The sequence below is a fragment of the Bidens hawaiensis genome, unplaced genomic scaffold, assembly GCF_021521415.1.
Source record: "Bidens hawaiensis isolate Kalapana, Puna unplaced genomic scaffold, B.hawaiensis_p1.1 tig00010056_1, whole genome shotgun sequence".
Classification (NCBI taxonomy): Eukaryota; Viridiplantae; Streptophyta; class Magnoliopsida; order Asterales; family Asteraceae; genus Bidens; species Bidens hawaiensis.
Window position 1 is genome coordinate 358,989 of NW_027491759.1, and position 72,089 is coordinate 431,077.

Sequence of the window (72,089 nt, forward strand, 5' to 3'; positions counted from 1 at the left end):
TTTAAGCCTTTTCATTGGCATATACATATGATATATACCATTAGTTGAAAAGTATGTTTCAGAATTAATAAGTGAATTACCTTATCTGCAAAGATCCCGAGATTGACGGATTGGGGAAGGGTTGAATTCATAAGTTTCACCAATTCATCTGCTTTTGACCTGGCCAACATAAATTAAAGATGTGGTAAATTGTAAAAAAACAAATTAGCCCATAAGTGAAAAATAAGCTAACCCAAACACTCTATATGAACTTAAAATGTTTCTTGAATTATGATGATAAAAGAAATCGGCACACACCTTACACTCTCTTTTGTACCGGTTATGGTTTTAATACGTCTAGCCATTTGCATACCTTGCTTGTGATATTCCTGCAGAAAAGGTAACTTATCAATAAAAGAATTCTTTTATGGAAACGAGTTTAATAAATCAACTCATAACATATTAGCTGATATTAATGTATGGATCTAAGAGCATATTTTTAAAATGTGCTTACAACAAATATATATAAATTCAAATGTATGCACCAAATTATTATATCAGGACTTTTTACACTAAATAGAACACATTTACACATAAATTGTTTCAATTAAATTAACTAAGCTATAAAATTATTATAGTCTTTGTTTCCTAAACTATTGTTCAAATAAACTAACTTATCAATAAAATTATTATAACCTTATGTTCACTTAATTATCGTTCCAATTAAATTAACGTATCTTTTTTTTTTGCGCGTTGGTGCATACATAGGAGATCATATAAGATGCAAGTTATAGAACGTAGAACAGAATAAACAGAAATATGAGCAAACAAATAACTTTGGAATTTAGCATGTGATTCATGACTTACTTGGTTAGAATCCATATCCGATGCAAAACCTTTTCCAACCACTTCGTTGTATTTTTGCAGCCTACTTTCTTCCATTTTTAAAGCACTCTCAGCAACCTTGAGCACATTTCCTGCAATAAACGCAACCACTTGTAAAGTAAGAAAAATTAACATATTGTAAAAGAATAAAACACATTTTGTCCAAGATACGTTAAACTTTTAACAATACTGGGTAATAATTATAGCTTTACCATCGGGTGCTTTATTGAGTCTGCTAGAACCAGATCCCTTAGAAACCGCTCCTTTTGAAGCAGTCAAAGTCTCGGCAGCCTTTCTTTGACTTTCTGCAAGTGCCACGTCAGCTGCTTCTTTTGCAGCTCTTTCAGCTTCCAATGCTTTGGCTTTTGCTTCTTCCTCTTTCTTCTTTTCAGCTTGAAGTTTGGCCTGCACACAGAATATAAAAAATAAATATAACAGAATCCGATTTGATACAATTATTGAACTGCGTATCTTCTACAAACCTCTTCTGCTTTTAATTTTTCTTGACGGATTTTTTCTTCCTGTAAAGCCTTTTGCTTTCTTTTGGCCTCTTCAATTGCAGCATCGTCTCTTATCTTTTTTTCTTCTATCTGAGATTTGTATTCATGATGCCTTTGAACATCGGTCAAATGATTATCAAGTTCTTCTGCACTACAGAAAGAATAAACAAAAAGATTAACAGGCTAACAACTAATAAGCTCAAGTATAGAGAAAAAACCATAGCAGACTTTTTTTTAATATAATACAGTTTTAACCAACAGACTTACATTTGGCGTTGATATTGCAAATCACGTTTCCTGTCTAACTCACGTCGCGCCTCCTTGTTTTTTTCAGCTCGGGAAAGTGCATTGGTAAATTTGGCTTTTTCATTTGAAAGATCGGCTCCAAATGCAGATATTCGAGCTCTTATTTCTTCCTGTTTATCAAAAGTATTCAAAGAATAAGTTTAATATTGACTACATATCTAACAGTAAAGGTGAGTAAGCAGTAAATAGATCAAAAACACACCGCAACACTAAGCTGGTGTTCATGACTTAGCTCAAGTAATGCACCTTCAATAACTCCACCTTTTTCCATCAAAGACCATCGGGCCCTACTCGTTGACTCGTTATCAGAATCTTCACTGTCACTGAAGAATATTTACATGTGGGAATCATCAATGAAGTCATTATACATTACAAGAAACTGAAATGATGAATAACAACCTTAAACAGAAATCCTCACAACCAAAACGATTACCCATCGTCACACTTTTGCTATTATTCTCCTCATAAACATCATCATCATCAAGTTCGTCATCTGATACATGCATCACAAAGGCCTTTCTGTTTTTATTAGTAACCGGAACATCACTGCAAGAAAAAACTCCTTAGTGGACGATTACTTAAAAAACATGTTAAAGAACACAAGGGCTGTTGAAGATTTTTTAATGATATAATGGTACCTTGAGTGTGTTTTGGTGTAATGTAAAGAGGGCAATGAGGATGCTTGAAGTTTTTGATCTATGGTATTAAGCTCTGATATGAGGTCATCAAAACTCCAATCAGTTTGTGGATCGACTATAATCCCGTTAACACATTGGGGACATTGGAGATCAAATTGTACAATACCCCTGATTATAAAAACATCAATAAAGTTAATAAACCTTTGTTACAGTAAATTTATAATTCAATACCAATGCTACGTTTGAATCTCTCAAATCTTGCATATAAGACTGGATAAAAATAACACATGGCATACATCTTTCTAATAACCCAGGAACCAATGTATCAAAGTGGTTGCTTCAGCTTTGTTGTATAAAAAGTTACGCGTCTGCACAAAAAGAATAGAAGTGAGTACTCGAGTCACATCACACAACCAACACATCATTAGACCAATTGTTATATGCATTTGAATATAAGCATCAAGGTTGAGATCATGCACATAAAATAAAGCCGATTTTATTTGTGTTCGTGAACACATTCGTTTCCTTAATGAACGAACAAGAATATAAAATCTCATTCGGTAAGTGCTCGTGAACCGTTCATGAACATATTATTTTCTTAACAAACGAACATGAACAAGGCCTTGGTCGTGCTCGTTCGGTTCGTTTAAAGCCCTAACTGTATGACAGAGCAGCTGACAAATTACAGTTAAAATGAGGCGAAGAAAATTCGCAGCTCGTGTGTGTTAAACTACAATACTCACATAACAATAATACTTTCCTAGGGTTTCCTAATCTTGTGAAGAATGAGGTTTACATTACTAGTTTGCGAGTACTTGGCGTCAAGTACTCGGCGCTAGGGGTGCAAACGAGCCGAGCCCGAGATCGACTAGGCTTGTTTAACTTACACAAAGCTTGAGCTCGGCTCGTTTCGATCTCTGGTTTCAAAGCTCGAGCTCAGTTCGTGAGTAGATTTTCAAGCTCGAGCTCGGTTCGGGCTCGGCTCGTTCACTATTTATAATTATAATAATTTATATATATATATATATATATATATTATTTAGTTATGTTTATTTATTTTTTCATAGCATTATATGAATTAATTAATTAATTAATTGTCAAATATATATTTTAAAAAATTATATAAATGGCAGGCTCGTCTAGGCTCGCGATCCGGCTCGAGCTTGATAAGTGAAGCTCGGGCTCAGGCTCGTTTATTAAACGAGCTTCCTTTTAGGCTTGAGCTTGGGCTCGGGCTCGGGCTCGATTATGCTCGGCTCCATCGAGCTTTTTAACGAGCCAGTCTCGAGTAGCTCGGCTCGTTTGCACCCCTGCTCGGCGCCTAAGAGCGATTATTGCAACCATGCCTCAATGCAATTACAATACAGCATCAAACCTATACTGCATTCCTAACTATTATTAACTACATACACACACAAAATTAACCCTAATATCAACCGCATAAAATGAAATTAAGCCCTAGGTGGTTTCAGAAGCACAAATAGGATTAAATTACATAATAATAATAATAATAATAATAATAATAATAATAAATTACCAGAACACTATGATCTTCTCTTCGTACAATCAGATGAATTGGTTGTTAATTAGAGATTTAATAAGAGATTAACGTGCTTCAGGTTCACTCACGGTTTGATTGTGAAGATGTAAGAAAATGTACAAATTATTATTATTATTGGGCTCTTTTATAAAGCCCATAACCGTCTCAACAACCCGGCCCGGTAGTAACCAGTCCACCACTTACCGATATACCCGTTTTTAACCGCCGGTTTATATTATTGATCTTCTAAATCAGTTACAAACCGATTATTTGGGTTTTATAAACTAGCGTTTTCTGGTTATTTATAGGTTAACTGGTTCGGTTATTGGTTTTTTAAACTGGTGTTTTTCGGTTATTTATCGGTTAACCGGTTCAGTTATACCAAAAACTGGTTATATAGGGTAATGGTTTCTTGTCTCAAAACCAAGTAGTATGGCTTGACTAAGGAGTTTAACCGGTTTTTTGACCGTTGACCACTAACCGGTTTTGAAAATAGCCGGATTTCAACTACCACTAGTTCGGGCTGTCGGACTGTAGACCTGGCCATAAAATTCGGTTCGGGACACGTGTTCCGGTTCCGGTCAAAAATTGTGTTTTTTTCAATGTTTTTTTTAGAACCAGAAAGACGGTGGAAGCATTTTTGTATTTTTACATTTTTCGTTTTCGTATTAAATTCTGAGTTATGATTTTTTTTTATTAATTTTTCATTATTTTTCTTAAGGTTTCCTTTTTTATACTATAAATCCTTATTATCCTTCTCATTTTTGTCGCTTTTTAACTTTATCCTTGATCCAATATAAGTTACTACATATGAGAACTATGTAAATTGAAGAAAAAGTCAATCAATATATCATCTTTCATTATCCAATCACTATATTGTTAACACACGTGACAAAACAATCATCAACCAATAATTAAACAATACACAAACTTTGAATAATTACACATTCATTTATAAACCTTAGACAACAATTGTAGGGGTATGGTACTAAACCCGGTTTTACGACCCTAAATTTATTATGTTTGGCTTATTTTATTATATGGACTAATACAATGTTATTGGACTGAGGGGGTTTTGTGGAGGTAACCCTAACTGGGCTAGGCCCATTAGGGTACCATGATGGTGGCCATGAGGCTCCCTATATAAGGAGGTCTCCACCTCCTTATTAGGGGTTGGTCATTCTCAATAAGAGCCACCACCATATTTTTGTGTCTGTGAACAAGAGATCCTGGAGATTTCTTAGCGGTCACCTCCACACCCCCAAAAAGTCATTGCAGATCCCAACAAGCCGGAGAAGAAGATCAAGACGTGGTTCGTTCATCTCGAAATCCGTGGAAACATCGTCATGGATCAGGTCAGATTCATCTCGTGTTTCGACATTGGCGCCATCCGTGGGACGGCAATGAACCACGCTTCGCTTCTCGTCTCGGCCCTCCGATCTGTTCATCAATATCTCGGGTCTACGGTTTCTTCTTTCAGATATGTTCTATGGAAATCCAAAAATCCGTAGATCTAAAAAATACTTCCAGATCTGGAAATACACAGGAAGAAATACCACCGAACTTTTGGGGAAAACCCTTAGATCTGTGTTTTTTCTAAGTGAAATATACCAAATCTAGTTATGATTTTTTCAGATCTGGGTTCGTTTGAGCAACAGTCACACTTCATATTCATAGATCTATAAATCCTATTAGATCTGTTGGTTTTACATAAAACCTACCTGATGTGGATATTCAAAATCTCTAGATCATGCGTGCCACCGCGGATCAAAATCGCTCCCTGTGGATCAACTTCGGATTCCGCATGCGCGCTCCCGGCGATCACTCTACGCCACAGCGGGTCGCATGCGCGCTCCCGGCGATCACTGCACGCCACAGCGGGCCGCATGCGCGCTCCCGGCGATCACTCTACGCCACAGCGGGTCGCATGCGCGCTCCCGGCGATCACTCTACGCCACAGCGGATCGCATGCGCGCTCCCGGCGATTACTCTGCGCCACAGCTCACGCATATCACATGCTCATGAAGACAGCCAAAATCTATGCTCGTGGCGCATATCACATGCTCACGCATCACGCATGCTCACGCGTACCACATATGCTCACGCATCACGTATGCTCACGCATCACGTATGCTCACGCATCTCATATGCTCACGCATCACATATGTTATTGGGCTTCACGTACGCTCATGCATATTAGATGCTCACGCATCATGCACGCTCACGCACCACATCTGCGCGTGAGAATAAAGGAGACATTGCGCAGGCCGCGCGTAAGCGACATAACAAATGAACAGTCTAATCCAAATCAGGATAAAAACAACCATGATTGTACTCATATGGCTACGCGCCATACTTAAAGGTTGGGAATCCTCATAATATCCCATATGGCTACGCGCCATACTTAAAGGTTGGGAATCCTCATAATATCCCATATGGCTACGCGCCATACTTAAAGGTTGGGAATCCTCATATTATCCCATATGGCTACGCGCCAAACTTAAAGGTTGGGAATCCTCATAAACCCATAGGCCACGCGCCAAGCTTAAAGGTTGGGCACACCACATAATTTGCCCGAGGATGGGAACCATGCAATACATCCACTTTTAGTTGACATGTTTTTGCAGGTTCGGCTACGAGCCGCACAAACACCTATGACATCATTATTATTATCTGGCCATTTGTGCCTCCATTATTATTTTGAAAACAGGCCGGGATATTCATCCTGCGCGGAGGAGGCCCTTGTGGGCCAGTCATTATTCTCATAGATCCGTAAGTCGCCTCGCGCGCAGGCTTCATTATTTTTACAGCTCGTAAGTCGCCTCACGCGCGCAAGCTTTATTATTCATATAGCTCGTAAGACGCCTCGCGCGCAAGCTTTTATTATTCTTATAGCTCGTAAGTCGCCTCGTGCGCAAGCTTTATTATTCATATAGCTCGTAAGACGCCTCGCGCGCAAGCTTTATTATTCATATAGCTCGTAAGACGCCTCGTACGCAAGCTTTTATTATTTTTACAGCTCGTAAGTCGCCTCACGCGCGCAAGCTTTATTATTCATATAGCTCGTAAGACGTCTCGCGCGCAAGCTTTTATTATTCATATAGCTCGTAAGACGCCTCGCGCGCAAGCTTTTATTATTCTTATAGCTCGTAAGACGCCACGCGCGCAGGCTTCATTATTCTCATAGATCCATAAGTCGCCTCGCGCGCAGGCTTCATTATTTTTACAGCTCGTAAGTCGCCTCACGCGCGCAAGCTTTATTATTCTTATAGCTCGTAAGTCGCCTCGCGCGCAAGCTTTATTATTCATATAGCTCGTAAGACGCCTCGCGCGCAAGCTTTTATTATTTTTACAGCTCGTAAGTCGCCTCACGCGCGCAAGCTTTATTATTCATATAGCTCGTAAGACGCCTCGCGCGCAAGCTTTTATTATTCATATAGCTCGTAAGACGCCTCGCGCGCAAGCTTTTATTATTCTTATAGCTCGTAAGACGTCACGCGCGCAGACTTCATTATTCTCATAGATCCATAAGTCGCCTCGCGCGCAGGCTTCATTATTTTTACAGCTCGTAAGTCGCCTCATGCGCGCAAGCTTTATTATTCTTATAGCTCGTAAGTCTCCTCGCGCGCAAACTTTTATTATTCTCATAGCTCCTAAGTCGCCTCGCGCGCAAGCTTTTATTATTCTTATAGCTCGTTAGACGCCACGCGCGCAGGCTTTATTATTCTCATAGATCCATAAGTCGCCTCGCGCGCAGGCTTCATTATTTTTACAGCTCGTAAGTCGCCTCACGCGCGCAAGCTTTATTATTCTGATAGCTCGTAAGTCGCCTCGCGCGCAAACTTTTATTATTCTCATAGCTCATAAGTCGCCTCGCGCGCAAGCTTTATTATTCTCATAGCTCGTGTGACATCTGCCCCGATCCGACCCGACCCAGGTACCCGTTTCTCTGACCCGATCTCTCTTTTATTATTTAATATTTATACTTATATTTTACTTTTAATAATAATATATATTTTCCTTCCCGCCTCTTTCTCTCTCTTTTCCACCTTTTCCCTCTTGTCGCCGTCCCACCCTTACGCCTTGTTTCCCTCTTTGCTTGTCCTTTGGTTCTTCCCGCCTAAGGATATCTGCAGCTCCACGCGCCAGACTCCTTACATGGAAGCCTGCGTGAAGACATCTTGTTCCTGCGATGCGTGAAGAGAACTCTTCTCGCAGCGCGCTAAGAATGCATGTTCTTCCCGCAATGCGCTAAGAATGTATGTTCTTCCCGCGATGCGCTTAGAATTCTTGTTCTTCACGCAGCACGCTAAGGATTTGTGATTCTTCCCGCAGTGCGCTAAGGATTGTTGTGCCAGCCTTCGCGCTCGCGCACTCAGCCTTCCCGCGCTTAACCCTTGTATCTTCTGTTTAAATCTAGCCGTTTTGCTTTTGTGTTGTCTTATCTTCTGTGCTGTTGACCTAACCTATTTAATGTCTGAATAGTTACTTTCGGCGCAGCATGCGTACCAACCCCCATTGGTTGGAAGAAAAAGTGACTGACATTATCTTTTGAGATCTGCTTTTGCCATGCTTGACCAGTACCTTTATCTGAACCGCCCATGCCTGTTACTGTTCCCTGTCAGCTTTATCTTGCCCCCTGCAGCTGCCATATCTTTTGATATCTTTTGCTTTTGGATTCTTATGCTTTTTGATATCTTTTGCTTTTTGAGATCTTTTCCCCTTTTCTAGGATTGTGTTCCCTAGGGTTTCTCTATAAATAATAGTATTATTATTTCGTAACACATCACACACAAAACACTTAATCTCTCCTGTTCTCTTGCTCCTTGCTCTCTCTGCCGTCTTCCTCTCTGCCTCCGTCTTCCTCCTTGTTCTTCCTGCTTTTCCGGTAATATATATTATAATTTACTTATTAATTATGCTAACTTAAAATCAAGACTTAAAACAAATCATTAAAACAATAATCTTATTTATAGGTTAACTTGTGCTTGTTTAAAGTTGGTTCTTGCTTTATCTACCACCGCATCGTTTATCATGTGAGTTATCTCGTATCTAATCCCTTTTTATTTTAAATGCTTTGGGATGTTCATGTGTTCATACAAAACTTGAGTCTTAAACTTGTTTATGAACTTTAGTCGCGCAGTATCCCATGTGTTGAGGACGTTTACTTGGCTGTTTATTTGTATGTGTGTATCATTAACCGCTTTGTTCGGCCTATTCCGCAGTTCCGTTGGTACCATTAGTTGAACACGGGAGACCTATCGTTTACGGTTTTCTTTGTTTACACTTGCACAGATGTTTTCTCGTTTTTATGCTCAATTGGGAGCATGGATTGAACTATGATCTATGAACTATCTTAGGCTTGATCACAATCTGATTACACCCTTGTTAAACTCTAGACATACACGTGTTGCGCGCAGATTTACTGTGATTATCTATGATTATCTATTAAACTTGATTTCTCACCAACACGCAAGTGTTTGACGTTTATTTTAACACATGTTCAGGTTTGCAGTAGCTGTTTTGGAGCTTGTGGACACGTAGGACGTTTTTACTTTTGGACCTAGAATTAAAATGTATCAAGACAAGTTGATGTTTGAATGTTATAATTTATAATATATTGATTTATGTTTGATTTATGTTCTTTATTTTCCACGCTGCGCGTGCGCGATAAAATGTGTATTAATAAATATTGACACCAATAGTGTCGCGAGTAATGAAGCAATATGTGGCGCCCCGATGTATAATCCGCCTTTGGTCGGGGTGTTACAGATTGGTATCAGAGCTCGTTGACTTTAGGATAGGTGGTTAGACGTAACGGCCTAGAATACCTAAGAGTCCCTTCTCGCGCATGAGAGAAATCTCATGTTTGCGCACTTATTGTTAATTACTCGTTATTTATGAATATGCTCGCGCTTGCGCAGTATATGATTTTATGTTTTATTTCGCGATGTTTCGATTTTTGTTGAATTTCGATTTTATTGATTTTCTTACATATTCGTTTGTTGGGTTTGAAAATCCGAAAAGTCATGGTGATACATGAATAGTTGATTTTCAATTTCCATTTACGATTATGTTCTGAGGTTGGAGACTTGAAAAGTCATGGTGATACATGAATTGTCAACCTCCAATACTCATTTTCTTGTATGTTTTATATTGAAGATTGAAAAGTCATGGTGATACATGAATCGTCAATCTCCAATACTCGTTTACTAGTCATTTTAAATTGGGAATTCGGAAAGTCATGGTGATACATGAATTGCCGATTCTTGATTCGAATTTGTTACCTTTATTAAAGTCTGCATTTAGGATCATTTATTTTACTTTAACTTTTGATAGTATCTAACTCTGCGAAATCAAGCTTTATAAAGTTAAACTTTGCGATAAAAACCAAGACATTAACTAAAATTAAAACTTTTATAGAATGCCTCCGCTATCTCGCCGATTTCAGAGAAGAGAAGCCTCGCGCATGCGTAGACAGCAACGTTCCCAGGAAATGGCCGCCGTGATAGCCCAAGCTTTGAGCCAAAACAATGCTAATACCTCCAGTTATAACATTAAGTCCTTTAATGCGGGTAACCCTCCGAAGTTCACAGGTCTTGAAGGAGCCACCGTGATGCTCCAATGGCTTGAGAAGATTGAAAACGCTTTCCTCCATACCCAATGCCCCTCAGAAAGACGAACCCTATATGCTTCCAGTGTCCTGGAATCCAGAGCGCTTACATGGTGGAATGGAGTAGCTCATGCGCGTGGCGCAGAGGCTGCTTCTAGCATGACATGGGAGGAATTCAAGGAAATTCTTACGCGAGAATTCTGCCCTCCCAACGAAGTTAAGCGCCTGGAGGAAGAATTCTGGAACTTGAAGCAATACAGCGGTGAAGCGCGCGAGTACGCGACGCGCTTCCACGAGCTAAGCTTACTGGTCCCTCACCTTGTTACCCCTTCCCGCCGAGCCATCGAGAAATTCCTTGGGGGTCTCCCCATGGAAATTCAAGATTCTGTATGGGCCAGAAACCCAGTAACCCTCTCTGACGCCATCGAATTGGCCGCTGTGCTCAGCGACAACCATGTCAGAGCAGGAACCCTGTTCCTGCGGGGAACTGAGAAGACCAAACCCAAGACTGTCCCTGAACCAACAGAAACCAAACCAGAACCCTCAAACCATAACCAGAAACGTAGGCGCAGACAAGCCTATGCGCTTACCAACCCGCCCATTACCCAACAACCCATTTATCAACCTCCAGTTTACGCGCCTAACCCACTGTCAACCTACCCAGCACCTCCTGTAGTCCACAACTATGCCTTAACCAACCCCGCACTCCCTGCCCCGCCAACTAAGAAGCCTTACACAGGAAACCAACCCTTTTGCCCAACCTGTAGACTTCATCACCCACCTCAAGTCCCGTGTCGACAATGTAACCGATGTGGCCGCGTAGGTCACTCCGTTGAGTACTGTAGAACCTCTCCCTCCAATCCGATTGCGCCAACACCACCAGCCTACCCGCAGAACCCACAGCCAACTTACCAAAACCCACGACCCAGATCGTGCTTTAACTGCGGTGATCCAAGTCATTTCCGGAACGCGTGCCCAAGGCTACAAGTTCAGATTACTCAAGCGAATCCGGTGAACCAAATTTCAAACCAAGTGACGCGTGGCCGAGCTTTTAACATAACCGCGCACCAAGCGCAAGCGAATAACGACGTAGTTAATGGTACATTTTTGCTTAACGGATTTTATGCATCTATGCTTTTTGATACTGGCGCCGATAGAAGTTTTATCTCTCGCGCCTTTGAGCGGAAGCTTGCGCGACCGCGCGATAACTTAAAAAAAGATTTTTCAGTTGAATTGGCTAATGGCGAAACTGTTTTAATAAACTCGGTAATTAAAGATTGCACGCTTAACCTTAACGAAAACGATTTTCTGATCGACCTCATCCCCATGCCTCTTGGGAGCTTTGATGTTATTATTGGTATGGACTGGCTCTCGAAGAATCGCGCCGAAGTTATTTGCGCCAAGAAATTGATTCGCATACCTCGAGAAAATGGTGATCTTCATATCTACGGCGGAAAACCCTCCAGTGGTCTTAAACTTATGTCTTGCGCCGAAGCCCAAAGACTCATGCGGAAGAAGTGTATTGCATTTCTAGCCCATGTGGTTAAACCCGATGAAGGAAAGAAGCTTCGCGATATCCCTGTTGTGCGTGATTTTCCTGAAGTTTTTCCTGATGATCTTCCTGGTATCCCTCCCGCTCGTGAAGTCGAGTTTCGTGTTGATCTTGTCCCTGGTGCTTCCCCCGTTGCTAAATCTCCTTATCGTCTTGCACCCGCTGAGATGCAAGAATTGGCCAGCCAACTTCAAGAGTTGACTGCTAAAGGATTCATTCGCCCTAGCTCTTCGCCCTGGGGTGCTCCGGTGTTGTTCGTTAAAAAGAAAGATGGATCGTTCCGCATGTGTATTGATTACCGCGAGTTAAACAAACTCACCATTAAAAACCGGTATCCCTTACCGCGTATTGACGACCTCTTTGATCAACTCCAAGGTGCCTCTTGTTTCTCGAAGATTGATCTCCGCTCTGGCTATCATCAGTTGCGTATCCGCGATGAAGATGTTCCGAAGACTGCTTTTCGAACTCGTTATGGCCATTTTGAATTCTTGGTCATGTCCTTCGGTCTAACCAACGCACCCGCCGTTTTCATGGATCTTATGAATCGGGTGTGTAGGCCTTTCTTGGATAAATTCGTGATCGTGTTTATCGATGATGTTCTGGTGTATTCTAAGACCAAGGCCGAGCATGAGCAACATCTCCGATTGGTATTGCAAAAGCTTAGAGCCGAGCAACTCTATGCTAAGCTTTCCAAGTGTGAATTTTGGTCTGATGAAGTACAGTTTCTTGGTCATGTTGTAAACAAGATGGGTATTCATGTCGACCCATCCAAGATTGAAGCAATCAAGAACTGGATTACGCCATCCTCTCCTTCTGAGATCCGTTCCTTTCTGGGCTTAGCTGGTTATTACCGGCGCTTCATTTCGAACTTCTCGAAGATCGCTTTGCCTTTAACAGCTCTGACGCACAAAGGTAAACCGTATATTTGGGGCTCGAAGCAAGATGAAGCCTTTCTGACGCTCAAGCGTTTGTTGTGTGAAGCTCCTGTTCTTGCGCTACCTGAGGGTAATGATGATTTTGTCGTGTATTGCGATGCATCCAACCAAGGTCTCGGTTGTGTTCTTATGCAACGAGGCAAGGTTATCGCTTACGCATCAAGGCAACTCAAGGTTCATGAAAAGAATTATACAACTCACGACCTCGAGCTTGGTGCAGTTGTTTTTGCCTTGAAGATCTGGAGACACTACCTTTATGGTACTAAGTGTATCCTCTACACTGACCATAAAAGCCTTCAGCATATCTTTGATCAAAAGGAACTTAACATGAGGCAACGCCGATGGAACGAACTCATCAGCGATTACGATTGTGAGATCCGGTATCATCCTGGTAAGGCTAATGTGGTAGCCGATGCGCTCAGCCGAAAACCCTGCCAACTTAACTGTATCTTGCCGCGCACCCAGCTTCACTTCGCGCCGATTCAAAGCAACCTTGAATCGCGTATTCGTGACGCGCAGCGCGCATCCATCAGTAATGGTAACCTTCGCGCCGAGTTAGCGTGTGGCGCGGAAGCACTCTTTGTCCCTAATCTGAGTAGAATTCTCTGCTATCTCAATCGCATCTGGATCCCTTGTGATGAGAATCTTCGCGCTGATATCCTGAGTGAAGCGCACAAATCTCGATATTCTATTCATCCTGGCGCTGATAAGATGTACAAGGATTTGCGCATAACTTATTGGTGGCCTGGCATGAAAAAGGATATTGCTGTGTTCGTAGCTAAGTGCCTGACTTGTTCTAAAGTTAAAGCTGAACACCAACGCCCATCTGGTTTGCTCGAACAACCAGAAATTCCTACGTGGAAATGGGAAGGTATAGCGATGGACTTTATTACCAAGTTACCTTTGACAGCAAGCAAACATGATAGCATTTGGGTAATAGTGGATCGATTGACTAAATCTGCTCACTTTCTGCCCATTCGTGAAAACTACCGTGTTGAGCATCTCGCGCAGCTTTATGTCAAGGAAATCGTCTGCCGCCATGGTACTCCTTTGAGCATCATATCCGATCGCGATGGCCGTTTTATATCTCGCTTTTGGAAATCTCTCCAATCTGCGCTAGGAACTCGCTTGGACATGAGTACGGCATATCATCCTCAGACTGACGGTCAGTCTGAGCGAACTATTCAAACTCTTGAGGATATGCTCCGATCTTGTGTTCTTGATTTTGGAGGTAATTGGGATTCACACCTGCCTTTGATCGAGTTTTCTTATAATAACAGCTATCATTCCAGTATTGGTATGGCCCCATTTGAAGCACTTTACGGTCGTAAATGCCGCTCCCCAATTTGTTGGAGCGAAGTGGGTGAAACTCAAATCACAGGACCCGAACTTGTTCAAGAGACAACCGATAAAATCGCTAAGATCCGTGATCATTTGCTGACTGCCAGGAGCCGACAGAAGAGTTACGCAGATCGTAGGCGAAAGCCTCTCGAATTTCAAGTTGGTGATCTTGTTCTCCTCAAAGTGTCGCCTTGGAAAGGTGTTGTCCGCTTTGGGAAAAAGGGTAAGCTTGCTCCTCGTTATGTTGGTCCATTCAAGATTCTCGCGCGTGTGGGAAAAGTTGCCTACAGACTTGACCTGCCGCTCGCGCTCAGTAATGTGCATCCAACGTTCCATGTTTCCAATCTCAAGAAGTGTTTAGCTGACGAGAACCTTCACATTCCACTTGATGAAGTTCAAGTTGATGAATCCATGCATTTCATTGAGAAGCCTGTTGAGATTATGGATCGCGAGGTTAAGCAAACCAAGCGCAGTCGTATCCCTATCGTGAAAGTTCGTTGGGAGTCCAAGCGCGGAGCCGAGTTTACATGGGAAAGGGAAGATCAGATGAAGATCAAGTACCCGCACCTGTTCTCTGCGCAACCTACTTCGAGATAAATTTCGGGACGAAATTTCTTAAAGTAGGGGAGACTGTGACATCTGCCCCGATCCGACCCGACCCAGGTACCCGTTTCTCTGACCCGATCTCTCTTTTATTATTTAATATTTATACTTATATTTTACTTTTAATAATAATATATATTTTCCTTCCCGCCTCTTTCTCTCTCTTTTCCACCTTTTCCCTCTTGTCGCCGTCCCACCCTTACGCCTTGTTTCCCTCTTTGCTTGTCCTTTGGTTCTTCCCGCCTAAGGATATCTGCAGCTCCACGCGCCAGACTCCTTACATGGAAGCCTGCGTGAAGACATCTTGTTCCTGCGATGCGTGAAGAGAACTCTTCTCGCAGCGCGCTAAGAATGCATGTTCTTCCCGCAATGCGCTAAGAATGTATGTTCTTCCCGCGATGCGCTTAGAATTCTTGTTCTTCACGCAGCACGCTAAGGATTTGTGATTCTTCCCGCAGTGCGCTAAGGATTGTTGTGCCAGCCTTCGCGCTCGCGCACTCAGCCTTCCCGCGCTTAACCCTTGTATCTTCTGTTTAAATCTAGCCGTTTTGCTTTTGTGTTGTCTTATCTTCTGTGCTGTTGACCTAACCTATTTAATGTCTGAATAGTTACTTTCGGCGCAGCATGCGTACCAACCCCCATTGGTTGGAAGAAAAAGTGACTGACATTATCTTTTGAGATCTGCTTTTGCCATGCTTGACCAGTACCTTTATCTGAACCGCCCATGCCTGTTACTGTTCCCTGTCAGCTTTATCTTGCCCCCTGCAGCTGCCATATCTTTTGATATCTTTTGCTTTTGGATTCTTATGCTTTTTGATATCTTTTGCTTTTTGAGATCTTTTCCCCTTTTCTAGGATTGTGTTCCCTAGGGTTTCTCTATAAATAATAGTATTATTATTTCGTAACACATCACACACAAAACACTTAATCTCTCCTGTTCTCTTGCTCCTTGCTCTCTCTGCCGTCTTCCTCTCTGCCTCCGTCTTCCTCCTTGTTCTTCCTGCTTTTCCGGTAATATATATTATAATTTACTTATTAATTATGCTAACTTAAAATCAAGACTTAAAACAAATCATTAAAACAATAATCTTATTTATAGGTTAACTTGTGCTTGTTTAAAGTTGGTTCTTGCTTTATCTACCACCGCATCGTTTATCATGTGAGTTATCTCGTATCTAATCCCTTTTTATTTTAAATGCTTTGGGATGTTCATGTGTTCATACAAAACTTGAGTCTTAAACTTGTTTATGAACTTTAGTCGCGCAGTATCCCATGTGTTGAGGACGTTTACTTGGCTGTTTATTTGTATGTGTGTATCATTAACCGCTTTGTTCGGCCTATTCCGCAGTTCCGTTGGTACCATTAGTTGAACACGGGAGACCTATCGTTTACGGTTTTCTTTGTTTACACTTGCACAGATGTTTTCTCGTTTTTATGCTCAATTGGGAGCATGGATTGAACTATGATCTATGAACTATCTTAGGCTTGATCACAATCTGATTACACCCTTGTTAAACTCTAGACATACACGTGTTGCGCGCAGATTTACTGTGATTATCTATGATTATCTATTAAACTTGATTTCTCACCAACACGCAAGTGTTTGACGTTTATTTTAACACATGTTCAGGTTTGCAGTAGCTGTTTTGGAGCTTGTGGACACGTAGGACGTTTTTACTTTTGGACCTAGAATTAAAATGTATCAAGACAAGTTGATGTTTGAATGTTATAATTTATAATATATTGATTTATGTTTGATTTATGTTCTTTATTTTCCACGCTGCGCGTGCGCGATAAAATGTGTATTAATAAATATTGACACCAATAGTGTCGCGAGTAATGAAGCAATATGTGGCGCCCCGATGTATAATCCGCCTTTGGTCGGGGTGTTACAGCTCGTAAGTCGCCTCGCGCGCAGGCTTATATTATTTGGCGTGCTATATCTTATTCATGCTAGTGCACCATCATTATCATAAAAACCACAACACGTCACCATCATGAAGAAAACCTCCCAAAACTCAAAGACAATAAAGATAAGGCCGAAGAAAAGGGAAAAAACCGCCTCACGCCCTAACACACCTCATAAAGTCCAACGCTCCACCTAAACGCTTGCGCGCCCAGGAGCAACGCTGGACTTGGGGGGGCTTGTAGGGGTATGGTACTAAACCCGGTTTTACGACCCTAAATTTATTATGTTTGGCTTATTTTATTATATGGACTAATACAATGTTATTGGGCTGAGGGGATTTTGTGGAGGTAACCCTAACTGGGCTAGGCCCATTAGGGTACCATGATGGTGGCTATGAGGCTCCCTATATAAGGAGGTCTCCACCTCCTTATTAGGGGTTGGTCATTTCTCAATAAGAGCCACCACCATATTTTTGTGTCTGTGAACAAGAGATCCTCGAGATTTCTTAGCGGTCACCTCCACACCCCCAAAAGGTCATTGCAGATCCCAACCAGCCGGAGAAGAAGATCAAGACGTGGTTCGTTCATCTCGAAATCCGTGGAAACATCGTCATGGATCAGGTCAGATTCATCGTGGAAACATCGTCATGGAAACATCGTCATGGATCAGGTCAGATTCATCCGTGAAAACGCGCGCAGGCTTCATTATTCTCATAGATCCGTAAGTCGCCTCGCGCGCAGGCTTCATTATTTTTACAGCTCGTAAGTCGCCTCACGCGCGCAAGCTTTATTATTCATATAGCTCGTAAGACGCCACGCGCAGGCTTCATTATTCTCATAGATCCGTAAGTCGCCTCGCGCGCAGGCTTCATTATTTTTACAGCTCGTAAGTCGCCTCACGCGCGCAAGCTTTATTATTCATATAGCTCGTAAGACGCCTCGCGCGCAAGCTTTTATTATTCATATAGCTCGTAAGACGCCTCGCGCGCAAGCTTTTATTATTCTTATAGCTCGTAAGACGCCACGCGCGCAGGCTTCATTATTCTCATAGATCCGTAAGTCGCCTCGCGCGCAGGCTTCATTATTTTTACTGCTCGTAAGTCGCCTCACGCGCGCAAGCTTTATTATTCATATAGCTCGTAAGACGCCTCGCGCGCAAGCTTTTATTATTCTTATAGCTCGTAAGACGCCTCGCGCGCAAGCTTTTATTATTCTTATAGCTCGTAAGACGCCACGCGCGCAGACTTCATTATTCTCATAGATCCGTAAGTCGCCTCGCGCGCAGGCTTCATTATTTTTACAGCTCGTAAGTCGCCTCACGCGCGCAAGCTTTATTATTCATATAGCTCGTAAGACGCCTCGCGCGCAAGCTTTTATTATTCTTATAGCTCGTAAGACGCCACGCGCGCAGGCTTCATTATTCTCATAGATCCGTAAGTCGCCTCGCGCGCAGGCTTCATTATTTTTACAGCTCGTAAGTCGCCTCATGCGCGCAAGCTTTATTATTCATATAGCTCGTAAGACGCCTCGCGCGCAAGCTTTATTATTCTCATAGCTCGTAAGTCGCCTCGCGCGCAGGCTTTTATTATTTCGGCGTGCTATATCTTATTCATGCTAGTGCACCATCATTATCATAAAAACCACAACACGTCACCATCATGAAGAAAACCTCCCAAAACTCAAAGACAATAAAGATAAGGCCGAAGAAAAGGGAAAAAACCGCCTCACGCCCTAACACACCTCATAAAGTCCAGCGCTCCACCTAAACGCTTGCGCGCCCAGGAGCAACGCTGGACTTGGGGGGGCTTGTAGGGGTATGGTACTAAACCCGGTTTTACGACCCTAAATTTATTATGTTTGGCTTATTTTATTATATGGACTAATACAATGTTATTGGGCTGAGGGGGTTTTGTGGAGGTAACCCTAACTGGGCTAGGCCCATTAGGGTACCATGATGGTGGCCATGAGGCTCCCTATATAAGGAGGTCTCCACCTCCTTATTAGGGGTTGGTCATTCTCAATAAGAGCCACCACCATATTTTGGTGTCTGTGAACAAGAGATCCTGGAGATTTTTTAGCGGTCACCTCCACACCCCCAAAAAGTCATTGCAGATCCCAACAAGCCGGAGAAGAAGATCAAGACGTGGTTCGTTAATCTCGAAATCCGTGGAAACATCGTCATGGATCAGGTCAGATTCATCTCGTGTTTCGACAACAATAACACACACCATCACAAAACCATGGACAAAACATTTAAATCATATGCCATATTCCTCCTCCTCCCCATCCTCCTAATCCTCCACACCACCGTCATCCACCACCACCGCCACCAAAACCCGACACCCGAACCCCCCTCAGGACTCTCCACCACCTCACGATGGATCGTTGACGACCAAAAAAAGGGAGAGAGGGTGAAATTTTCATGCATAAATTGGGTTGGTCACCTTGAGACCGCGGTACCCGAGGGACTAAGCAAACAACCTTTGGATGTGATATCAAAAATGATACTAGACATGGGATTTAATTGTGTGAGACTAACGTACCCGTTGTATTTATTTACGGACGATGAGTTGGGTTCAACGACGTTGAGACAATCGTTGCAGAAGCTTGGGTTGTCGGGATCCATAACCGGAGTTCAAGTTAACAATCCGGCACTCGTTGACCTTTCTTTAGTCAACGTTTTTCAGGTAAAAGGTTACATTTTTAAGTTGTTAACCAATTTATGACTTGAGATATAATAATATATATGATTATTAAATTATTAAATATTGTTAAATATTAATCGGGTTTGTTTATAATTTTATATAACTGTTGTTTTTAGTGGGCACTGTTTTTCTGAACAAAATCAAATTTCACAATATGAATAATAATTAATACTCAACAGAAAGTATATAAATAAAATGATTAGAATGTCTTTTTGATCAGTCAAAATAATTAAATGTTCGTTGGACCGGCTTTTCCTATAATGTCTATCTTCAATCTTATTGACCCGTATACTTTTTAACCGTTATTCGATGAGATTTTCAAGCAACAAGATTTTGTCATGCGTCATAATATTGTCGGGTTGGTAGTATTTTTATAAATCGTCGGAGTACTGGATTTTTTTGGGGTCCGTCAAGAATTTTTTGGCTTCCGATCAGAGTTTTTTGGTTTCTAACGAGATTTATTAAACAAGTGACAGAATCTAGTTGGTTAAATATCACGTCGAATAATGATTAAAAGTCATTGATTCGGCAAGAATTATAAATAAACATTTTGAAAATAAGATGATTAAATGTATATTTTCTTAACTTTAACCGTTCAAATAAATATTTTGGTCATATTTTCCCTGTATGTAACCTTTGTTTTGATTGTACACTATCTTTCTGATCAAAATCAAATTTCACAATTAAATTTAATAACTTATAATGAACCAAATAAATTTAATAATTTGAGTGGAACTTGTCAAAGAGTGATGAGTTTTTGAAAATGACTAAATATATATTTGTTTATTTATTTATTTATTAAATTAATTTAGTGGAAGCCATATGAGAAAAATACACGTCTCAACTGCAAGGAAAAAACAAGCTGAAGCTTTAGATCAATTATTGAGAAGAATTTAATTTTTAGGTAATTAATTTTTTTATTATTTTTATTTTTTTTTTCATGATTTGACAAAGAGAGCAAACGGTATGAGCTTTTTTAGTTAAAACTTGCTACGAATTTAATATGCGCGTTTATAAGTGTAAACCAAAACAGTGTCGTCATATTCACACATGTGTTAGGATATTAAATAAAAGAAAAAGAATTTATAAGAAAGTTATAATTTGAGAATTTTTTTTACATGCTTCAAAAACATTGAGTCGTCTTTAAAATAATATCAGCCCGATTAGCTTTTTAGATCAATTGTTTTACATGATTAAAATACAAATATTAAATTTAAAAAATCCTAGCTTTCTAGAAAAGCTCTAATTTTCATATGGTATTATTTGTCAAAATAAAAAACATTGAAAAGAAAAGAAAAAATCGTATGGAATGATGTTGTTCAAAGTGCTTTAATATTTAATAGTTTTTAATTAAAAATATTATATGGTTAATGCAATGGGTGTGTAGAATAATTTAAAGATTATGATTGATAAATACAAAGTTGGGTAGGTAGTGTTTCATATTATATTTTCTAAATTCTAAATTTAAATATAAGTTAATAAACATGTATTAAACCAGGAAGTAGTTTCAAACCTTAATGACAACAATGTGATGATAATACTAGACAATCATATAAGCAAGCCAGGATGGTGTTGTAATGACAATGACGGTAACGGGTTTTTTGACGACTGTACTTTGACCCTGAAGTTTGGATAGAGGGACTTAGTCGTGTTGCTTCTATGTTCAAAGGCTATGACAATGTCATAGGTATGAGCTTGAGAAACGAACTTCGTGGGCCTAGACAGAATATTCAAACGTGGTACAAGTATGTGTATATGTTAAAAACATGTTTATTATATTGTTTCCCAAATGTTTTATGGTTTCATAATGAAGATTCAAGTGGTCGGATGCTTCTGTTGTCGCATGAATCAAGTACATGCAAAAAGGCGCGGAGAGCGTTCATGCAGTGAACCCTGATGTTATAATCGTTGTATCGGGATTGAACTATGACCTTGATTTGTCTTTTCTAAAAAACAATCCAATAACTTTATCTTTCAGTAAAAAGTTAGTTTTCGAGATTCACTGGTATGGCTTCTCAGATGGAAACGACTGGATAACGAATAATGCGAACGAAGAGTGCGGTCAAGTTATCGATCGGATAACGACTAATGCTTTGTTTTTGTTGGACCAAGGTTACCCTTTGTTTGTGAGTGAATGGGGTGTGGACCAAAGTGGTACAAATGACAATGACAATAGATATTTGAATTGCTTATTGGGCTGGGCTGCTGAACATGACCTTGATTGGGCTTTATGGACTATTGTTGGTAGTTATTATTATAGAGAAGGTGTGGCTGGTATGGAGGAGTCTTATGGTGTTTTAAATTGGAATGAGCCTAGAAATCCAAGTTTTCTTGAAAAGATTTCACCTCTTCAATCTCCATTTCAAGGTAATACAAAATATAATCATGAATTCATGGTAAGTTTTAAGTTCGTGTTGGTTTGATCTGCCAACTCGCGAACACGACCCATTTAACAACCCTAGTTAGGGGTGCAAACGAGCCGAGCTGCTCACGAGCTACTTAGGATCGGCTCGTGAAAAAACTCGATCGAGCCCGAGCTTAAAGTAAGCTTGTTTAATAAATGTGCCCGAACTTCATTTATCGAGATCGAGTCGGCTGGCGAGCCTAAACGAGCCTGTCATTTATAATAATATTATGGAAAAGTAAATAAAACTAAGTAAATAATATATAGTGTCCGGGTCGAGCTCGAGCTTGAAAATATACTCGCGAGCCGAGCTCGGGCTTTGAAAATAGAGTTCGAAACTAGCCGAACTCGAGTTCCATGTAAGTTAAACAAGCCAAACTGCTCAGCTTGGCTCGTTTGCACCCCTAACCCTAGTCTGAGAAAGAAACGGTTTCACTTAACACACACGTCTTTTATGATCAGCAGCACCAGGTTTATCAAGTAACAGTGAACATAAAATCCTGTTTCATCCATCTACCGGGCTTTGTGTGCAAATCAATTCCTTGAGTTTAGGCTCATGCTCCAACGCATTGGGTTTTGACTACACACCCGATAAGTTTCTAAGAGTGAAGGGTACAAATTATTGTCTTGAAGCTAATGAGGTTAATATGCCGGTGCAAGCAATCATGTGCGACGATGACTTATCGTCTAAATGGGAAGCCATTTCGGCCTCTAAAATGCACCTTTCATCAATGACCAAGAATGGCACTATTGTTTGCCTTGACATAGACAACAAAACCATTGTTACTAATGACTGTAAATGCTTAAGCAACGACTACTCATGTGATCCGTCGTCCCAATGGTTCAAAGTCATCAATAGCACGAGGTTTAGTATTGCGCCACCTATAGACGATATCTCACAATATCCTGTTTTGGGTGGCTTGATTTCAACAAACTAATGCCACTCACAATTTACACATACTTTCAAGAAACTCAATACTCATGTATCACACATTGACTCTCATGTATCACACATTGACTTATGTACATATGATTTACATGTCATGACCAATATAGAATATACTATTAGTATGTCATAAACTCATTCTAATACCATGATTTTGCTAACTGTTATGTTAATTGCCATAACTTCAATCGGCGTTATTTAGTACGTAAAAACATAAGGGGCATCAGTGGCGGAGATACACCTAATGTAAGGTGTCGGCCGACCCCTGTGAAAAAATAATTTTAAAGGTATATATATGTTAAAATCCCGGTCGACCCTATGAAATTTGGACACCGACCTTCTTCCGACCCCTGTGAATTTTTTTCCTGGATCCGCCACCGAGGGGGGCATATATATATATATATATCGACCGGGGCATATGAATTCTCAGAAACGGCCATGATTTTTACCCCAAACATACTCTATACTGTACTATGGTATTTATGCCGTTATACCTAGCTAATTAATGAGGATAGGTAGTTTAACCTTAAAAGAGGCTAAGAGAGTTAACAAGATATGTGTGGCACTCTGATTTTCGTCTATGCCTCTATGGTATTCAGTTTATAATGAGATCAGACTTATTTGAAAGGTACACGAACAGTGCCCAGGAAAGCATGTGTGATGACAAGAATTGCATGCATTCTGGGTGAGGGCTGGAGTTAATGCAACATTTCTTTTTGTTACTCTCTAAACCTTATAAAGAGCTAGATAATAAATTCAACTGCACATGCATACAATATAACATTGGATACAAGTGCAAATATACAGGAAAAATAAAGTAAAAAGTAGTGGGTTGCAAATATGCCATAAGAATGTGATACGTCCAAAATATTGCAACAAGAATTATTCATGGTATGAAAGCAGGAATTAAAGCAAAAGTAAGACCAGTCTGGGGTTAAAAAACAAAGCATAAGTGTCGCAAAAAGAAAGCATTAGCCCTACGTACGTACAAAGGGGACACGGACAGTTACGATTCTTGTTGTTGCTCTTCATCATCCACTTCTTGATGCATTCTTTATGATAACTGTGATTGCATTCTAGTTTGCCGATAATATCCTCTGCATGGCACACTGCACAAATTTCTTCATCTTCTTTCTCTTTAGCCCGTTTACTTGTTTCCACTGCAACTTCTATGGCCTCTTGCCGGTTATTACGTATACACTCACACCACAACACAATTGTTGCCATCCTGAAAGCGGATCGCTTTCGCACGAAACATAATCCTTCACCCTACCCTCATCACTATAAAAAACATATCTAGCCGTGACCACAAAATCGTTATTCGCTGTGAACGTCATGCATGCATACGAATCAGGACGCACATTACCAAAAATCTCCCTTTCAATTCCAACATAGTAATCATGGATCTCTGTTGTTTCGGGCTTGATGTACATCCAAGTATTCAACCTCAGGTCCTACATTAACAAGTATCATTTGATTGAATTTACTGAGAAAAATACCATAGGGACAAGACATTGGGACTTACCGGCTTACAGGTTATTCGAAATTGTTTGATAACTAATGGCAATGCAAGGTCTTAAACTTTACCTGTTAACGTAGTCCGCAAGTCAAATTAGCTTGGAATAGAATTATACTTCAAACTCTAGGCGGTTCAATTTCTAATTAATCTAATTTATAAAATTAATAATAGTAACTATAATAATAATAATAATAATATTTGTCATTGTTATGAGTATTGTTATTATTATTACTAATATACTTACGGGGTTTGTTGAAATTTTACCCCACGTATTATGATTGTTTTACACTATTCATTTCTAATATTTATATATTTTTTTCTAAAGTTTAATTTTATATATTGTAAGAAAGTTAATAATATGCTTAAGGTTTGATGTTGAAATAGTTTTACAAATAAATTAACAGGTTTAAAACTATCAAGTTTTGGTGAGACCCATAACCCGCATATTTTTTTTTAATATAAAATTGTTTTTAAATTATAAATATATTTAAAAAAATAAGATATTAATTTTTAGTATATCTCTATCTTATAGTATTTTTATTTCTAATAATGAGATTAATTTTTAATATAACCCGCTTAGAGTTATCTGGATTTGGTGAGACCCATACTCGTGTATTCCGGTCAAATATGAGAAGCCCTATTTATAAAAAAAGTAATTTGGTGGCTTGAATAAATGTATTAGGGTTTAGTTGTATATATTTAAGATTAAGATTAGGTAATTAATATACTTAAGGGGTTTGTTGTCTGAACCCGTTGATCTACTAGACTGACACGGTCCTTAAGACACATTAGGAAGACGCTACCCATAATCTATAATTAGCGAACAATGACATCACTCTCTTTCGACTTAACATGTGGGTAAAATGGGAATTAGTTTGATTCGTCATAGGGTTCTTGATTTGTTTGGGATCTACTTGATAACGTCTTGTGATCATTGGCGCGCATGTTCATCATATTTTTTGTTTATTGCTTACCAATGATATGTAATGACATAGGATCAACGTGTAATAACCTACCCTTTAATTAACATGCGGAATCCATTAAATATAAAAACACACAAGAATCACATTCAAATCTTCATATTGAAAATAGTCAAAGTACACAGTTAATCTGACAACTAATCTGACAAAATTAAAGCTTTGGTGCAACGGAATCAGTTTTCTTTTCACAAACTTGAAACTTAAAACTTCATTACTTCAAAAACTATTCATAAAATCTCAAAAATTGCATGGTGACATAAAAATTTGACATAAAAACTATTCTTAAAACTTCATTACTTCAAAAACTACATCGCTTTACCACAAAAACTGTTCACAAAATCCCAAAAGTTGCATGTCGCAATGAGTTTGAAGCAGAAACAAAACCTCTCAATGTTTAGCAAAAAACAATAAAACATAACCTGTTTCGGTCCTAATCTCTGCATAAGTAAAATGCCAACAAAAAATATTAAAAATTATATCACGTTCAGCCTCTTCAGTTCAGGTCTCCAATAATCAGTTCCGCATGGACGTTTACCATCCTCGGAAGAACGAAAGTTATTATTTGAATCATCATCAGAGGAACTCCTCGTCAAATTTAAAAAACAAAGAGATTGTAAATAAAAGTAAAAAAAATAACGGATCAGATTTCTGGCTTGAGTTTCTCAAAACTAAGAAACATTATTGGGCGCTCAGTTATTTCAGATTCGATCATCTGGGGAAATCATCATCATATCCGTCACCAAAAACAATTAAGATAAAACAAACAAATTGAATCTCTATGTTTTAACAAGATTAGGCCAAAATAAGTAAGTCCGTCTAGTTTCTGTTAGCCAGAGGTCAAATGTAAAGGCAAACTCGGTACTCTCTTTACAAAAACCCATCATTAATCACCCATTAACCATCTCAAACACATCCAATTCGTTCCAACCACGACTATTATGGAACGGATTAAATGTCTACAGGAAAAGATCAATCATGAAATTTTGAATGAAAATTAAAAAGAATGAGTATACCCTTACCTTTGAGCGGACTAACCAAACCTAGAAAAAGTAACTCAATAACAATCCAATACAAACAAATGAAATCAATATCTTAAATGAAAAACTGTTTAAACAGTTGATGATTATCTTCTTCAGTTCAGGTCTCCAATAATCGTTTCCGCATAGACGTTTAACGTCCTCAGAAGAAAAAAAGTTATTATTTTAATCATCATCAGGGGAAATACTTAATTACTTTAAACAAAATGAACATAAAAAAACAAACTAACAAAATAAATAGAGAGGGGTCAGATTTCTGGCTTGGATTCTCTATAATATAGAGAATGTAAATAATGCGCTCGGTATAATCAACTTCGATCATCTGGGGAAATAATCATCATTTCCACTCTCTAACAATCAAAAAATAACAAATAATAATAATGGATCAGATTTCTGGCTTGAGTTTCTTCAAAAGAAGAAACATAAAATGAGCGCTCAGTTATTTCAGATTCGATCATCTGGGGAAATCATCATCATTTCCATTACCAAGAAAAATACAATTAAGTAAATTACAGATTGTGTTTCATCAGTTAGGCAACAGATTGAATCTATTTGTTTCAAAAGCTGGATTGATAATATTACATTATTAATAGCACAAACTAACAGAAACAAAAATTATTAATATCAAATTTACAATAAAAACCTCACACTCTATGTATACAAAAAAGCTATAAAAAACAATAAGTGCTATTTTTATAGAGATGAAATGTTAAGAAATTTGGTTTTCTACAAGCATGCTATTAACAAACATAATAGTACCGATCCCACCAAATAAACTGATAAGCTCAACAATGTTATGCTAGCCCGAGAAACACAATCTGTAATTAACTTAAAAATAATTAAAAATTTATCCAGACCTGAATAAACATAGCTCAAATAACAAAAGCTACATTAAGTCATCAAAACCGGACAATTAATATCGCATCGGCTCATACACAACACCTATTAATTCTTAAAGCGCCGGTAATCAGTATTTCGATGCTAAATCAACAACTAATTATTACATAATGAACAAATGTGCCAGGAGACAGGTAGCATCGATGCAATTGTATACACACCGAGCTGTTTAATACTGGTAATATAATAAAATACTTAATCTATGCTCCGGAAACTTGAATGTCTCTCACTTGATTTGAGAGATTTCACCATTATGAAGCAACAAAAAAAAAATAAACAAAGAAATAGAGCTTAATTAAATAGAAATAGAAAGCATTGAAGATATTTCAAAGCCATGAGAAAACAATTCACAAGTAAACTATAGATGTTGTGAAAAGTGAAAACAAATAGGGGCGTTTGAGAATTTTGATTTTTGCTTTCGTTGACACGTCCGCCGGGAGCCGACGAACGTAACGCCTATCAAAAGCAACACAGAATAAATATGAATAAAACGATACCTAACAATGTGACGCCGCCGTTAAACGGTTATGTGTTGAATTGGTTGAATGGAGATGTGGTATTTGTAGGCGTGGGTAAAACCCTAATTTGTTGATGGGTAATTACCGAAATGCCCTTTGCAACGGCTGTTTTGTTAACAATATTGGTTAAATACTGTTTTGGTCCTTGACTTCTTACAATACTCATTTGTACCACAAAATACTTTTGTAAATGTTTTTACTCTAAACTTATAAGTATGGATGTTTGTGTTTTCATTAGTTGGTTTGAGATTAAGTGTGTGGATTATTGAATTAAGATGTGTCTCAGTAGTAATAGTGTTATGTGCTTTTATATTGAAATATTTTTTTTTATACTTTTAAAAGTTCAACTGGATTGGACTGCCTCTGCTAACACACGAGTCGTCGATGCATATAGACTGTCAATGCTAGGTGATTTGACCTCCTCACAAAAGGGAGGAATGGACGCTTTATGAATTTATATGGTTAACTCAATCTTCTATCAATAAGTGTGTTAGACTTGGTTGATTGTTGTCTCTAAATCACCTTTCTTGATAGGTTTTTTTGGTTAAACATCTATCTCTATCTATATCCTAATCAAACTAAACCTTAACTGATCCTATCTTAATATAACTTAAATTTATTTTGATTAGAGTTTACTCATTACCAATTTAATAACTTGTTAATCCTACAACTTTTATTTCTATATCGTATTTCCATCGTCTTGAAAGAATAAGTATTAATTGTTTTTATTTGAATACAAAATTCGGGTGTTACAAGCAATGTGTGAATCTAAGGCGATTAACTAAAAGTGTATGCCATAACTGTCTACATCTCATCTCGTATCCCATTGGTTGGGAGTTTCCCTTGATGAATCCAAGGCGAGACAAAACCAATGGCGCAAGATCATAAGTGGAACCATATGACCAGGAGCTTTTGTGACTTAGTAACGATGCATGAGGACGTTCATGTTTTAGCGTTGGGAGAACGTGGCAAACAAATGTTTGAATATCATATTCACTCAAAAATGTGCGTTTCATAGTCATTCCAACATATCATGCTGGCGTGCCTCTAACGACTAATCAAAGATTGAGCACAACAGGTGCCTGCGCCACTTATATTCCACAAGTCAAAAATTGAGGTCACTCCCATGATAAGTCTATGAGACAAAAACTAATGATTTGCGATCATAAGTGAGAGATGGCTGGATTTGAGGAAGTCATAGGACGAACTCGTGACATTAAGAGTACCTTAAAATAATCACATGTATACGACTTTTTAAAACAAATCTTTTCAATTTAAGAAATAATTCAAGGGTTAAAAAAGGCTCTTGATATAAACAAAACGTGTAAGGTTCGGAGCTTCACATCATGTCCACCATATTCAATGAGTGGTGTTTTTTATAAGGAAAATTGGATTTTAATAATTCAAACTATTAACTATTGGCCTATATTAATCCCAACTAACAATTTAACTAATGGCAGTCCCAACTTTCAACTTTGTTATCATTAGCAATCCCACACCAACAGATTGTTAACTCCGTTAATATTTAAATACATAAGCAGTCCCTATAGGTTATACATAGCTACTCAATTCATCTGTATTTCCCCTGACCGCCACCACCATCGGTCGACACCAGCACCCTCTTGAGCCACCGTGCACCACCATCTTCATTTAATTTATTTTGCCTGAAGCACCGAAACGATGATGACAACCACCACCGGTGGTTATCATTTTTCAGGCGATTTTCAAATTCTCGTAAATCTCGCGGGTACTGTTAATTTTGTTGAGATTAGCTGCCGATGACGTATCAATCAACGACGGACATCAATGGCTGCCGATAAAACTTGAAATTGAATATAATAATTGATGAATATGAAAAGATACGTGATTAAACAAGTGAGAATAATGTAATTGATCACACACTCACACATCTACCGTCGAACACTGATTTTGACTATCTCAGCATGAGCATTTTGACGAAATCCAATATAATTGAACAAAACTAAAAGGTCTGAGGCATATCTTCATATTATGAAACCAATAACATGAACAAAAATCATTTTTTAGCATCAATGATTTAGGAGGCCGATGCTGCACGGTGGTCGCCGGAAACACAGAGGGTACTCATCTAAGGTTCGGTGGTTTTTTTTATTCGAACTTGTTATATGTGTAAACTATAGGGACTGTTTATGTAGTTAAAAATAAACGAAGTTAACCGTTAGTGTGGGATTGTTACCGGTAACAAAGTTAAAAGTTGGGATTATTATTAGTAAGATTGTTAGTTGGGATTAATATTGGCCAATAGTTAATAGTTTGGATTATTAAAATCCAATTTTCCTTTTTATAATATAGAGAGTAGTTTATGGTGTTTTGATTCGAGGAAAGAGAAATACAGTGATTTTTTCTGTAAACTTGAAAAGTTACTGTTCATCCCATATAATTTTTTAATATTTTATTGAAAGTAGTTATGAGCGAACGAGAGATAAAATGTAATGATAAAAGTACGAAAAAATATTATTTAATTGAAAACCAAAAAAAAAATGTAGTGTTTTTTAGTGTAATTTTGGATTTGAATATAGGGAAAGAGATGAAAATGCTATGAGAGTTACTGTTCTAACAATATTTTGAGTGTAAATTTGAAAAGTTATTGTTCACACCTTCATAAGCTCCTAAATATGAAAACATAGAAAATAATAAAAACTCCATGTAAATTCCGAAGTTATATTATAATAAATGAATCCAATTACAACAGATAGACAGGTAAGCGAGTAATAAGCTGCACTGCACCCCCTTTTGAATGGCAAAACTGATCCTACTGAAAACTAAATTATCGTTTTTTCAGCCCAAATTTAACTTGGTAGGCTATCCAAAGTATAATGGCCAAGTCTACCTGTACGGTACAGATTAACAACCTTAGTAGCAACTGTACTATTAGCAGCCTCAAGTGAATCTGATTTTACATTGAAAACTTTTCTAAGTGTTGCAAACTGTGCTTCAATAAGGTGTTCCATATCATTCTCGTCTTCAACGTTTCCTTCGAAAGATGAGATCTCCTTGAATAGAGCTCGACGAACAGCTTGAACGACTAAATCCTACATTAGCGTATCGAGTCTTAGTTGCAAACACAAGGATCACAAATTTTGAATTCTATGTATGATGATTAAATAAAGTTTTTAATTAACAAAATAGTAAAGTATTCCCTCCAACAAATTTCTCATGTTTTCAGTCAAGGGGTGTTTGACCCAAATCGTTAACAACGGCTTGGCGGCTTAACAGTTCAGTTTTGGTGGTTCGAATAGATACATCCTTTATCGTTCAAAATGATTGGTTTGTATTAGTTTTTTTTTAAAAGATGGTTCATGATTATAAAACATATTCATGAGAAAATGAAAAAAATGTATATAAATAATAAAAGTTAAACGACCGATTCCAAATTTCAAGCCGGATTGTAGGCCTATAAATGAACCGAACGTTCAGTAACTGTTCGTAAACCATTCGCCCGAAAGTTCGTTTCAAGTGGTGAATCGGTAATCAGAAACACAGCAGAAAACACAGAACGTATTGCCAACTTGCGAATATTATTAATCAGAAAATTTACATCAAAAAACTGATTACATAGGAGAGCATTTATAACTAGCTAACTCCTAGGTTTATTCGACTTCAAATACACTATCTTTATCTAATAAACATTACTAGATAAACCAAACTCGTTTAAACTATTATCTTGTTATTAGACCAAGTGTAATCGACTTCAAACTCTCCAAATACTGAACTCCCGGTTTGGCCCGACTCACCGAAACCGGTTCGGTAATTCCCAACATCGTTTATGTTCCTTTATTTAATTAGCGAACTAACACGAACCAAATTTTTTGTTCATTTAACTAAACGAACGAGCATGAACACTGTTTATTCATTTGTGCCCGTTCTTTTAACCCATTTAACTATGTAATTTTATAGATATTAAAAACAAATAAATATGTAAATAAGAAGCCATATGTGTTAATCATGCACTTAATCTTTTATATTTGGTTGTGTTCATTTATGTTTGTTTGTGTTCGTTTAAGTTTGTTTGTATATGTTTGTTTATGCTTGTTCAATTATGTGCATTTATGATCGTTTACGTTCGTGAACTGTTTGTTTAGATTTTTAATGTACGAACATAAACACATGCAAACATGTTCATTTTTTATGTGCACATAATTGAACACGAATGGTTCGAGTTCGTTTGAAGTTAAATAAACGAACACGAACATGCCATTGTTCACGTTCGTTTACTGGCATACCGGGCTGAACCGTTTGGATCTCAAACTGGCCAAATTGGCCAACCTGTTAATGTTGATGAACAACTTAGATTAACATATAACTGAAAATTAACATAAACTCAAGTCTTTTGGTACCTGTGTATGATCATTCATAATTTGATTCTCATTCTTGTCTAACTCTGCAATATTTTCCCATTTCTTGTATTCATGACTAAGATTGAGTATTGAGAGAAAATATTGAGCAAGGTCTGACTGGTCAAACAGTGAGTCATCAATAGCTCCTGCATCATCAACGATAAGTATTTAAATAATTATTTTAACAATTAAAAAATTTTAAGACGCGTTTTAAACAAAAGATTATAATAAAGTGGCAGATAAGCAGGCAACAAGCTGTGCCGCAACCCCCCTTTTGGATAGTAAACCGATCTTATTAAAAACAAAGTTTTGGGTATAAAAACATACCAGAAATCTCAAGAGTAAAAAAACAGTACCAGTTAACGCTAATTTGGAAGACCGTTCAACATCAACAATTTCAGGTGGCAAAATTCCGGGGGTGTCCAAGATATATACGCTAGGATGACTCACGATCTGAAATTCAAATATTATTATACGAGCACCTTTCAAAACATATGTTACCGAGAAAACATGTAAACGAGGATTATACCTTTAAACTGATAATATCTTTTGTCTCTCCCGGATGTGGACTCACTGTGGCTTGTTTTAACTTACCCTTTTCTTCAACACATACGCATTAAGTGTTAGAAACAAACATAAGCATACATTGATATGCACTACCACAAAACAGGCCTTTAAAACTAGGGGTGTTCATCAATTCTGTTAACTTGGTTTTGAATATAACTAATAAACCGATTTCAAGCGAATATAACCGAATTGAATATTTTAGCTAAAAATATTTAAAAAATAATAATTTATAAACATAATTTTTATTATAATCCTTTAATAATATATAAAGATAAGTTAATTTGGTATAATACTTTTATTAAGTAATTAATTATATTAAAAAGAAGTAAATTTGGTATAAGCTTTTTATAAGGAAACTAGTTTAATGTATTGTACAAAGATTTCTTATGTCATTATAAAATTGAAATTAGGAATTTGACACATATGAATGAGAAAAAAAACTTGGGAATATTCGGTTAATACATGTTATTAACCAAATTCAGAATTTGCATAACCAAAAACTGAACTGGTTACCTGCAGCAGTAACTCGTCCGATTTGATGCAAAGAGTTTGCAAAAGCAGATTTTCCAACATTTGGAATTCCAACCAGCATTACGGTAGTTGGGAGATCATTACTTGATTGCATGTTCCGTCTCAAGTCTCTAACTTTAGCTTGAAGAAAGTTCAAAAACTACAAGCGGGTCGGGTGAATTATTATAGCGTAAGAGTTGCAAATGCAAGTATTATGGTAGTTGTGTGAGCTGTTTAAAATGACAATAAAAGAATATATTTGTTTCTAATTACCTGCTTGACATTATCCTTGTTATGAGAATTAATAGCAAAAGGTATGCAATTTTGCTCCCTAAAGTAAGCCATCCATTCCTATAATATATGGGAAATTAGAAACTCATCTTTAACAGCTTCAAAATCTGATTTAAAATCTGCTCATCTTATATAAGGTTGTATAATTTGAGTTGACCCAAATGAGGTAAATGAAATTATTTTTTACCCAAATCAACTTATTTCTTTAAGAACGGGCCATGATGATCGCCACTAGGGGTGCAAACAAGCCAAGCCACTCGCAAGCTACTCAAGTTCGGATCAATTAAAAGTTCGGAACGAGCCGAGCTTTTTCGAGCTCGGGCTCGAATAAAGTTCATTTAGTTATCAAGCTTGAGCTTGAGCCTTGAATGTGAAGCACGTTTAGGCTCGTCAAGCCTTAACGAGTGTTATGTATTTTTAAGTTTAACCTCTTTTAGACTTCTATGTATTAATTTCACATTTCATAACTGAGTTCGAGCCAAGCTTTGGCTTGTTTTAAGGCACTACAAGAGCTCGAGCTGAGCTTAGGCTCGTTTAAGGTTTTCCTTAAAATATATAGAAGTAAGTAAATTTTATATGCATTAATTATTAAATAATAAACGAGGAGAGCCTGAGCTTGAAGAAACAATCACGAGATGAGCTCGAGGTTTAGAAAAAGAGCTCGAAACAAGTCGAGCTCAAGCTATCGCTAGTCAAAACGAGCCGAGCTCAATCCAAGCTATCGTCACTGTCCCTAATCTTATATTAAATTGCTATAAAGAATCTCTCACCTTAGTTTTCGAGTGACTTGCAAGATCCATTTTGTTCAGGACGATTATGTTCCTGGAGGAAGATGGGGAGTATCTCAAATTCCCATATTCTGATGACACTGGAATCTAAAAAGAATTCAAGAATCATCAAACCAACTTGCTGAAGAAAGTAGGGGTGCACATCAAACCGAAAAAAAACCCCAAAATAATCGAACCAAAACAAAACCGACGGTTTGGTTTTATGTTTTCGTAAAAACCAAATTTCCGGTTCAGCTTGATTTTGGTTTTACATGTCATATAAACCGAAAAAAACCAACCGAGCCGAAATTATAGATTTTCGTTTTTTTAATTTATTTTTGAAGTAATTTATAAAAAAAATAATAATAATATGTAACTCAAATAGTTTGGCCCAAATTTATAATAATCAATTAGTTATTAATTAACAAAATAATTTAGACCAAAATTCATCATTTTGAGCCAAATATTGTTGAAGCTCAAATGGTGAAACCGAACCGAACGATTTTCTAAAACTCAAGAACCCTAGTTTTGGTTCGGTTTTATTCCAGAACCAACCCAAACCGAACCGTGCACACCCCTAGCAGAAAGTAAGAAATAAATAGAAAAAGATGAACAATTTAAAAGAAACATGACCAAGACAGCCCAAAACCGAAACCAAACAGTTTCAAAATCTCAAAAACCGACATTTCGGTTTTTATCCCAAAACCGAACCGAACCATACACACCCATATCAAGAATCATCAAACCAACTTGCAGAAAGTAGGAAATAAACAGAAAAGTCAAGTAATTTAAGTTTTTAACAAGATCTATTTGAGGCATTTTATCGAACAGTTGGCGGGCACAACGAAACGGGACAGACACTCACCCGCGCGTCTCGGACTTCAAGAACAAAATCAGCAAGCGGAAGCCGCTGAGAAATGGCCCGAGATGCTGCACGCATATGTTGATTGTACCACCAGCTTGAAGATCTGCTGTCAGACACTTTCTTAACTGAATTACCTAACTTTTGAATTAATTTAGTTGCTGTTCCCGCCATTGTTATCAAAAGCTTGAATAATATTATTATTTAACAGCGTAACAGTGTCTAATTACGAATTAGTGTTGATACCGTTGATATACAGACTGAATTCGCGTCGGTTCTGTTTAAACTTAAATTATGTTTGTGTTTTTTTGGAGCTTACTCGCTTATTTTTACGATTTAATGCTCGTGACGTTGTTACTGACCGAATATTTGTTGTTTAAATGCGCTAGCATTGTTTTTTTTCTTTGTAAATATGTTAATTTTAAGTATCATCCGATTGGTCCATATGGCGCGACACCAACTTATGCCACGCCAACGTTTGTTTTTTACTTTTAAAAAAATATGTTATTTTTTAGGGCTTACTTATCTATGTTTACGATTTAGTGTTGATACCGCTGATATCGACCGAATTCGTGTCGGTTCGTTACCACAACGCACGAGGTCTTGTCCTCTTCTGTTTTAAAGTTTTATTATGTTTGTGGGGCTTACTCATTTATTTTTACGATGTAATGCTCATGTCGTCGTTATCGACCAAATACTCGTCGGTTCGTCAACGCGACGCATGGAGTTTGTATTTTTTTTCCTGCTACTTAAATATGCTATCATTGTTCTTTTAGTATGTTAATTTGTTGTATTTGGGCATTGACGAATTTACTTTTTTGGTTTAGTACTAATGTTGTAACCCGATAATGACTGGATTCGCATCAACTTGCAGTCGTACCGCGCGAATTTTACCAACCGATTACACTTTCGTTTTATATATATATATATATCATAATTATACGAGCGCTAATACTTTTATTTACGTTTACTCTTTTGGGTTTATTGTCAATATCTTTACGAATCAAATGAATTTGTGTCGTTTTACCACCGTAACACGACGGGTTTTGATCCCGAGTTATCTTTTAGAACCCCACCACCAGAATACCAACCCCCATCCACCCAAGATTCATCTTAAATGAAGATAAGCTTAAAAAAACAAAGAATTCAATATAATTGTCCAAAAACATTATTGTTGGCCCAAATATTTTCACTGTTCATGCGTCATGGGCTTTATTATCACCGGTCAATTTTTTCATTTCAAATGCATTAATAATAATAATAATAATAATAATAATAATAATAATAATAGAATTCATAGCTAAAAAATGAACCTCGAGGTTGATGACCTATTGACAGAGATAAAACCTTTTAAACAGATAAATGCCATAGGTTCAAGTTCAGAAAACTTTACATTCGGCTCACCACCCCCGTGTTTCCTCCTCTCTCTCCTTATTTTCCCGTATCTCACTCCCTCTATCCTCTAATCCCGTCATTTGCAACCTTTGTAGCGGGTGCCTAACTCCTCCATCACCGCTAGACAACCACTCTTCACATCCCTTCATCTGGGCCACGGGCATGCGATGGAAATGGTCTAGCAAATACTGTTTTAGGTATTAAAAGTTAGAATAATAAAGTAACGGACATGTAGCGATCTAACAAACATGACACGAGCTCGAAATAATATTAGACACGATAAAAACTTGAAAGCTTAATACGAACCCGAAATAATATTAGACACGTGAACTCAAACATGACAACATATGTAAAGAATGAATGTGTAAAACGGTAACAATGCTCTAGTAGTATTTAAAATTTAAATCAATGTTGTAAAAGCAGGTTTACAAGGCCGAGTACTTGCTAGGTATGTCGCGGAGGCGAGTTTCTTTAACTCCGTCTTGTTACTAAGAACCGATCATAGGTGGCCAATCTCAGCCAGAATCGCATCTAGTCGCTGAACTTAGGCTGATTTTGACTTAAAAAATAAAACATAATTCGTATTTCTATAATATTAAAGAACACGTATTAATTTTTTAATGTATTTATCTTATTCATATTTATATTCACATAATTTTTATAAACATCAGTTATTATATTCGGCATATATATAATATCCAAAAATTAATTTCTTTATGTTTACCGATGTTTTAAAAACCGGTATTTTACTCGTACCGGATTGGGCTAAAAAATGGTACAACCGGTTGAACCGGGTTATACCGGGAGGTTCAACCGGTTGAATAGTTTACCTTATAATTTCCTATAAATACAACTTTAACTCTAAAAATAACCCAAAAGTAAATGATTTCATAAAAAAAATAATTCAAAAGTTAATCCATATTAAAAAATAATACAAAAGCACTCATATTTAAAAAAACAGTCATAAAGTTTACACGTTTGAATATTAATTGTTGGGTTAAAAGTAATTTTGATAAAATCTGGGCCGCAAATATCAAAAATTTCTTGGACATAAAACCGGTTTGCCGGTAAAAACCGGTATTTTAGAAAAAACCGCCGGTACGATGTTTTAGCAAACCGGCCAAAAATACCAGGCTCAAAATACCGGACTGCTGTGCAAAATCCGGTTTAACCGGTTCAACCGGCCGGTTTGAACCGGTTTTTAAAACACTGATGTTTACTATGTCCGAGTACTCTCCGAATACTCCAAACACACCGAACTTCTTAGTCGACGTCTAAGATGCGTCTAGCAACTTTTACTTTATTTAAATTATAAGTTTTTCACTTTTGTCATGACCTATTTTATGTGATTTTTCACCAGACTGGTCTCTTATCACCATGATTAATGAGACTCAGAATCTCAGATGAAAAATATTAAAAATATTATGAGAATATATTATGAAGTACAAAATTGAGAAAAATCATGTCTTCAAGTGGGCTTAAGGTACCCATTCATGATTCATGGGCTACGTGGTGCCCACTAATGCCCCGTAGCAAGAGTATCGTAGATTAGGCCTACAAACAAAACCATACTGTTTGTGATTCGTTCGACAAGAAGTTTATTTATATTTATTTATTCATTAATAAATGAATAAATATGAACAGAAGAGATTGTGTTCATTTAACTAAATGAACAAACATGAATACATGTTTTTTTCGTTCATTTATGTTCATGAATTTGGCTTGTATTTTAAATGAGCGAACATAAACGAACATGAACATATTCATTTTTAAACAAACAAACATGAACACGAGCATGCCCTTGTTCATGTTCGTGTTCGTTCAGTTTGTTTACAGACCCCTATAGTAGATAGAACGGTGAAGTGTATGACATTACTTCGTTATACAAGAATCATTTTTCATATTCGTCATGGACATAGGAAATCTCAAAGACGATCCTAATTATTTTGTTATTATTATGTTGAACGGTACCAGAATTGGTTCTTCCACCAATTATGAAGTTATTTATGTTAGACATTCGTATTTATGAATACATCGGTTTGGCACTAACCGGTCGAATTAGACGATGTGTAGTGGCGTCATGTGAGCGTTTTGCGTCATGTGGCGTCACGTCATCATATGAGCTTTTTACAACAAAAGAGTGTAGTGGATGGAGCCCCTTCAATCATTACCCAATTAATGTTTTATTTATTTATTTCCTGCTTTTAATAAAAACAAAAGATTGGATTTGTGGAAAAAAAAAGATCCCTGATTGGTTAGATGAATAACGGGGGAGACGCTTTGTTGGAAACACTCCCAACCCAAAACCAGCCCAATGCGCCCCTGGGGGTGGTGCATCCGGGCGCTTTGGAACGTTTTTTAAGCTAAAGACGTCCACTACGCATGGTCTTAATGTTAAACTTTTACTATTTTTACAAATTAAAGTACTACTTTTAGAGAGAGACTAGTTTTTACAACTATGACTAAATAAAGTAAAGACACACATGTACATTTATTTGCATTTACTAGAGGAAAGCTAGTTAATTTGATTAGTAAGACAAATTTAGATAAAAGGTAACATTGTCCTTTCTTTGTCAAAGAGGCGTACAAATAAATGATAGATACAGTGACAACAGCTCATGAAAATTACATTTCAAATAGAGTATTAATATGCCATTCAAAAAATATATGTATAGCATATTGATATGATATCATTCTTGATATATGGAAAAATTATCAAAATAAACATGGTAAATTTTGACCTTTTCAAAATAGACCTGTTTTTGCAGTTAATCAGAGTCGAGTATTTTGAAGATGCCGACTAAACAGGCTAGCGGCTTAGTTGTCGTCTCTGTACGTTAAATCCATGAAATTCCACACGTGGCTAACGACTAGACGCGATACTTGTAAAGCGGCATGCTGAATTAATTTTGCAAGCCAACATCTCTATCTAGCGATAGGTCCACATCGCTTGCAAGGTAATCCAGCCGACTAGCTCGCCCCAGATACATGCTTAGCTGACAACTCAAAAAAATTGTTACGTTTTCATGGTTGAGCCGAATATGCAGGCCATGCCGTCGAAGTCAAGCCGATGTCTTTTATTTATTTAATATTTTTTTTTTCATAATACCTATTTTTTTTATTTCTTACCCTCTTTTTATAATTCCATTTTTCACTTTATTATTTTTTATTATTTCAAGAATTTGATTTATTTTTTAATTATGTATTTTGTTTACTCTATAAATGCCACCCATATATTATCATCAGCTGTGTTAAAAATTATCATATGACATACATTGTTATGTTGAGTTTTGCTAGTGAATCTGATTTGTGTTTGTTTATTATGATTGTGAGTAGCTAAACTTGTTAAACTATCTAGACAAAGATAATTATTAACGTTGTTTAACTACTTTTCGGGTTTTAACGAGCACATTTCCCTAGTATGTCACCTTTAGATGCCAGCATCATACGTGTCGTTAGATCCCAAGTGTAGTTGGTTGTCGATAGGACTCCGAGTCTAGACAGCTGTTTTCTCATATTCAATAGTTGCGTATCTTAGACCAAATATCCGTCTAGCATTCTTAATTTACTTCTTTATTTATTTCTAGCTACTATTAATTTAGTTTATAATATTATCAAAAATATTAATAATTATTAGTTGAGACTCGATAGAGGTTCATTATCAAGAGCCGCCATAACAATGTTATTCAGTCAATATCGGTTTAAAATTAAGCATGTAAACGAACCGAGCATTCGGTGAACTTTCGTGAACCGTTCGGCGGGAAGTTCGTTTATGTTCGTTTATTTAATAAACGAATGAACATGAACAAAAAAATTGTGTTTGTTTAATTACACGAGCGAACATGAACACATGTTTCGTTCGTTCATTTATGTTCATGAACATTCGTTTATATTCGTTTATTTATGCCCGTTTATGTCTGTTTATTTATGTTCATTTATGTGTTAATAGAAAATAATTAAATATTATCTAGATATGTCATCTACTTAAAGGTTTTATATTTGTTAATTTGTTTTCATTTAAGTTCGTTTATGTTTGCCTGTGTTCATTTACATTTGTTCACGTATATTCGTTTATCTTTGTTTAGTTATGTTTGTTTAGATTTGAAAAAACGAACACAAATGTCCCTTTTTAAATAAACGAACATGAACATAAATATTTATTCGATTAAGTGGCCATGTTCTTTTAAAGTTAAATGAACGAACGCGAACATGCCCTTATTCGTGTTCAATCGATTCATTTACATGCTTTCATTATTCACATTGATTAATACACTGGTCTCAATCTCTAGGCTCCACCAATTTTATTTGTGTTCGTCGAACCGTTCGTGAACACATTAATTTCCTTAATGAACGGACACGAACATAAAATCTCGTTTGGTAAGTGTTCGCGAACCGCTCGTGAACACATTATTTTCTTAACTAGCGAACATGAACAAGGCCTTGTTCGTGTTCGTTCGGTTCGTTTACAGCCCTATTTAAAATTGTTACCATAAATTACCGTATTTTGAATACGTACAATTTTCGTCTTCGATAAAAGCTGTATCAGATTGTTGACAGAATAAAACTAAACATTGTTTTGTTTTGAAAGTTATCAAATGCAAGTTATAAGTGAAATATTTAAAATAAAAAAGTAAATTAAAAAGCTATGATTATAATTTCTAGCAGATACATTGCAGAGTTAATTAGACACGTACATTACATGAATATGATGTTTAATGAAAGAATACAACTTTTATTGGTGTTGTAAAAGCTGGTCAGGTGTGTTCACCATGTGACCCCAAAGTGTCATATAATCCATGTAACCATCTCATTCACCAACGTCTCAACAATGTCACATTCAATCTCCCTCACCACCTCCTCCGCCTCCAATCCGACCATCCATCGGACACGCCTTGTCTCACCTTTGATTAACGCATCAATATCGCACATTCGATGTGATATCCGTCCACCCAACGGCAACGGTTTGAGAGTTATGTAAGGCTTAGGCACCTGTAAATATAGTACCCCATCAAGAACAAATTATTTATAAAGTTAATTAACAACTTCATATATATATATATAATATAATATAATATAAAGAATACATAATCAGAAAAATAAGCTATATACGACATTAAGCTTGCTTTCGCATATAGCTTAGAAATAATGTTATAGAACTTCTCATCAATCTACTACCGACCATTATGATAATAGCTTTAACATCGGGCAGTGTCATACAGGGGCGTACTTCCCGTGTTCCTCGACCAATTTCATTCCAAAAACGTACAATTTGATTAAAAGAATCCCCTATGACCATGACCGGTTAACAATCCCGGATTATATAAACATCTTTTTATATTCGCATTATATTATTTATTAGGTTACTATAACCTAGTAGCATATAAAAAGAATACATATATAACCTAGTAATATATGAAAAGAAAACATATATAATTAAACCTAATTCTAAAAGTCAACATGTAAGTTTGATGTGCTACACGTTTTGTCACGGGTTAATTTTATAATTAAATAACATACCATGTTTGACAAGATAATATGTGTGGATGTATAAATAGTAAAGTAATAAATATCTTGATAAACGTATACAATAACTTTGAAAAATTAATGGTTGCTATAGCAAGAAAATGATGAAGTTAAATAAAATAATTATTATATAGTTAATAATTAAGATTTAGTAAGTATAAAAAGATATTTGATATAAGATGCAAGTAAAATAGGTCGATGAGATAAAAATCAATTCTTTTTTAAACTCAGTTTGTTTAAAATGGAAATCAGTTTATTTTTAGTTTTTTTCAAGTTGTAAATTTATATATTAAAAGGTGGTGAAAGATGAAGTAAAAACTAGGAGAGGAGAGTGTGTGTGTGTGTGGGGATCCAAAAAATTATAACACATGGTAACAAATAATTTATTATATAAATTTGTACGATATAATTGACATCTTATAACGCATATAAAATAGCTAGGTATAAAAATTGTGTGTAATTGTTGTAATGTTATAAACAAGCTACGCTATCTATTCAAATTTTTAGTTGTCACGAAGAAAAGCATTTTTTCAAGATGGGGATAGTTATGACACGAAGAACAAATATGCTAGCGAAGAAAGGGAAGCAAAGGTTGATGGAAAGTTAGTTGTTTGTGATCAATCCAGGAAAATCAATGTTATAACACGTGTTTTGGCAATTGTATCATACTAATACTAATGATCCGTTCAGTTAGACTGGAAAAAGACAAACAACCATAATCACAATTTAAAGTATTAGTTAATACATAAAAACATGAAATACACAAGGGTTTAACTTTAAGGGAACCAGACAATACCCCGAATGAAAAACCATCGATCTCGCCTCCTTTGCCAGCAAGCCGATTTCTAAAATTGCGTCTGTCTATTGAAGCTGCTAGAAGTTAAAATTAAGAATCATTATCTATTTTTATCAAGGGCATCTAGAAGTTTTTTTAACTTATTGAACCCAATATATTTTTTTTATTGAATGAAAAATGTTACTAAATTAAACGTTGATATTTGGTAATAGTAGGACTACTTTTTTATTCTTCAAATTTTAAATAGTCCACTCATCACGGACCCATGGCCACTTCGGACTTTTTGGAGTCTTCTAATGCTATGTAATTTGTAATAGGGAAAATTATAAAAATAATTAACTACGAAATTTAGCCTGGAATTTCAATAGACATTCAAATTGAATTAATCAGGTTTCATCAAGGACCCCAAGACAGCTAGAAATATAAAAGGAGGCTAAGCCTTTTCCATCATTTTCTGGGCTTCGAAAATCATGAAAAGTGATTTCGGACCAATTGGCAACGGTCACATGTCTAGCTAAATTTAGCCTACAAGTCTTGGTCGCCTCGTTATAGGCTAAAAAACGAGCGACGGCTTAGCCTACATCTCCTTTTTTAGCCACTCAGAAAGGAGAAGGCGGTTAAAAAAGGAGATGGCGGCTAAGATTTCTAAACTAAATTTAGCCAAACTTTGGACACATCATGACAGTTTCTGATTAGTCCAATGTTACTTTTCATGATTTTCAGTGCTGAAAAGGTGACGGCTAAGGCTTAGCCGCCTTTCATATTTTTAGCCGTCTTGGAATACATGATGAATCCTGATTAGCTTAATGTAAATATCTATTAAGGTTAAAGGCTAAATTTTAGTGTGCATTTCTATTTTTGATAAAAATTGATCAAACTTGATTATTTTTATAACATTCTCTTTGTAGGATGATGGTTCAAAAGTCTTCCACAGTCAACAAAATCTGCATCTAGAAACTCTTTGGGTCGTCCACTCTACATCTACATAGTACTTACGTTACTTTCCTAGTTTTTTGTCTTCATAGAAAACATTGTTTGGTTATAGGGAAAATTAATTTTCAACTCAAAACTTATTTTTAACTTCAACTACTTGATAGTTGATAGCAACATATTTTAACTTGTACACTAATTGTACAAACTTCAAACTATGAGGTCATTCGACTTTCAATAGAATATTAAACTGTAAGGTCATTCGACTTCTAATACTGTAAAATGCATATGTAAGTTCGCCCAATTAGATTGTTAAACTTTGAAAATAAATATAAAGATTAACATTACACAATATATATTATTTGTGATACATATGTCAAAAACTGAATAGGATACGTATATTTGAATCAAATACAAATTAAATTAGCGTGCTGAATATGTTAATCAAATAGTGTAATTACACTATATACAAAACAACTATTTTATATAATTACACTATTTATATATATAAGTATACTATTTGATTCACATATTTAATATAGTTTTTTTGTTTGTACGTTAACTTTTCTCCGCGTATATAATATGAAATGCCAACAAGTCAACAACACATCTTCAATTGACAATTTATATTTGATATTTTCCATATCAAATATTTGACTATTTATAAACTTTATTTGCACCAATCAAATTTAAAAGAATAATATGAAATTACTAAAATATCAATTTAAGGTATTTATTTGATTTTGTGAATTAACTACATGACCATAAATCAATTAATAGTAATGCATAATATCACTAGTACAAATCGATTTTACTTTGGAAAAAAAATTAAATACTTATTAATTATGCAGGACACAATATAGTTATTTTATGGAATTCTTAGGTGTTGATAGGTAAGTATAATATATTATGGTTTATATGTTTTTCTCTACCGGCATATATGATTTTAATATGTTTATGTTACGAGAGAAAAACATATAAACCATATAATAAACATCAAATAATATGTTCACGTAATAATATCTTTTTTATCGATGAAGACACTCTCTGCTCTGTGTGTATTCCATTTTTTAAATTAACACAACTGACTAAAATAATATCTTATCAACAAGATCAAATCATATACTTTTGTCACAATAGGAGAGGTTACCATTAACTCTTGTATTTATTTGTTAGAACCCAATATTCATTACTTATTAATTTTTTTTTTCAATTTTTTTAAATTACCACGACTAAATAAAATAATATCTTATCAAGAAGATCAAATCACATACTTTTATCACAAAGAGAGGTTACCATTAACTCTTGCATTTATTTGTTAGAACCCAATATTAATTACTTATAATTATTTTTCTGAAAACTGAGATTTTTTCAAAGCCCCTACTAATTATTATTTGTTAAATTATTTATTTGTTAGAACCCAATATTAATTACTTATTATTATTGTAGCTTAAGCTTCAGAATTTTAGAAAAAGCTCCTATAACATTATTTCATGAAGATTATATCTTATTCGGTTTCGTTATAAAAATCAAATATTGACATCAACTTTGTGAAAAACACAACACTATACAAGAATATGGAGTCTAGTTCTTGTTATGAGATCCCTTACATCGTATCTGTTTTTGTAGTGTTTCTCTTGTTGTTTTCGCCAACTTTCTCCTCAATGAATTCTCGAGAAGAAAATGGAACTTCCATGATTGGCTACGAGTCTAAGAGGATGAAGTTGATTAATGGGCGTCTTAAGAAGATCAACAAGCCTTTTGTTAAGTCAATCAAGGTAAGTAACCATATACTGTATTTGGTGAATTGATGGTTTTAAAAGGCTTGTTTTTATTAGTTATTGCTTATATTAAGATTTATAGAACTGATAATGTTAATTATTTTTTTTCTTTGAATTAGAGTCCGGATGGCAATATAATAGACCGCGTATTGTTTCATCTTCAACCATCTCTTAATCGTCCTGGATTAAAAGAAAAAATTACATTGGTATGTTTTAAGTACTCTGTATAAATTTATAATAGAATCGTAAGTCTTTGTAACTTTTTGCAAATATTTATTTGTAATAATTATCTTGAGGGCTGATAAATAAAAGAACTATGGATTAATATATTGTTTAAATTAATGATAAATCACCAGCATATATTAATCCATATTAATGCTTGCTTTTCATGGTGTGTGTACGCGCCCACGCTTGTGTGGTGGTGGGGTGTTGGTTTAGAAATCAACAATATGTTTAAAAACTCTAAGATATGTTTTAAAAGTTATGATTACTAAAACTCTTAAAATTATTTTTACTTTTTATCATTTTTATGTGGATTATAATGTAGCATAGATATGCATTTCTATTAATCTATTTATAAACAAAAGTTGTCCTTTTTTTTGGTATAAGTTAACTTTCTTAATATACTCTTATTTAAGGTTTAAAAAACTTACATAACATTACATAAGAATAATGGAATGTGGCCTTTGATAAGTGATTACTTGTTTATTTTTCTTTTCAAAATGTATATGCATGTGAATTGATGTGGTACATCAAACTAATTTAATATGTTTACGCGTTTGAACATAAATTATAATAAACAGACTCAACCAGAGTTACCAAAAGGATTTGATAACGAGGGCAGCGCCGAATTCAAACAGCTATGGAATTCTAAGGGTGAATCATGCCCAAATGGAACCATTCCAATTAGAAGAACAAGTCCCAGTGACATCTTCAGATCCACTTCAGTTTCTAAATCTGGAAAGAAATACAGTGGAAAAGACATTCCAATTTACTCAAACCATGAGGTATACACTTTTTTTTATCTCGTATTTTCCTTTATACTAAGACAATTATTGTACTCAAAGAATACTATATAATTTTAGGTATTAATAATAGAATATGGGCATTTAAGTATTTAACTCAAGGGGGTGACATCATGTCACCTTGATGTGTTAGTGGGTTGGAATTAACAGCCGCATACATAACATTGTTATGTACATTTATTCGTGTCAAAAAATCAAAAGTCATGCTTAAAAGTTAAAACCAATAAATCATGTTATCTGAACATATTTATAACCCGCTCATCTAAACATAAAATTGGTTGGTGAGATGCAAACGTGTTGTAATAAAGTTTAAATGGGCCGTTAATGATTTGATGAATTGTAAGAAAATCGAAATCAGGTTAGGCATGTCGTAAATTGGTTGACGAGTTAAGCTTATAAATTATATATTTATTTAGAGCATGTTTGGGATTGAGTTTGAAAAATGCTTATTGGCTTATTGGCTTTTTCAAAAAACCATTTTGAAAAGCCAAGATTTAGGGCTTTTGGAAAACTGTTTTTTAACCCTTTCTAAAAACTAAAATAAAAAAGATTTTTGTGATTGTCAAACATATTTTAACTTATTGGCTTTTTGAAAATGCCAATAAGCCAATAAACATTTTTCAAACTCAATCCGAACATGCTCTTAGTTTCTTTAAATTCTAATTTTAAGTGGTTGATGGACAAGACCGTTTAATTGCAATTCAATCCGAAATTGGGTCGTTTAAGTGATTAGGGGGTCAACCTGATTATTTCCGTGTTATGCAAGAATTAGCCCTAGTCATGTATCATAATATGACAATATTGTGTGTTGCAGCATGCACTTGGATACGCAAATGAAGGAGAATACTATGGGACAAAGGCACTTTTAAATATTTGGGAACCAAATGTTACTCAATATGATTTTAGCCTTTCCCAAATATGGGTTTTAACTGACATTCAAGATGTTCCTGCGAACAGTGTTGAAGCTGGTTGGCACGTAAGTTCCGCTGGCTCTCTTTCTTGTAAGGGCGTGCGTGGTGTAGTTTGGTGCGGTATTGGGCTAAAACCAGAACTTCAGTTTTTGGATTTTGAAACCATTCTGTTTTGGTTTTTCGGTTTTCATTTTGGTTTCAGTTTTTTCGGATTTTTCAATTTGAGCCCGAAAATTTTAGGTATAAATAATTTTGTTAATTGTTAACTAATAGACTGTTATACATTTGGCCAAAAGTATTTGAGTTACATATATATTAAATAATTTATAAATTGCTTAAAATAAAAAAATTAATAAATAAAAACCCAGAAATTCGGTTCGGTTTCTTCAGTTTTTATTACATGTAAAACCAAAACCGAACCATTACTTCGGTTTTTACAAAAGCATAAAACCAAACGGTTGGTTTTTGTTTCAGTTTGGACTTTGAGATTTTTTGATTTCATATCACCCCTACTTTCTTGATTATTTATTTATTTATTATGACACCCCAGACCGTCCTGCGAACATTATTAATTATATTCGTTAGAAAAATATGCGCAGGCATGTAGTAAACAATGATGGACATATAAAGCACATGTGTGCAAGCATAGAGATTTTGTTATAAGCCTCATTTTTAAGCATAATATTACATTCATATATAGACTCAGTTTAAGTATGTTTATATGAATGTATATATTTGTTTGTTTTCCATATATAAACGTATGTGCGCATTTAATATCTAGTTTGTGATCGCAGGTTGCCCCAGATAAATACAAAGATAGTCTTCCGCGACTGTTTACTTATTGGACTGTAAGTTATATATATATATATATGCGCGCGCGCGCAATTTTCAGATATGCACATAGACTCACGTTAATATGTAATTTCTATATATGAACACATTTTTATATATAAGCATTTTTATATTTAAGTATATATATATATAATTGCTGGAAATTGGCTGGAATCCTCCACAAGTGATCGAAGTTAGCCGGAATTAAGAACCGACTAGGTCCGGCTAGAACTGATTAGCTCGACCAACGATTTTCTCGCCAATTATCCACAAAAACCGACCGACTAGCGATTAAACGCCAACTAGTCCCACTTTTTTAACGTTGCGCGTTTAGACTAAAAAATAGTCAAAACCATGAAAACCCAAACCAATTAACACCCTAACTCTAACTCGAACCAGATAAGAATACTGACATTAACCAATGGAAAGTCTTGCTCAAGTCAATCAACAAGGATTAAAAAGAAATTTGTCGTTTAAAAAAAGAAAGGAGTACCGACATTGAACACGTGGACAAGGTTGAGTGGAGAATTGTATTATTGGGAGCCACAAGAGCCCACCTAGCCCAACACACATGCTTGCTAGTTGCTAAAGTGTAAAAAGTTTCCTTTCAATGTTCATGGTTTATTGAACTCGACCCTAGAAAAGGGCCCATGACCCGGACCCGGGATGTTCAAATAATTTAGATTAGAAGAGCATAATAATAATATCCAAACTGGTTTTGAAGGGATATAATCCGAACCGATAGGAAGTGGTTCATACTTAAGATCGGATTGGAACCAGAACATATAAAGATACGCATATTAGCATGTCATTACTAGAGAGTATTTTTGTGATTAAACTAACAAAATTCATGGCTGACTAGATGGTGTGTCGAGTGGGTGAATGCAAAGGGCCCTAATTTTTGGGGGCCCTAAAACAAATTTCTCCGTCAAGTTAATAGTATGCACGTAGCTCAGTGGTAGAGCGCTCCATAATATTCGTTACATGTAGGATCGAGACCCTAAGGCAAAAAAAAGAAATTCGATACATTTTGTCTTAACGTGTTGACATATAAAATTTAAAAATCAACCGATAGAACAAGTCAAACGAGTAGAAAGTCATTCAACGACCAAAGGGTATATAAACTGATGCAACATTCTAACAATAAAAAAATTGTGGTTCTCGAGTTTGGATTTTGTGGTTCTCGTTCTTATAAAGATTGTGCATTGTGTTGATACAATTTCAACACAAATGGAAAAAAAATGTTTCTTAAAAGAAGAAAATTCACCGTTTTATCACAAATAAGCATCTAGCTAGCCTGGAAAATGTGCATGACCAACTGACGGTAGGGTAGATTCCTATTTTGCCCTTTGAACAACCACGACAGCTACATATACGCCCATGAAATGATTTATCGGGAGGAGTTACATTCCCTTAAAACAGGATTTGTTCACGCATATGCTTGTTCCATATTCTTCATATTTGTGTTTGGATAGGTAAATGATGTTTGAGGTTAATGAGTGTTTGGGATATTTTGGTTACTAGACATATTAGATTATATATTACAATAATTATATTAGAGGGATCTATATGTAATATAGTCTAGTATATAAACACTCTTGTACAGAATATTATTATTCAGTAATACAAATCACAATTACATACGTTTAACTTGGTATCAGAGCCAGGTTTGTAAACCCCTGAAACAGCAGCCATACAATTGGTTTTTTTTTCTTCATCATCATCATCAATCCATGGCTCTCTTTGCTGCCTTTACTACCCAAGAGAAAACATCCCACAATTCCCACATGTTTGCTTTTACCCTATCCCCTAGAAACTACATGTACTGGAAAACAATGATTCATCCATTTCTTGTTACAAACAACATGTTTGACTATATTGATGGAACTATTCCATGCCCCTCCCCTACAATCACAATTGAGGGTTCTAGCTCAGACAAAGATGCAATCCCGAACGTGACCCGTAATAACCCTAATCATGCTATGTGGGTTGCCAATGATGCCCATGTCCGTATGTTGCTTATCTCTACAGTATCTGAAGCATCTTTTCATCATGTTCAGGGGGACACGTCTAGGGATCTCTGGCTCTCCCTTGAACGTGCTTACGCACCACATACTTTGTCTCGTGAGTTTACCTTAAAACAACAACTCCTAAGGATTGAGATTAAAGGCGATGAAACACCTACAGCCTACCTATCTAGGGCTCAAGAATATGCCAAAACTCTTTTCAACATCGGTGAACCAATCAAAGACAAAGATTTGGTCATGTTAGCTATTTCTGGTCTTCGTGAAGAATACAATGGATTGAGGTCAAACCTTCTAGGCCGTGAAAAATCCATCAGTTTTAATGAACTACGATGTTTACTTGATGACCTTGATTTTATGATTCACAAAAATCAGCCCACACCATCATCATCCCAAGCATTCATGGCTGCAACCTACACCCGCCTTATCGCCCCTACTACTGGCTCCGAGGGACACACAACAGCTAACCAGGCTCATCTCCTTGCTGTCCAACAATTAGCCTCACAACTCGGTTATCACCTCACACCATCGGCTCCCTCACAAGCTTTCTATAGCTCTCGGTCTCCTCAAAACAATCGGGGACGAGGTTACAATAATAATCGTGGTCGTGGATGCAGTTCCAACAATCGACAAACCGGAGGCAATCGAAGTCAGTTTGAATGGGCTTCTAACACAAACACCGTGTACGGTTCATGCAACCGATGTGGTATTGGCCACATCCCATCTCTTTGTCCAAACAAGGATCCATCGACAATCCGTGCACGACCTTCTGCCAACTTTGCTGACCATCGGTCTACAACATCCACAACTTGGCTCCCAGACACTAGCGCCAATAGCCATGTCGCACCTGATGTTGCAAGCTTAGGCACATCTGAAGCATATCATGGTGATGATGCTCTTCATGTTGGCAACGGTATGGGTTTACCTATCCTTCACATCGGTTCCACTCATATTTTCTCACCTCACAAAACTCTTTCATTATCTAATATTCTTCATGTTCCACAAATTAAACGTAACTTGTTATCTGTTCAAAAATTTTGTCTTGATAATCATGTCTTTTTTGAATTTCACCCCTTTTTCTTTTGTGTGAATGATATATCTACACGCACCACACTACTCGCGGGTCCAAGTAAAGATGGCCTCTATTCTCTTGTCCTTCCACAACTTCAGACCATTCGCAAGTCAGCCTTTTCTGCCACACATGCTTCTTCAACCATATGGCATCAACGTTTAGGACATCCCCATCATGAGCTTTTAAGAACTATGTTATCCAAATATTTACTTCTTGTTTCTGATAGAACTTTTAATAATGTTTGCACTTCTTGTCAATTGGGAAAATCTACAAAACTTTCTTTGCATAATTCTTTGTTTCATAGTAATCATATTTTGGATTTAGTATATTGTGATGTTTGGGGTCCCGCACCCACTTTATCGTCTGATGGTAACCGTTATTTTATGCTATGTGTTGATCATCATTCAAATTACATGTGGATTTTTCATTTGAAACAAAAGTCTGATGTGTATTCGGTTTGCAAACAATTTATTTCCATGGTTGAACGACAATTTAAAAAACTTAAAAATGTTCAAACCGATTGTGGTGGCGAGTTTCGCAATCTTTCCACCTTTTTTATCTCGCTCGGTATCATTCATCGTCGGTCTTGCCCCCACACAAGTGAACAAAATGGCATAGTCGAACGCCGAAATCGTCATGTGGTTGAGACGGGTCTTTCCCTGCTTGCTCAATCGTTTGTCCCACAACGTTTTTGGCATTTTGCATTTGACACCGTCGTCTATCTCATCAACCGCATGCCATCTCGTTCCAATTCTAGCACGTCACCATTTGAAATGGTCCACAACCGTCCACCGATTATTCTTTTTTACAGGTTTTTGGGTGTCAATGTTTCCCGTATCTTCGACCATATAATCCCCACAAAATGGATTTTCGGTCAATGCCATGTGTTTTTCTCGGTTACAGCACTGTTCACCATGGGTATCGCTGTTTAGATCCTACAACCGATCGTCTCTATATCGCTCGGCATGTGCGGTTTAATGAAAACTACTTTCTTTTCCAACCACAACCATCACCTAAACCCGCGGTTATCGATTCTACTCCATATACCGCCTTCGTTCCATCTCCACCACCCCCAACAACAGAACCAACATCACAATCCAACCCATCTATCACACATACGGCTACCGAACAACCAGCCAACTCCAGCCCGCCACCCACCTCTATGGCTGCCGACCAACCAGCCAACTCTAGCCCACCGACCACACCTGTGACTATTGAACAATCATTCAATCACTCAGCTTCCTCTACCTACTCCAACAGCCCTATACTTACCCACCATATATCTTTACAAAACCTGCTGCCAACACCGAACCCTAATTCAATTCCAACACCACCGCCTCCACATCCACCACCACCTTCCCGTACCCGTCCATCTAATCTTCGGCCCAATCCGAAACAGTGTGTTCGATTCGATCCATCTGCCTTTCACACCATTAGCTCACCACCTGACACTGAACCCACCACCTTTACCGCTGCCAACAAATACGCTGAATGGCATCACGCCATGGCTGAAGAGTACTCGGCTCTTGTTAAGAATGGAATGTGGTCTCTTGTTCCACCTATTTCTGGTACTAACATTATTGATTGCAAGTGGGTTTACAGGATAAAGCGAGACAAGCATGGGGCTCCTTCTCGATATAAAGTCATACTCATTGCTAAAGGATTCAATCAACAACCTAGTGTTGATTTTCATGAAACTTTCAGTCCGGTAATAAAATCTGCTACTATCCGAGTTGTGTTATCCTTAGTCGTTACCCACAAGTGGTCCCTTCGACAACTAGACGTTCAAAATGCATTCCTACATGGGAACCTTGAAGAAACAATTTACATTCGGCAACCACAAGGCTTCATTGATTAGACAAGAGCTACTCATGTTTGTAAGCTTCACAAGTCTCTTTATGGCTTAAAACAAGCTCCGAGGGCTTGGTTTACTCGTCTCTCAACTGCCCTACAACGGCTGGGATTCATGGGTTCTAAAACAGATCCTTCTCTTTTTATATATAACTATCGTGGTACACTTATCTATTTTTTAGTTTATGTGGATGACATAATTGTGACTGGGAACAACTCAGATGCTATTAACAAGGTTGTTGCCAAACTTAGAGCTGAATTTGCCCTTAAAGACCTCGGTGAACTTGATTATTTTTTGGGAGTGGAAATTGTTAAACAAGGTACAGATATTATTCTTTCACAAAAGAAATACATTATGGAACTTTTACAACGAGCTGGTCTATCCACAGCTACACCGGCTCCGTCCCCGATGAGGACATATGTTCCGTTATCCTTAGACGACAGCTCCTTGTTTTCTAATCCGGTCAAATACAGACAAATAGTTGGAGCCCTGCAAGTTACCTTATCCAGGCCCGATGTCACATCCGCCGTTAATCGCGTATGTCAGTTCATGCATGCTCCTACTGAGAACCATTGGTCAACAGTTAAACGAATTCTCATATATCTTCTCGGTACTTGTGCTTATGGTCTCCTTATTCGGCACGCGTATGGGTCTACTCTTCATGCATTCGCTGATGCCCATTGGAATAATCTTCAGGCTTACTCTGATGCTGACTTGGCAGGGTGTCCAGTTGATCGACGCTCCACCAGAGGTTTTGCAGTGTACCTAGGGTCTAATCTGATTTCTTGGATGGCTCGCAAACAACGTACCGTTTCTCGGTCATCTACTGAGTCGGAATACAAAGCTATCGCTGACACTGTCGCTGAACTTACATGGCTTGAAGCCTTATTACGTGAGCTTGGTATTTCTGCTAAGTCTGCTCTTACACTTTGATGCGACAATCTTGGTGCTATTTATCTCTCGGCTAACCCAGTTTTTCATGCCCGAACGAAACATGTCGAAGTAGATTTTCATTTTGTCCGGGAAAAAGTTGCTCGAGGGGGTTTGCGTGTACAATTCATCTCAACTCATGATCAGATTGCTGACATCTTCACTAAGCCGTTGCCGACAGATCGATTTTTGTTTTTAAGATCCAAGCTGCAGGTCGCTTCCCGGCCTCAGCTTGCGGGGGAATATTAGACATATTAGATTATATATTACAATAATTATATTAGAGGGATCTAATTGTAATATAGTCTAGTATATAAAACACTCTTGTACAGAATAATACAAATCACAATTACATATGTTTAACTTTGGTTAAGCAAATAATGATAAAATGAACAAAAAGAAAATAAATTAAATAAATATTGGTTATCACATAAGCAAAAATCCAATATTTATAAACTGATTATCAAAATATCAATATCAAATCCTAATAATTAGATAGGATGGCTCACTCACTACATTAACGGCTGTGTTTGGAACAACTATTAATTAATTGCAACATCTTTCATACATTTCATTTCAGTCTTTTTGTTTAAACAAACACTTTCCTTTTATGTACAAACAGTATGTCAACTTTTTTTGAATGGCCGTATAATATTAACAAGAAGTTGTCAGTAGTTATTCTTTATGCGAGTGCTTTCTTGAATCTGGTGTGGTGTGTTGGAGAGTGGAGACTGTAAACATCTATAGAAATCAATCAGAGATGGGTATGATATCGGGATTGGGTTTTCGTATCGCACGATGGATCTTAAAAGTGTTATTAGTCTGAGTAAAGTATCTAATTGATAGATGTTTATCTAATTGATAAGAGTAAACATCGTAGAGATCAATTAGCGAGGTTTTGGCTGATTCAATAAGAGCTGCTGGCTCGTTATAACAAAAACAAAACTACGAAAATGGGAACCAATAGAGGAAACAAAACCAAGAAAAAAGAAAAAGAAACAGACCAAAAAATGTGGCAAAAAAATGATATAAAATAAAAAGAGCAATACCCATTGAAACTCCTGCTAACCTTTTAAGCGACTATGATATCAACAATGAACCAAGAAATCTCATTCGCTCCAACCCGAAATAAAATTCCACGTCCCTTGCAAACGTGCATATAGATGACTTCTTGCGTATGACACGTCATTAGGTAACTTTATACATTAGAAAAGGTAGATAGCGGCCTATGTATAAACGTTAACTTAACAAAACACCAATATAGTTTGTCCACCTGAAGCTCTAGAAGTAGGATTCTTACAGTTATCCATTTCGACAGCAAAAACGCTCACCGTCAAAAGAAAAAGACACAAATAAGCAAGATAAATAATAACCGGAGATTGGAATTAGAACAAAACTGTGGATAAACCTTCCAAGGTGATTCATCATTTCCAGGCTTTACGGCCTCTAAACTGTTTGTCGGCACCCCGTTGCTTCATCTTTTTCTCACGTTTTACTCTTGCAATCTTTGATCTCTTGGCAACCAATGGCATGGCCTTTTTATGTTCCTTTTGCCGGTTGCTTAACCCACCAGTCTATCAATCGTCATTCAAAATCAGCATTACAAAATTCAATAACTAATAAAAATAAATAACGAGATACAAAAAATTGAAAACCTACCTTTTTCCGCTTAACAGCAGCCCGTGCTTGATACGTCCCTGTTTCTTCTCTTCCTGCTTTCATTAGCGCCTTCCTTTCTTCCTTGGTCATCTTTTTCCTTATGTTAGCCTACAAATAATTGCAGTTATTATAAACCGGTCAAACGAGTGAAACTAGCTTTAGAAGCAACCAAGCCAAACTATTAGAAAAATGAAACTTACTTCAAGTGAATATCCATCCACTCGTTTCAAACTGAGTTGATCAGAACTCGGGACCTTAAAGTGCTCTGATTGTGGATCTACACCTTTTTTCAATAATCCATGGTTGGCCAACGCAAGTTTCGCTTCCTTCTTTGCCTATTTTGACAAATTGGATATTATAATTAGCATGGAAAACATAATAACGTTTTGTTATGTAAAAATGAAACTTACTTTTAGTTCTCTGATTCTTTGGAAATCCTCATTTGAAAGAATACCATCTGTTACATCCAAAGTATCGTTATTCTCCAATTTAGCTCCTGCTAGCCTTTTAAGAGCCCGAAGACTTTGATTGGCAGAATCAAGTTGTTCATCGAAATCGGCAAATTTACGCTTTTGCCCTTTGCTTTCACCAGCGCTTTTAGCATCATTATTATCATCATCATTGTCACTGCTAGAAACATCACCTTCATCTTCAGAAATTACATCATCTTCACTTCCCATCAGTGTATCATCATCATCTTCACCACCACCATCATCATCTTCACCACCACCATCACCAATTTCGGAGTTAAGTTCTGAACCACCATCACGAATGCTGGCATCATCATCACTATTGGCATCTTCAAGATCATCATTTAAGATATCATCCATATCAGAAGAACTGCTGGCATCATCGCCGACATCATCCTGAAGTAATTCAGCACCGGGAACATCACTGGGAATAGTAACCTCACCGAATGCTTTTAGCTTGGCCTTCAGATCAGTGGGTCGTCCTCGGTCTTTCTTTACAAGCAGTGAAGGACAAATCTACAAGACCAATTTCATTAGCCACGCCATTCTAGCACACACGACATGTATATAGATACATATGGAGAAATTATAATTCTGCATTACCTCTCTAAACAACGAAATAAGTGAACGAGCTGCAGATGAAACTGCTTTCTCATGTGATTTCTTGTAAAGCACAAGGTCTTGCAGCAAGTCTTCTGTCATTAACTGAAACAGAAAAAAGTAAGAAAGGCATAACGTTATTTTTTGTTAAAACTGAAAATCTGTTATTCTACTTAAGTTACATGTAAACACGTGAACAAGAACAGACAACAGAAAGCTTACCAAAGGAATTCTCAAGCATATTTCCCGCACAACATTCAATCCAACAGCAATTGACTACAAAGGGGGGAAAATATTGGAATTTAACTGAAACATTTACATCACATTATAGAAAAATAATATGATTGAAAATATAATTAAAAATACCTCTGTATGTGAGCGATCATGCACAAACTGATTGACTATTTGCTTAAACAATGATTCGACTGCATCAGGTGGCACCTGGTCCAGATACAATTTGATCAAGTAGGATGTAGCGGACAAGGAATAAACAAATAATTTCACTTAAAATGACTTATAATGAAGATTTGACAGGTTGTAATGGGTACCATATCATTACAGGCTTGAACAGCTGCTGCTAGCAAGTTTGTCACATCCCTTTGATGGGGCTGCAAATATCAGTAACCAGGATGATATTTGAATGCAAGTAACATCTAAAAAGCATAATGCTTGTGATTTGTGAAGATAAGTGATAAATACAAGGCTTTCAGTGGATACAATACCTGAACATACTTCTGAAGGAAAGGATAAAAGTTCAACAAAATCAATCTATGAAGGCCAACAGTGCGAGCAACTACTTTCACAATCATCATTTTTATCTACACAATAATACAATGGATACGTAAGCCAGGATACCAAACATGTTTTTATCTTCAATTAACCATTCTATAGAAGAGAAATGCGTAAATAATTACCTCAAACCGCTCTTTACAAGTTTGAAGTTTCGAGAACAGCTTCTCAGCAAATCCCTGTAGATAAATATAGAGCTTAAGACACTTAAATTATTTCTTTAATATAAATAAAATAAGTGCCGAGGCATACTTGAGGGTCCGTCAAAGAGGTCAAAGGTGAATAATAATTCAGGTTATTATCACGCTCTGAAGAAATACGTTGCTGTTTTTTCATGCTACGAATTACACGCTGCAACTTTGCTTTCTTCTTCTTTTTACTAGACGTTGTTCCAGTGTTTTTTGCCTGTTTTGATAAAACAATAATAATTGCACATTAAAAGTTGTTTAAAATACCTGACATTAAGATTGGATAAATGCCACTAGTTTAGCAACTGACCTTGTAAATAGCCTCTTTACTCACAACAACATGAGGTTGGTGAGTTGGTTCTTCTTCGTCACTCGACTCATCACTGTCATTTTCTTGCTCAATTTTTTCATAATCAAGAAGAAATAATAGAGCCGCAATCATAACCCTGATGAAACAGCAAATATCTGTGTAAGTACATTACATATCATGCATTTAATAAACTTTTTTTAAACATGAATATTATATTAAACCTTGACGATTGATGAAAACAGGCCCGACATATAGCATTGGCTGTTCTATCATCAAACCAAACTTTCCTCCTATGAAGATCACATGTAGTGACAAGTGACCTCATTGCTTTCTTTTCATCCTCTTCCTAAAACACCAGAAAAGCATATGATATTTAGATCATACATAACCGTATAAAACGAGATTTAAAAAGCAGCAAGAACACCTGCAATTACATACCTGTAGCATAGAAAATAAGATACTTTGAAGTGCCCTGTTTTCTGTTTCATTCTTGTGTTTTTTGATTCATCCGCCTAATACTATGAATGACATGCGAGAATGCCAGTACTTTCAAAGGTTTATCACTCAAAACCTGAAGCTCCATGAACAACGGGAGAGTTTCCTTGATAGCAATAATCTATTAAAACACAAAATTCCATGTTTCCATGTCAAACTAGAAAAATGCTAGAACCATATAATCAATTCGTACAGAAAACAATTTCAATATCTCTATAAAATCAAATCATCTTGCTTATATAATATGAATGAAGTCTCAAGGCGCTGCCTTAGCATCAAATAAAGCTCGTCTAATTACTGAGCTCGAGCTCGAGCCTTGTATGGGAATCTCGTTAAAGCTCGTCAAGCCTTAACGAGCCTTGTGTATTTTAAGCTTTACCTCTTTTGACCATATATATATTAATTTTACACTGCATGATCAACCTGAAGCCGAACTTTGTCTTGTTTAGAATGCTCAACGAGCTCGAGCCAAGCTTAGGCTCTTGTAAACTTGTTTTCTTAAAATATATCAAACTAATTGAAAACATTTGTAAATTAATTAATAATTAATAAACAATAAACAAGCTGAACCCGATCCGAGACTGAGCTTGCAAAAACAACTCACGAGCCGAGCTCTCAAGCTTTAGAAAAATAGCTCGAAGCAAGCTCAGCTCTCGCAAGCCAAAACGAGCCAAGCTCGAGCCTAGTTGAGCTCGAGCTCAGCTTGTTGCACCCCTATCTAGCACCACAAGTAACCGTGTCTTAATGTGTCATGATATGTTATGCCAGCCCTACCTAATTTGGCCAATTCCTAGTAATGTTGGCCAAGCTGAAGAAACTCGCATCAGTACTCTACCGAGTACCGGGTCACCTACACCTACTTTTACAACACTTTCTTATAATAAGCAAAACCTACCATATAAACTCCAGCACAATATATATATTAAAAATTGTCACATGTAAAAACAACTCAGGAGCCGAGCCGAGCCTGATCCGAGACCAAGCTTGCAAAAACAACTCACGAGCCGAGCTCTCGAGCTTTAGAAAAAGACCTCGAAACGAGCTGACTCTCGTAAGCCAAAACGAGCCAAGCTCCAGCCTAGTTGAGCTTGACTCGTTACCCGCTTATCTAGCACCACAAGTAATCGTATCTTATTGTGTAATGTGTAACGTGTTATGCCAGCCCTAAGTCCCTAACGAGTTTGACCAATTCTAAGTAATGTCAGCTGAGCTACTCAGCCGCCTACAACTATTTTTACAACACTTTCTTATAATACACAAAACTTATCTCAATATTGTTATAAACTCTAGCACAATACATATTAATTAATAAACAATAAACGATCCGAGCCCGATCCGAGCCCGATCTTACAAAAACAACTCACGAGCTCGAGCTTTAGAAAATAAGCTCAAAACGAACTAAGCTCAAGCTCTCGTAAGCCAAAACAAGACAAGCTCAAGCCTAGTTGAGCTCGAGTTCGGCTAGTTACACCCCTATCTAGCACCACAAGTAATCATGACTTATTGTGCCTTGTCTCACATGTTATGCCAATCATACCGAGTTTAACTTATAAGTTATAATATACAAAACTTAGCCGCCTAGCACCTACACCTATGTTAACAACACTGCTTTAATATGCAAAACCTACCTCAATAATGCTATATAAACTCTAGCACAATAATAATAATAATAATTAACAAATTAAACAATACCTTCCGATTAAGCATAAGAATCAACGCCTGCGTAACCGTAACACGAAGCGACGACGGAAGCACACGAGCAGCCGACTTCAAAAACTCCACAAGCTGAACCGGATACTCCACCAGCTGAACCGGATAAAACGGCGTAACGTGAGCCAAAAACATCGCACGGTCACCGAGGTCTTTCGCAACATTCGGATCGCTTCCAACGCCACCAGTAACTGCAGAAGTAAAGTTTAACGCCGCCTGTTGTTGAAATAACTGTACGGACGACTTGAATTGGTTGTATACTAGCGTTAGCTCCGTCTCGTAGCCTTCTGGATCGCATTTCATTTTGGATTGGAGTGTAGGTAGGCTTATCTTCTCGGACGAACGGCCGGACGCGGATAAGGCGTCCGCGGTGATCTCCGTTGACGGCATGGTTGTTACGGCGTTTGTTTCCGTTAGCCGCCGTGGGTTGTGGTTGTAGTTGTGGTTATGGATGAAACCCTAGGTGGTTATGTGCAGAGGTTAAAGACGGTTGTAGTATACTTTACATTTTAGCCCTTGTACTTTTGAGTAGTTTTACACATATGACATAACTATCTTTTCGAGTTGACTTGTTTCGTTTATTTAAATGAGTTTTAAGTTTTATATGTTGTTTGTTTTTGACTTTTTTCAAATATAAAATGTCGGCGGTACGCGGATCATATCTGCAGATATCTGTAAAAAGAGGTGGACCAAACTACTGTTGTTTGCAAGAATAATTTTTATTTTTTTAACGTCTGTAGACTACGAAAATAACCTGGCGGTGATGTACGAACTGTGGTAGTGGGTGGTGCTGCTACTGGACGATGATAGTGGTAGTAGACGACGGTGGTGGGTGGTGGCGGACGGTGGTGGTGGATGATGGTGGTGATAGGTGGTGATAGGAGGTGGTGGCGAATGGTGGGTGGTGGTGGATGACAGTGGTCGGTGGTGGCGGACGGTTGTGGTGGGTGGTGGGGATGGTTGGTGTTGGTAAGTGGTGGTTTTTAACCCTCGGCAGACCTTAGAAGATTTTAGAATAGGATGATAATGGTCTGCACCAAGAAGAGTTCACGCGGACGCTTTTTAATGAAACGCATTCGAAAAACAAACGGTATGCGAATAGCAATGTCTGCGTGTGGTCTGCGCGGCGTAGACAAAAGAGCCTGCACAGGCTTTTTTTATAAAAACAAGCGGCACCCTAGTTATGTTTAAGTTAATCTGTTTAATTTGTCTGGTTGATCGATCAAACCATTTAACACATTTATTACACCCACTGAGTTAACATGTTTACAACTTGATTGCTACTCGTCAACTCATTTGGCACGATTAGATAAATGAATTAAATAGGTTTTTATTTTGCATGTAATAAAAACACTCATTTTTTATTTTTTAAATGATTTATAGATTTAATAAAAATGTAACTCGTATATTTAGCTCAAATGTATGATATCAGTTAGTTACTTAGTTATAAATTAACAAAACGATTTAGACCCAATTTCATTATTTGGGCTAAGATTTTTTTATTTTTTTCTTGGCACAAAATTTTAAGCTCAAATGAGAAAACCAAAAAAAAGAAACCGAATGGTGTTCAAAAATTTCAAAACAAAAGTTTTAGTTTATGGTTTGGTTTGGTTTGGTTTTTTTCCCAAAATCGAACAATGTGCACCCGTACCATGAACACATTAGTCATAGTATGCGTTTGTGAACTATGATGACTTGATTATAACCATGACAATCTATAACACTTCCATGTTTCTAACAAGCCTATGACCTTACTAGAAAGCTTTACAATCTTTTTCAAATCCTCACAAATGCTGCAACTTAATGAGCGCGCGGTACGCCCCATTATTCCCCATTGAAAGTAACTCATTATGTGACCCTTGTTCCACAACTTTTCCATTTTTGATCACGGATATCGAGTCAGATTTTTGTATAGTTGATAACCGATGAGCAACGACCATGCAAGTCCTACCGACCATCATTTTCTCTAACGCTTCCTGCACGAGATTTTCGGATACACTGTCAAGTGCACTTGTGGCTTCATCTAAAAGAAGAATAGTTGGATTCTTGAGTATTGCTCTTGCAAGTGCAATTCTTTGCTTTTGGCCTCCTGATAGTTGGACTCCTCTTTCTCCACAATATGTTTCATATCCATCTTTCATAGAACTAAAATTATATTCATTGATATTATTCATTAGATAAAATCATAAAATAGTGTTTATCTAATATTTATAGTTAAAGGGTCGCTTCGTTGGAGGACCACAGAAAAGTAAGGAACAGGGAACCATGTGTTTTCACATGTAAAATATTCATTTTTACATGTAAAAAACTTATTTTTACATAATTTTTTTTTTGAGATTTTGCATATAAACACACAATAAAAGTAAAAAAAATATGAAACTAATGAGCCTGTAAATTGACTTTTGAAACTTTATTTTATCAATTTGTATCTTTACTAAACAACTGATTTGATATCGATTGAATATAAATAGGCTATATAGGCTATTATGCTTGTAGAAGCTGTTTTAAGAAATAAAACTATTTTTTTAAAAAAGTTTAAAAAACTATTTTTTAACTTGGAATTTTTTATCAATTTGTATCTTTACTAAAACAACTTATTTGATTGAATTGACTTGTTCAACCTCGATTGAATATAAATATGCTATTATGCTTGTAAAAGCTGTTTTCAGAAATAAAACTAATTTAAAAAAAAAGTATAAAAGCAGTTTAATAAAAAAGTAACTATTTTCCCTTTTTTATTAAAATTATGCAAACACAATTTTTTGCATGTGAACATGAGTTTTAAATATACCTTATAAACTCATGAGCATTTGCAAGCTTTGCAGCCTTCCTTATTTCAGCTTCACTAGCTTCCTCTTTACCATAAACAATATTACACCGAATACTCCCCACGAAAAGCGTCGGTTCTTGACTCACCAACGCGATATGCGACCTCAAGTTTCTCAAGTTATAATTCTTCACGTCCTTCTGGTCAATGAGTATGCAGCCTCTTGTCGGGTCATAAAACCGTTCTATCAACCCGATAACAGTGGATTTACCCGACCCGTTCTGGCCCACAAGTGCAACTGTTTTCTCAGCTTCTATTTTCAAAGAAAGTCCTTGGAATATCATTTGCTCGGGTCTTGACGGGTACGAAAAGTAAACGCTTTTAAGCTCTATATCGCCTTTGATGTTTTTAACAGTTAGCCCGTTAGAGTCATTCGGGTCAATCTCAGTTTTTCTGTCGAGTACTGCTAACACGGACCATACTGCACTGCCACCTTTTGCTAGATCAGAACTCATGCTTCCGGCGTCTGCAATATTCTTGCCGGTTGTCATTAATATAAAGAAAACCTGAAACATTTGTTTCGCGGTTACATTCCCTCGGTTCATCTCTCTCCCACCGTACCTGAACGATTAAAAAACGACATTGGTGAATAATATTTTCTATGTGTTGAAAAACTGAAAACCATATATCTTTATGCAGTGATACTACAAAGACTACTAATAATGCTAACCGATAATAATCAAGGTTGCAAAAGTCGCTAGACGGACCCTAGGCGGCCGACTGGGGAGTTGGGTGTACTCGGACATGGTAAATATAGAGAAAATTAATTTTTGAATGTTATATATATGTCAAATGTCATAAATTTACTAATATTTATAACAAAATATGTGAATATCAATATAAATAAGAGAAATACATTTTCAAATAATAAATTATTCTAAAATTGCTAATCGTTAATTAAAAAAATGATATTTGTTCTTTAATATTACAGAAACACGAATTACGTTTTATTTTTTTTTAAGTCATAATCGGCCAAGTTCACCGACTAGATCATGGCTGTGGATGACCACCTTTGATCGATTCTTAGTAACTAGGCGAGGTTAAAGAAACTCGCCTCAGCGACACACCTTGTAGTGAGTACCTGGCCTTGTAAATAGAGGTGTTCAAAAAAACCGGTTACGGAACCGGTTTGGCCGGTTCAACCGGAAACCGGTTTTTTAAAAACCGGTTTTTTTAAAAACCGGTTTGACCGGTTTACGTAACCGGTTTACGTATCGGTTATACGTTTTGGAGCCAAAACCGGTTTTATAACCGGTTTTTTTTATAACCGGTTTTTTTTAATAACCGGTTATTAAAAAACCGGTTAACCGGTTTTTAAAATAACCGGTTTATTACCGTTATAAAAAAAACCGGTTAACCGGTTTTTTAATAACCGGTTAACCGGTTAAACCGGTTTTCGAACGTTACCAAACGGCTTTATAGCCGTTTTTTTTTTTTTTTTGACCGTTTTTTAGCCGTTTTTTTTTTGTTTTTTTACCATTTTACCCCCACAAACATCTATATATAGTTTAGGTTGGGTATTGGTTAGATCACACTTGATTATACAACTCCAAACGCTCTAAACGTTTATTTCATACGCGATTATACAACTCCAAACGCTCTTCTTTCGCAGTCGTTTATTTCATACTCGAGTATACCACTCTTAATTCGTAGTCGATTATCATGGCCTCCCAAAGTGCTGCTTCATCGGTCAACATGGGTGCCTCGAACACGGGAGAAACCGTCGTTCGGGTCATCCCCACGAAACGAAACCAAGATATTTGGCAACATTTCGACCTATGCGAAATGTCTAACGGAACCCAAAAAGCTAGATGCAAACATTGTTTGAAGTTTTATAACAAAGAAGCAAACTCCAGTTTAAGAGCTCATGTAGAAAAGCCCTCTTGCAAGGTCTTGAAGGACGAATCCGGAAGTAGTTCGCAGCCGGAGATGACGAATCAAGGAACGGTGTTTACGTACGACCTTGAAGCGGTACGTCAACAGTTTGGCAACTTTGTGATTCAACAATCACTTCCTTTCAACCACTTCGACAACCCTCAATTCACGGAGATGATGCAAAAGTATGTTCAACCACGCTACCAACACGTAAGTCGTTCGACCCTTAGAAGAGATTGTCTTAAAGCATGGAAAAACGCTAAATCCGAACTAATTTCATACTTTTCAAACTTACAAACTGGTGTGAACTTAACAACGGATGTGTGGTCGGTACCTAATGGTTCGCCCGACTCATACATTTGTGTGACGGCTCATTGGGTTGACCCCCGGTCGTGGCAAATGATGAAACGAACCGTTGCGTTTCAATTGTTTGATTACCCGCACACGGGTAGAAATATTTTTAAACTCTTGGATAAAGTCATTCGACAATACAAGATTGAAGATAAAATCTTTTCAATATCGTTTGATAACGCGTCCAACAATACGGCCGCGGTTGGCCATTTAAAATTAAAGTATAAACCTATCTGTGATGGAGCGTTTTTTCATAGCCGATGCATTGCACATATTATCAACTTGGCCGTGCAAGATGGGTTAAACGTGATCGAAACGCAAAGAAACAATTTTAAAAGAATGTTACGAGATGTTTTTAGCAACAATTCAACATTTTCAAGATACAAAAAATTTTGTGAAGAAGCTAACTGTCAATGGTTGGGGCCTAATTGGGATTGTCCAACAAGATGGAACTCGACTTGTGAAATGTTTGAGAAAGCCATCCAACAAAAACAATCGTTAATTGCGTTTCATCAAATTTTGTCAAATAGGGGTAAATGTGCACCGTACGATCCTAGAAACTGGTTATTGATTGAGATCGTTACGGAGGTTCTTCAAATTTTTAAATCTTGCACAACTAGTTTATCCGGGGTTTACTATCCAACAAGCCCCATTGCTTTACCAAAAATTGCTGTCATGTGCACAAAGTTGACTGAAATTCATTGTAGGGGTGCACCTTATTTTGATATGGGTGCAAAAATGAAAGAAAAATTTAGAAAATATTTTCAACAACTACCCGCTGTTTTGACCTGTGCGGCTGCGTTAAACCCTTGCATCAATGTTGGTGGTGTTGAAGCTTTAATAGAAAAAATTTGTGATGAGCTAGAGTTAAACGACGATCAAAACCCCCATTATAACCAAACTTTAAAGAATGCTTTCAACACCACCTTGGCAAACATGTATGATGTTTACCTTACAAAACACGGGTCGTCTTCCCAAATTCATGACTCGTTAAGAGCTGTTGCCCAATCCCAATCCCAAACCGACCTTGAAATGGGGATGTACTACATGATTTGGGAAGACGCCGGTAAACGTCAAAGGGTAAACACCCCAAGCAGTGAACTTGGAAGGTATGGTGGTACCAACTTTGTGAAACACATGACTCCGGATGAATTTAGAAGTCTTGATATGCTGGCTTGGTGGAGAGGTAAGGAGGATGAGTTTCCGATCCTCGCCGCCATGGCCAAAGATTTACTAACGGTCCAAGCTTCCACGGTAGCTTCGGAGTCTGCTTTTTCTGTTTCTGGCAGGGTTATATCGATTAGGAGGACTCGACTCACTCCACCAGCTGTAGAGATGTCAATTTGCTACAAGGATTACTTGGACTCTTTAGATAGGGCACAACATCAACGCTCACTCGAGGGGGAAATGGAGTATGAGGCGGCCTTGTATGAAGACGAGGTCAATCAAGGACACACTCAACCAATGACCGATGAAGAAGCCGCGTACGACGATTACCTAAGGAATAGCTCGGGATCGGGTAGCGAAGAAAATGAGTAACAAACATCAACTTGTTAATGTAATCGTGTCTAAGCATTCTTTAATGTTTGTATTTTTGAGTTACGAATATGCGATAACGATTTAATGTTTGTATTTTTAATGTAAAAGCTATAAATGAAAGTTATGTGTTTTTAATCTTCCAAGCAAAGAATGCTAACAACGAAACCCTAAACCCTAAACCCTAAAGCAAAAAAAAAAAAAAAAAAAAAAAAAAAAAAAACCGGTTAACCGGTTAGACCGGTTATTAAAAACCGGTTGTAAAAAAACCGGTTTAATAACCGGTTCTAACCGGTTTCTAAACCGGTCCAAACCGGTTTGGCCGGTTTGAGTTTTCATTGACAAAAACCGGTTAATAACCGGTCCGGTTATTAACCGAACCGGTTTTTTTCTGGATAAAAAAAACCGGTCCGGTTAATAACCGAACCGGTTTTTTCAAAAAAACCGATTTGTGCACCTCTACTTGTAAACCTACTTTTACAACATTGCTAATGATCATGATAAAAGTTAATTACTAACATAATATTCAAACCAGAGATAGAAATTAAGGATGTAAGGGTCGGTTTTGGGTTCAAAACGAACCCAAAATTCGGTTTTTGTGCTTTTGGAAACCGCTCGGTTTTGGCTTGGTTCGGTGCGGTTTTGGTTTTGCTATTTATTAATTTTTTATGAAAAACATAAATCCAAACCGTCTGGTTTTGCCAGTTAGAGATTAGTTTTTTCGGTTTCATGCACACGGCACACCCCTAGAATAATAACTAACAAACATACATAAAAGATAAATAAGATAAACGATAAATCAAATAATGAAAAACTGTAACAGATAATAAACTCGGCTAACATACCAAAACGCCAATGAAATTGCAGCGGTTGTTATGAACTGGGACGCGCATAAACCCAACCCCGAAAACCATGACTGTTTGATGCATTCTTTTCTCGGTCCTTTCAACGTTTCGGCGTATAATCTCATAATTCTGTCCTGAGAAACAAACGCGGTAATCGTTCTGTGATTCACAACTGCTTCACTTGCAAGCTGTGTTCCTTTGTTTTGCGCTTTTTTCGCTTTCGACGACAACCTCTCATCAAACTCAGTTTGGAGTAAATGCTCGCAATCAGCAACGGTTGGACTGCGATCATGACAGCTGCAACTCTCCAAGCGATTATTAACGAAACCAGAAACGAAAGAAACGCACTCACGAACACTTGCAGGAGTAACGAGATTCTGTCCCCAACTAGCGACCGGATCAAGCTAGCTTCGGTTGCAAGGCGTGCACACACGGCTGCACTCGTGTTTTCATCTTGATCGAACCAGCCAATTTCAAAAGTGAGCACGTTTTCAAGCAACTTTTCGCGTACTCTTTTCGTTAAGCGTTCGCCCATCGCCGCAAAGTTATAATGTTGGAGTACATTTGTCATAAAACAAAGAACTCCAAGACCTATGAAGATAAAACAATAAACCGCGGTTTCTGATCTTACTTTTGATTTGTCTGGTAAAAAATACACCCATATAACCGATCCTAAACAATATGCGTGTATAGGCGTTATAGCACCGAACCCACTCGCTCCCAGACACCCTAACACGGCCCGTTTCCATTCGGGTGCGTTCATTTTCAACAAACGCCATTGTGAAGGATTAGAGTTTGTGTCGTCTTTATATTCGCCGTCACTTTCTTCATAAGAATACAAATGAGCCATGTTAACGGAATCCACCGGGCTAAAAGGTGACATCGGGCTGTTTGTGAAGCTCGATGGAGTTCTTGGTGTTTGGGGATTATAATATATTTCCCTCTGTAAATGTCTGTCAGTGATACTCATTTGTTTACCAGCATGCAGACTACCTATGGTTTCATCTTGGGTAGCTGCTTGCTGTAACTGCACCATTTGGTAGTAGGCCCCACCTTCCCCATTGTTTATTTGCATTAGTTCGTCGTGTGATCCGGATTCGACAACTTTTCCAGACTAGAGAACCACGATCTTATCCGCTTTACGGATTGTTGTAAGCCGATGTGTGACAATAATGGTTGTTCTTCCGACCGAAGCTTGATCAAGAGCTTCTTGAACAACCCTTTCGGATTCCGAATCCAAAGCACTTGTTGCTTCATCTAACAAAAGAATCTTGGGTTCCTTAAGCAAAGCTCTCGCTATAGCGATTCGTTGCTTTTGACCACCCGACAACTGCATCCCAAACTGGCCAACTTGTGTTTCATAAGACTTGGGTAGTTTAATGATGAAGTCATGTGCATTCGCTTTTTTAGCCGCAAGCTCAACAAGATCCGACGAAACACCTTCGTTGCCAAAAAGTATGTTTTCCTTAATTGTTGTTGCGAATAAAACCGGTTCTTGATTAACTAACCCCATTTGAGATCTTAACCATTTAAGGTTAAGACCCTTTATTCTATGTCCATCAAGAAGTATGTCTCCGTTGACCGGATCATAGAATCTTTCTAGCAATGATATAAGCGTTGACTTTTCTGACCCGCTACTACCCACAAGGCCGATTGTTTTCCCGGCCTTGACCTGTAGGTTGAGCCCTTGTAGGACCTGAGTGTCGGGTCTTGCTGGGTACGAAAAGTCAACGTCTCTAAACTCGATATGACCCTTCAGTAAAGGCAGTGTTTTGCCCTTTGTTTTGTTAATGTCTATGCGTGGAACGCGTGTGATCATTTCAAACATTCTTGATGTAGCGACTTTCGCTTCTGAAATGAATGGAACATTAGGTAGGGCACTCATTGCAGACCTGAAATATGACGGTATATTGGAAGTTTATCCTGAAATGTGTTATCAAGAAAGTTGAATGGGCTAAGTGAAAGTATTTTAGTAGTTTATCTTGGTATATTTCCTTATTATGGTAAAAATATTAAGTATTATTTAGTTTTCTAAAATATTATAACTTGTTTTGCAAGGTGTTTAATAAAAGCAAGTGTCAAGAATTATAATAATAAAAGAAAGAGCCGATCTTGGTTGACATCAAATTTTGTGTTCATGTTCTTGGGTCTGATTTCCAATAGTGTACGCATAACAAATTAAATAAGTTAGTGACTTACAATCCCGCCAGGATGATACAAATCGCTGAAACGAAAACCGCGCCCCCCTTTTCTCCCTTCTGAGTAACAAGATAACTTCCTAACCAAGCGGTGAACGCCCAAGTGACGAAAACCATGCCCATACTCCCTATCATCAACCCCTTTGTTAATCCTTGTTTGATACCCAACTTCATACTCATCTCTAGCGCATGACTAAACTTATTAATCGTTTCTTGTTCGCCAACGTAAGAATAAACTATTCTGATCGACGAGATTGCTTGATCCGCCATCCCACCTCCTTTATCATAGGCATCCTTCATTTTCATCCCAAGACCTTTTAGTAGGGCCCCCATGCCTAACACGGGACCCACAAATAGAAATGCGAAAGGAAGGGTTGCCACGGCTAGCCGCCACGAAAGTATGAATGCCACGACGATACTGAATACGAGTGCTGATAGGTGATTCACACAGTTGGGCAACTACATAACATTTTGGTTAATGGTTAGTTATGTGACTATGTCAATGAAGAGAAAAATATGTTTTATGTGATGCATGTTAGCATAAGCTAATTCGACCCGACGAATACCAAAACTAAAGTATATGAATGTTTAAACCTTATCGGCCATGACGTCCTGAATGAGTTGTGCATCACCGGATATGGTTGAAATAACTTCAAAGTTGGTCGAAGAGCCAACTTGTGTGTCAAAGAAACCGACTTCTTGTCTAAGTACAGATTTCAGGTATTCCATCCTTAGACGAGATGCTTGTCTTTCTGCGGTTCTTGTCCAACAAATTCCTTCTGTAAAATATAAGAATTTTTTTCCCACATATTTATATATTTTATTCACTAAATTTTGGTCAAAGTAGTGATTACATCGAAACATAAGGCAAGCGGGCAACAAGCGCAAGTTACCATTTTTTGAATTGCAAAGCAGTGATAACACATGAGAATTAATGTGTTATGACTGTTATGAAGTTGATTCAATAGTCAGTTGACATAAATTGGGCTACGATTGGAGTTACGAGCTTATACACAGTTTGGCATAGCGGTGGGACCCGAATTCCACTTCAATTTCATCACAATGACATAATAACTACTAGTTTTTTTTTTTTTACAAAGTTTGGAACTAAACTCACCAACGAAAGCTGATGTTCCAACACCAATTGCAAGAACGAGCAACTTCAACGCGTACTACAAGATAAAAACATGTCAATACACTATATACTTATTACAATCGTTAGGCATGTAAGCTAGCAAGTTAAACTGGATTCAGGTCAAAACGAGTTATAGCCAAAATTGGTTCTTGTTCAAACAACGTTTTAGACAAAAACTATGTATCAAGAATGTATTCATATACACGTACCTTGTTCACAACATCGTTGGAGATAGAAGTACCACCACTTCCATATTCGTTAAGAATCCCGCTTAGGATTATCATTGTAAGCGGAGACATTAACGCGTCTCCAAGACAACCTAATGTACCAAATAACATAAGCACCTTATCTATGCCATCTGCATAATAAAACATTCCACCACCCTTTTTCGCCATCTATCTTAATACACCTTTGTTGTAATCATAAATCCTTCAAACACACAAAAATATATATAGATATATAAACAAACAGTTACATATGTAATATAATCTTTTATGTTAACCGGATTCATATGTCAGGATCTTTAGTTAAAATCTACTTATACTTGTCTATTTTAGTCACTTGTTACTTGTTATGACAAAAACAATGACTTAATTATTATAAAATGTTGGAGATTGTCATTTGACAACAATTGATAACATTAAACAAAAGAGAATGCATATGTAGTTATAATAACTTGGCTGGTTGTTGTTTGTTGGTAACTATAATGCATGCAAGTATTGTTCTATTTTTTTCTATGATTCCAAAAGTTAAACTCTATGTTCTTGTTCATAAGAATATTTAACTTTAACTTATGAAGATGCTCTTTAACAGGTTGTTTACCCGAGAGCGATTTGCCGTTGATTTTGTACA

At 37.1% G+C, this 72,089-nt stretch overlaps 2 protein-coding genes, 4 non-coding genes and 5 pseudogenes across 9 annotated transcripts in view; 1 reads left to right on the forward strand and 10 right to left on the reverse strand.

Moving 5' to 3' along the window:
• Positions 1-2,606, reverse strand: part of LOC143534049 (mRNA export factor GLE1-like) — a 3,824-nt gene extending 1,218 nt beyond the window's left edge. Inside the window, exons 1-10 of the mRNA XM_077028650.1 lie at positions 2,596-2,606; positions 2,309-2,476; positions 2,070-2,216; positions 1,873-1,993; positions 1,632-1,780; positions 1,347-1,515; positions 1,077-1,269; positions 847-956; positions 298-368; positions 81-159 (exon numbers count right to left, since the gene is read on the reverse strand). Coding sequence (XP_076884765.1) covers positions 81-159; positions 298-368; positions 847-956; positions 1,077-1,269; positions 1,347-1,515; positions 1,632-1,780; positions 1,873-1,993; positions 2,070-2,216; positions 2,309-2,476; positions 2,596-2,606 — 1,218 coding nt within the window. The remainder of the gene's footprint in view (positions 1-80; positions 160-297; positions 369-846; positions 957-1,076; positions 1,270-1,346; positions 1,516-1,631; positions 1,781-1,872; positions 1,994-2,069; positions 2,217-2,308; positions 2,477-2,595) is intronic.
• A 16,434-nt stretch (positions 2,607-19,040) lies between these two features.
• On the forward strand, positions 19,041-22,847 carry LOC143534067 (glycosyl hydrolase 5 family protein-like; annotated as a pseudogene). Its single transcript, XR_013135465.1, has 4 exons — positions 19,041-19,487; positions 21,004-21,254; positions 21,359-21,872; positions 22,372-22,847. The product of XR_013135465.1 is annotated as a glycosyl hydrolase 5 family protein-like (transcript).
• Positions 22,848-25,841: 2,994 nt separating this feature from the next.
• On the reverse strand, positions 25,842-25,935 carry LOC143534096 (small nucleolar RNA Z159/U59; annotated as a pseudogene).
• A 54-nt stretch (positions 25,936-25,989) lies between these two features.
• LOC143534094 (small nucleolar RNA Z103) lies at positions 25,990-26,091 on the reverse strand. Its single transcript, XR_013135473.1, has one exon. It is a non-coding gene; the product is annotated as a small nucleolar RNA Z103 (small nucleolar RNA).
• A 389-nt stretch (positions 26,092-26,480) lies between these two features.
• On the reverse strand, positions 26,481-26,574 carry LOC143534097 (small nucleolar RNA Z159/U59; annotated as a pseudogene).
• A 60-nt stretch (positions 26,575-26,634) lies between these two features.
• On the reverse strand, positions 26,635-26,738 carry LOC143534095 (small nucleolar RNA Z103). Its single transcript, XR_013135474.1, has one exon. It is a non-coding gene; the product is annotated as a small nucleolar RNA Z103 (small nucleolar RNA).
• A 33-nt stretch (positions 26,739-26,771) lies between these two features.
• LOC143534092 (small nucleolar RNA Z103) lies at positions 26,772-26,874 on the reverse strand. Its single transcript, XR_013135471.1, has one exon. It is a non-coding gene; the product is annotated as a small nucleolar RNA Z103 (small nucleolar RNA).
• A 530-nt stretch (positions 26,875-27,404) lies between these two features.
• On the reverse strand, positions 27,405-27,551 carry LOC143534093 (small nucleolar RNA snoR137). Its single transcript, XR_013135472.1, has one exon. It is a non-coding gene; the product is annotated as a small nucleolar RNA snoR137 (small nucleolar RNA).
• A 3,083-nt stretch (positions 27,552-30,634) lies between these two features.
• On the reverse strand, positions 30,635-35,353 carry LOC143534068 (DAR GTPase 2, mitochondrial-like). Its single transcript, XM_077028664.1, has 8 exons — positions 35,183-35,353; positions 34,321-34,425; positions 33,533-33,610; positions 33,263-33,419; positions 32,712-32,782; positions 32,539-32,635; positions 32,183-32,328; positions 30,635-30,877 (listed from the first exon to the last, which is right to left on the reverse strand). The coding sequence occupies exons 1-8, from the start codon at positions 35,351-35,353 to the stop codon at positions 30,635-30,637; spliced, it is 1,068 nt and encodes a 355-aa protein (XP_076884779.1).
• A 20,310-nt stretch (positions 35,354-55,663) lies between these two features.
• On the reverse strand, positions 55,664-60,892 carry LOC143534083 (uncharacterized; annotated as a pseudogene). Its single transcript, XR_013135469.1, has 15 exons — positions 60,453-60,892; positions 58,704-58,881; positions 58,487-58,611; positions 58,266-58,401; positions 58,020-58,172; positions 57,893-57,946; positions 57,701-57,796; positions 57,527-57,586; positions 57,345-57,419; positions 57,201-57,254; positions 56,982-57,083; positions 56,319-56,894; positions 56,109-56,243; positions 55,909-56,016; positions 55,664-55,823 (listed from the first exon to the last, which is right to left on the reverse strand). The product of XR_013135469.1 is annotated as an uncharacterized LOC143534083 (transcript).
• Positions 60,893-62,149: 1,257 nt separating this feature from the next.
• Positions 62,150-71,747, reverse strand: LOC143534069 (putative multidrug resistance protein; annotated as a pseudogene). The gene is made up of 7 exons (XR_013135466.1): positions 71,447-71,747; positions 71,220-71,274; positions 70,697-70,881; positions 70,104-70,561; positions 67,905-69,796; positions 63,262-63,858; positions 62,150-62,615 (listed from the first exon to the last, which is right to left on the reverse strand). The product of XR_013135466.1 is annotated as a putative multidrug resistance protein (transcript).
• Between the last annotated feature and the right edge of the window lie 342 nt (positions 71,748-72,089).

Excerpts from the sequence above, each read along its gene's own strand:
- LOC143534068 (XM_077028664.1), bottom strand. The coding sequence starts at position 35,353 with ATGGCGGGAACAGCAACTAAATTAATTCAAAAGTTAGGTAATTCAGTT. Across the intron at positions 34,426-35,182 it reads TTGAAGTCCGAGACGCGCGG|ATTCCAGTGTCATCAGAATA; the intron begins GTGAGTGTCTGT and ends AATTCTTTTTAG. Across the intron at positions 33,611-34,320 it reads CAAGTCACTCGAAAACTAAG|GAATGGATGGCTTACTTTAG; the intron begins GTGAGAGATTCT and ends CATATATTATAG.